This window comes from Equus asinus, chromosome 16 (assembly GCF_041296235.1).
Source record: "Equus asinus isolate D_3611 breed Donkey chromosome 16, EquAss-T2T_v2, whole genome shotgun sequence".
NCBI classification, from domain to species: domain Eukaryota; kingdom Metazoa; phylum Chordata; class Mammalia; order Perissodactyla; family Equidae; genus Equus; species Equus asinus.
The window spans coordinates 44,474,319-44,546,407 of record NC_091805.1 but is presented as its reverse complement, the minus strand read 5'-3'; the positions used below and the strand labels follow the sequence as shown (position 1 = coordinate 44,546,407).

The window sequence follows — 72,089 nt, the reverse complement described above, 5'->3', positions numbered from 1 at the left end:
AATAATTGTAATCACCAAAAAAAAAAAAAAAGGGGGTATGAGCATTTCAGGCATGGGGAATGTCACTATTGTCTTTTCACTAAGAATGTAAATTCTTTTCTTGTTTTTTTAAAGTTTGGCACCTGAGCTGACAACTGTTGTCAATATTTTTTTTATTGCTTTTTTCTCCCCAAATTCCCCCAGTATATAGTTGTATATTTTAGTTGTGGGTCCATCTAGTTGTGGTATGTGGGACGCCGTTTCAACATGGCCTGGCGAGTGGTGCCGTGTCTGCGCCCAGGGTTCGAACTAGCGAAACCCTGGGCCGCCGATGTGGAGTGTGTGAACTTCACCACTTGGCCACAGGGCCGGCCCCAAGAATATAAACTCTGTGAGAACAAAGGAACTTACCCTTCCCTTACCTCTCTCTTTAAGCTCCCTTCCTAACTCACAGTTGGCAGAACACCTTTGCTACGTATCATATTGAAAACAGAATCATTAGAAGACCTGCTCTCAATTTCTCTCTCACAACATGAGGTGATCCCAATGCTAATCTTCTCTACCTAGATCCTAGATTCCCTTCTCTCCCAACTCCCCTGGGACCTCCCTCCAACAATTACCCCCAACTCCAGAGCTTCTTACTGTCTTTTGGACTTCACGTGCAGAGAGTTGAGCTAATACTACTCCTCAGTTCTTAATACATGAACATCATCAAACTGTGTAAAGACTCTCTTTTTTGTTTCTTTATTCCCTTTATCCCATTCCCCACTCCTATTCCCTTCCCCTGTTCCACAGGCATCCCCTCTAATGTAACTGAAATATGCCCTTTGAGATATATATATATATGTACCCTTATATGTTGTTTGTGTGTTTCTGGTTTTTAATTTTAATAGATTGTATTGTGATATAGATCTTGTATTATTCAAGTTTGCAGCAGTAACAAATGATCCTAAAATCTCAGTGGCTTATGACAGCATTTATTTCTTGCTCACATTGCATGTTAGCGATTGTGGGCTGGAGGTTGAAGCTCTCCACCTCCATCTTCTCACTTTAGGATCCAGGCTGAAAGAGCAGACCCTTTTGGTGGACATGCTATTCTCTTGCAAAAGAAAACAGCAAAGAGTTGGCAGAATTTGTGATGCTTCTCAAAACTTCAGCTTGGACTTGGCACGTGTCACAACTGCTCCCACAAGTCATACCTAAGCCTAACAATGGGATAGGAAGTATACCTAGTGGGAGCACTGGCGCAACAAGTTTCATCCAACAGATGGAATACATAATCCTCTTACAAGGAAGAGTGAATTGTAATAACAATAATACAACTGACCTTAGACTTCTTTGGTTTTTATTTTTTTCACAGTACTATGTTTAAAAATTATATATTCCTGTTGCTATATAGACATGTATAGTTCATGCTTCTAGGCATTGCATTTTATTCCATAATGAATATTTATAGTATTTTTCTTTCCATTCTCCTGGTAATGAACATCTAGGTACCTTGAACCCATGCTATCACAATGAATGCCTCCCAAAATATTTTTATACATGACCTTCAAGTGTGCAAATTTATCTAGGATTGCTGGGTTTCAGGATGCAGACATGCTTAATTACACTACAGCTTACACTCTCCCAGCAGTGAATGAGTGTTCCCTTTTTCTCTCGTTCTTGACATTTGGCATTTTTCAACTTTTTGATATTGGTTATTCCATAAAGTTGTTTTAATGTGCATGCATTTGATTATCAGTGAGTTTGACTGTCTCTGCATAATTGGGGTTTCTTTTCTGTGAGTTGTCCATTTTTCTTTTTTTAAAAGATTTTATTTTTCCTTTTTCTCCCAAAGCCCCCTGGTACATAGTTGTATATTTTTAGTTGTGGGTCCCTCTAGTTGTGGCATGTGGGACGCCACCTCAGCATGGCTTGATGAACGGTGCCATGTCCTTACCTAGGATCCAAACCAGCGAAACCCTGGGCCGCCGAAGCAGAGCGCGTGGACTTAACCACTCGGCCACGGGGCCAGCCCCCCATTTTTCTATTAGACATCCAGGCTTCTTATTGATTTGCAGAAGTTCCTTGCATATTTTAATATCTCTGTGACAGTTTTAGATGTTGCATTTGTCTCCTCTGAGTGCAACTGTCCATTAATTTTATCTATTGTGTTCCTTATTGAATAAAAATCCTTAATTTCGTTGTAGTCATACCTATCAATTTTTGCCTCATAGTTTTGTATTTCTTGGGTTTTATTTGAGAAGTCTTCCCTATCCAAGGATCACAAAAGTATTCCCTTATGTTTTCTTCAACTAGCTTTATATTTTATACTTCAGTTTTTATTCCATCTAGCTTGGATTTTGCATATGGTTCAAGGTCTGACTTTACTTTTTTCCATATAATGAGCCAACTTCTCTGAATGTTCAACATGTCTCTGTCCATTAACCACGTACTCCTGATCTAAAAGTGAACTATTTTTTTCAACTTTCTTTTAAAGCTAGTTCCCCTTGTCCTTCCTTAACCTCTACACTTCTTGAAAATACAGTCTACACTCTCCATTAAAGAGAACTTTACACTTTTCCATCTTAATTTTCTTAACTTCTATTTATTTCTTAATCTGCTATAATCTGGTTTCAGTACCCAAAAGTATATTTGGAATTGTTCTCAGTGCTGTCACAAAATGCCTCCTAATTGCTGGATTTAGTGGCCTATTTTCATTCTATATTTGCCTTCATTGATCTTTCTGTAGTTTATGACACTGCCAAAGCCCTATGCTTCTTCAAAAAGTCCCCTCCTTTGGCTCTCAGCGCCCTGTTTCCACTTGCTTTCTCTCTCTTTGTTTTTTAACCTGTCTTCTTTCATTCAATATAATTATTTTGAGTTTCATTCATGTTGTTGCATTTTTGATAGTTCATTCTATTTTTGTTGCTGAGTAGTATTCCATTGTATGGATAGACCATATTTTATCTATTCACTTGTTGATATTTATTTCGGTAGTTTCTAGTTTTTGTTTATTACACATAAAAGATTATTTTACAATCTTTGTACAGACATATACTTTCATTTCTTTGAGGTGAATACCTAGGAGTGGGACGGCTGAATCATATGGTGGGTAGGTCTATGTTTAATTCTTAAAGAAATTACCAAACTATTTTCCAAAGTGGTCATACCATTTATACTCCTGTGAGCGGTTCCAGTTGGTCTACATCCTCATCAACACTTAGTATGGAAAGTCCTTTTAATTTTAGTCATTCTAATAGGTGTGTAGTGGTATCTTATTGTGTTTTTAATTTGTATTTCCCTAAAGACTAATGATGCTGAACATATTTTAATTTATTTATTTGCCTCTTATATACCTTCTTTGAAGTTTCTAGTAAAATATTTTCCCCATTTTTATTGCGTTGTTTTTTTTCTTACCATTGAGTTTTGGAGTTCTTTATACATTTTGGATATAAGTCCTTTCATAGACATGTGATTTGAAAATATATTTTCCTAGTCAATGACTTATCTTTCTATTCTCTTTATAGTGTCCTTCAAAAAGCAGAAGCTTCTAGTTTTGCTAAAATCCAACTCATCAATTTGTTCTTTATGGATAGAGCTTTTGGCATCATATTAAGAAATCTTTGCCTAACCCAAGGTTTCAAAGATGTTCTCTTATGTTTTATATCTCCTAGCTCTATAGTTTTAGGTTTGACATTTAGGTGTAAAATATACCTTGGCGTTAATTTTTGTAAATGGTGTGAGGTATGGACCAAAGTTTAGTTTTTACATATGGATATCCAATTGTTCCAGCACTGTTTGTTGAAAAAACTATTCTTTCCTCATTGAATTGCTTTTGCACCTTTGTAAAAAATAACCTGATCACATATTTGAGGGTCTATTTCTAGACTCTCTATTCTGTTCCATTGATCTGTTTTCTTTTTATTCCAGTACCACACTGTCTTGTTTACTGTAGTTTTATAAGAAGTCTTGAAATCAGGCAGTGACATTTTCCAGTTTTGTTCTTATTATTCAAAGTTGTTTTGATTATGTTAGGTTCTTTGCATGTCTGTAAAAATTTTAGAATTGTGAATTTCTAAGAAAAAAACCCTGTTGAGATTTTGATTTGGATTGCATTGAATCTATTGATTAATTCAGGGAGAGTTGACATCCAAACAATATTGTCTCCTGATCCATGAACACAGTGTCTCTCTCCATTTATTTAGGTCTTCTTCAATTTCTCTCAGCAATGTTTTGTAGTTCTCAGTATACAAGTCTTGCACATGTTTTGTCAGATTTATCCTCAAATATTTCACAATTTTGATGCTATTATAAGTGATATTGTTTGTTAGTTTCTATTTCCATAGCTAGCACAAAGAATATTGATCTTCTATTCTGCAATCTTGCTAAACTCATTAGTTCTATTAGTTCTAGTAGCTTTTTTTATAAAATAGAATCCACTAGATTTTCTACTTAGAAAATTATGTTGTCTGCAAATAAAAACAGTTTTACTTCTCTCTTTCCAATCTTGACATCTTGTATTTATTTTTCTTGCTTTACTGCACTGGTTAACTACAGTATAATGTTTGAACAGAAAGTGGGGAAAGTGGGTATTATTGCCTTATTCCTAATCTTAAGAGAAAGCATGTAAGATGTAAGCTGTACGTTTTTCCTTGATGTCCACTGAAGTTGAGGAAGTTCCTTTTTCTTCCTGGTTTGCTGAGTTTATATCTGAAGTGGATGTTGGACTTTGTCAAATGTTTTTTCTGAATCTATTTTTTTCACTGAAAAATCTGCATTTATTTTCCTCAAAACCAAGTGCTGGGACATGATTATATTTAAAGATTAAGCAATGGCATCAGACATTAGATTTAATGGATAATTACAACAGCCACATTCTGAAAATCCTTTTTTTCCCCAAAAGTAAACTTTATTTTTTTTTATTATTATTAGTATTTTTGTAAGGAAGATTGTCCCTGAGCTAACATCTGTGCCAATCTTCCTGTATTTTTGTATGTGGGATGTTGCCACAGCATGGCTTGAGTGGCGTATAGGTCCACCCCTAGGATCTGAACCCATGAACCCCAGACTGCCAAAGCAGAGCATTGGAACTTAACCACTACGCCATCGGGCTGGTGCTGAGAGTAAACTATTAAAGTTACTTTCCCAGAAACTATATTCAGTAAATATGGTGACGTAGCAACAAACTTGGGCTCATAAGCCTTTGAATTTTTTTTTCTGCTTTTATCTCCCCAACACCCCTCTCCCCCTTGCCGTACACAGTTGTATATCTTAGTTGCACGTCCTTCTAGTTGTGGGATGAAATTTTTAAGTAATCTTCAGTGATGTTGACCAGGAAATTCTTTCATTGGTGGAATTAATTCTCCAGTCTCTAGAATTGCATCACTTGGGAATAATTGACATGATTATATAGTTTTTCTTTTTTGAATTGTTAATTGATGAATTACATTGATTGGCTTTCAAATGTTAAACCAACTTTGCATTCCTGACATAAGTCCCAGTTGGTCGTTATGTATTATCTTTTTATATATTATTGGATTTGACTGGATAAAATTTTGTTACGATTTTTTGCATCTTTGTTCATGAGGGATGTTGGTTCGTAGCTTTCTTTTCTTGTCATGTTACTGCTTGGTCTTATAGAATGAGTTAGAAAGTGTTCTAACCTCTTCTGTATTCTGGAAGTGTTTGTGTAGAATTAGTATTTTATTTTCTTTAAATGTTTGTGGGATTCACCAATGAAACAATCTCGGCTTAGAGTATCCTTTGTGGGAAAGTTTTAAACTAAGAAGTCAGTTTCTTTAATAGTGCAGGGCTGTTCAGATTACCTATTTCTTTTTGAGCGAGCTTTCCTAGTTTGCGTCTTTCAAGGAATTTGTCCATTTCATATAAGTTGTTGCATTTATTGGCATAAAATTGTTCATAATATTCCCTTATTATCCTTTTAATATCTGTACAATCTGTAGTGATGGCACCTCTCCTTCCTGATATTGGCCATTTGAATGTTTTCTCTTTTATTCCTGATCATTCTGGCTAGAAGTTTGTCAATTTTATTGATCTTAAAGAACGAGCTTTTGGTTTCAATGATTTTTCTCTATTGTTTTTGTTTTCCGTTTCATTGATTTCTATTCTGATCTTTATAATTTCCTTTCTTCTACTTACTTTCTCCTATTTTCTTAATTGACTTGAATCTTTTCTTCTTTTTTAATATAGACATTTAGTGTTATAAATTTCCCTCTAAGTACTCCTTTATCTGTTGATACTTGTATTGATAAAACACAAATATCGATGTGTTGTGTTTTTATTTTCATTCATATCAAAATATTTTCTAATTTCCCCTTTGATTTCTTCACTGACTCATGGGTTATTTAGGAGTGTGTTATTTTCCAAATATTTGGGGATTCTCCAGAGACCTTTCTGTTATTGATTTCTAATTTAATTCCATTGTAGTCAGAGAACATTATTTGTATGATTTAAATCCTTTTAAATTTATTGAGACATTTTAATGGTCTATCATGGTGAATGTTATGTGTGCACTCAAACATATGCCTTCAGCTGCATTTGGTTGGAGTATTCTACAGCAATTTACTTTATTTGTGTCTTTATAATTAAAGTCATTTTTATGTAGGCAGCATATATTTGAGTCTTTCTTTTTATTACAATCTGACACTCTCTGCCTTTAATTGGGTTATTTAGACCATTTACATTTTAACTGATTATTGAGATGGTTGATCTTCAATCAACAATCTATTTTTCTATTATCTCTTCTTTGCTTTCCTTTTCCTCTTTTTCTTTGTTTTGGATTATTTTTTATGATTCCATTTTTATCTCCTTTGTTGCCTTATGAGCTTTGTTTTGTTTTGTTTTTTTTGGTGGTTGTTTTAGGGCTTACAGTATAAATCTTTAATTTATCATAGTTTAGCTTCATATAATATACTGATCCATGTATAGTATAGAATTATGTATAGATTCATATTCAATCATACAGATTCATATTCAATTACAGTATAGATTCACGTATAGAACAAGAATTTCTCCTCTCTCAGCCTTTGTGCTATTATTGTCATACACTTTACTTCTACATGTTATAAATCCCACAATACATTGTGATGAACTTTTAAAGAGATTTAAAGAATACGAAAAATAATCTTTTATGTTTACCCACATAGTTACCATTTCTAGTGCTCTTCATTCCTTTGTGTAGATACAGATTTCTGATATCATTTTCCTTTTGCCTGAAGTACTTCCTTTAATATTTCTTGTATTGCAAGACTTCTGGTGATGAGTTCTTTCAGCTTGTGTGTGTTTGAGGAAAATCTTTATTTTGCATTTGTTTTTGAAAGGTATTTTCACTAGGTATAGAATTAACTAGGTATACATTGACAGTTTTTTCCTCAGTCCTCTAAAGCTATTGCTCCACTGCCTGCAGGACTGTATTGTTACCAATGAAAAGTCTGCTGTTATTTTTATCCCTGTTCATCTGTATATAATATGGTCTTCTCCTTCTGTTTTTTTTTGTTGAAGGTTTCCTTTCTATCTCTGGTTTTAAGCAATTTAATTATGATACTCTTTGGTGTGGTTCCATTCATGTTTGTCATTCTTAGGGCTCATTGACATTTTTGAATCTGTGGGTTTTTTATTTTCATAAAATTTGGAAAGATTTGGCCATTATTTGTTCAAAATATTTTCCTTTAGAGACTCTAATTAAATATATTAGATCATTTGAATTTGTCCCAAAGCTCACTGATGTTCTGTTCATTGTTAAAAATCTTTTTTTATGTTCTATGTTTCATTATGGATAGTTTTTATTGCTATTTGTTCAAGTTTAACAATCATTTCTTCCATAGTGTATAATCTGCTGTTAATACCATCCAATGTTCTTTTTCATCTCAGATAGTGTGGTTTTCATCTCTACAAGTTTGATTTGGGTCTTTTCTGTATATTTCATGTCTCTAATTAACACACTCAATCTTTCCTCTATCTCCTTGAACATATGGAATATAGTTATAATAGCTATTTTAATATAATTGTCTATTAATTCTACCATTGTGTCATTTTTGGCTAATTTTCAATTGATTGATTTTTCTCCTAATTATGGACCATATTTTTCTGCTTCTTTGTATGCCTGGTAATTTTTGATTGGATGCTAGACATTGTGAATTTTAACTTTTTGAGTGTGGATACTTTTGTTTTCCTATGCAAATTCTTGAGCTTTGTTCTGGGATGCAATTATTTGTAAATAGTTTGACCCTTTTGAGTCTTGCTTTTAAACGTTTTTTAGGTGGGTGCAGAGCAACATTTAGCCTAAGGCTAATTTTGACCCGCTATAGAGACAAAACCCTTCTGAGTACTTCATCCCATCCAATGTCCCATGAATTATGAGATTTGTCATTCTGGCTAGTGAGAACAGAAACTATTCCCAGTGCCATGTGAACCCTGAGTATTGTCCCTTCTAAACCTTTTGGGTGGTTCTCTCATTGGCTTGGGTAGTTTCCTCACATGTGTATGTGAATTAGTACTCAGCTGAAGACCCCAGGGGAAGCCTCCGAAGATCTCTGGAGGTCTCTCTCACTGCAGCATTCATCTCCAGTACTCTTCCCTCCCAACTCCAGCTTCATCTCCTCAACTTGAGGAGATTGTCAGGCTATGCCTTGATTCACCCTTACTACTAGGGCAATCATAGGACTCATTTCATTTGTTTCCCATCTCTGTCCTTTGTTGCCAGATGACCAATGTCTTGAAAATTGTTGTTTAACATATTTTGCTCAGTGTTTAGTTGTTTTAGGTGGAAGAATAAATCCTGTCCCTGTTATTCCATTTTGAATTGCAAGAATCAGAATTCTCTAAAATTTTAAAAAACATATCTTTGACTCCATACTTTTTGATTATATCTTCATACATATAGTGCATTTATAATGGTGTACACTGCATTATTGAGTATTTTCCTGACAAGAGAAAAATTTTGTTTTGACTAGGCATTGATGACAAATTAATCACCCACTTACAATTTTACACATCCGATAACTGGAAGAATGTTCCAGAGACCAGCCTCTGGCTCCACACATTTAAAATCTTGTTTCTCCTCCACTTACCACTTTACTTTTAGTGTGCAGTGCTATAGGATATATTTATAAAAATACAACCTTTGGTGCTGCTCCTTCATGTCATTATGCAAGGTGAGACAGCATGATGACTGATAGGCACATTCCTGGAAGACATTCCTAGACTGGGATGGCTGCAAAACCTCAACTATACATGGAAGTGACTGTAAACCACACAAATATATTTCACTCAAAAATAGTCCCCTATTCCACTTACCTTTAGCTGAATTCCAAAAATGCTTGTGGCCACCACTCCTAGGCCACCAACATGGGGGAAACTGTGATACAGGAGAAGTCAGAGTAAACAGAGACGGCAGTCTTAACTGATCGCAATTAAGATACCCTACTTTTGCAAAGTTTATAAAAACATGACTATATGAACACTTTGCTTGGGCCCTTCCGGGCTTGGAAGGGGCTGTGCCAGTGAAGGCCCTTGAAGCTTAAACTTCATTGGCTCCATCGTAAATCTGCCTCTGCACATGAAACCTCCTTGATTCAGGCTCCAAGTGGCTCACCAAATAGAATCCAAACTCTTTCTCAGGGCAGACCATGCCTTTTCGTGTTCCCGTTTACTTCTCCAGATCCACTTTCCGCCCCAGACTTCTCACCATGCCTGTTGGCAACTCGGCGCATTGCATATGCTCTCGCTCCCTTGAATGCCTTTCATCCCCTTCGTCACCTGGGAGCATCTGCCCCTCCTTCAAGACCAGGTCAAGTATCATTTCCTCTGTGAGATCATTCCTGATTCCACAGGGGATTAATTGTGTTCCCACAGCTTGTTCCTACTTTTATTATACTCCATGTAATACCGTGTTTCGTGTTTGTCTCTTTCACCAGCATCTAAAGCCCCTAAGGACCTGTAACTTACTTATTTCTCTATCTCAGTGCCCAAGCCAGTAAGTGGCACCTAGTAAGAGCTGCAGGATGGATGTTTGAATGGATGAAATCTCTTTGTTTTCCTCCTACAGAGTGCTGGCTCTTACTTACTTACTTGGCTTATTAAGAGTTTATTTTTTTATATCATCAACAGTATAGTAAGAGCAAGACATTTTTGAAGCATAATTAAATGGACGAATGAATAAATAAATAAATGTTGACAGAGTCATCCTGACCCTTGTTTAACAGATAGCTATCGAGCACCTACTATGTGTTGGTCACGTTCTAGGAGCTACATAATATGAACACCTTGCCGACTGCTTACTTATGCCCTAACTAGTCTGCAGTCTTAGATTTCACCATTTAAGGCTCACAACACTCCTGTGAGGTGGTTTCTGTTATTCTCTCACCTTTTAAAACAAGTTTGAGCCTCCACCCGTGTCTTAGGCAGGGGCTGGGGTTGGTGCTCCCGACTTGGCCATCAGGGAAGCGGTTGAGCACAGGTCTGGGGTGGGGAGGACCCCTGCCCACGCCAGCGTGTCTGCAGTGGGTCCCTTCCTGACTGCGTTCCCGGTCCTTTCCCAAGGAGGTGGGTGTGCGGCCAGAACTTGGTCCAGAGACAATCACCGCGACTGAAACGCCAGGGGGCGCGAGCAATTCAGCTTTCCGGTAAAGGGCGGCGCGTCGGAACCACTGGGCTTCCCACCTGGACGCACAGCCCCGGGGCCGCCCTTTCACCCGCCAGCGCCTTTCCACAGAGGCAACAAACAATCCGCCGAGTACTCACTATGTGCCCGGCACTTGCCTGCTTTATCTCATTTGATCTTCACAAACCCCCAGGAAGGAGGTTCTCATATCTTCATTTTACTGATGCTGAAATGAGGCTAGCAGAGGTTAACTGACTTGCCGGGGGCTACACAGAGAATGATAAAGCTCTCGTTCAGAACTGCTTTTCCTGCTCGTCCTGCTTTTGCATCCCCATGTCCTACTAGGCAGAGGGTACACATACCCCTATAAACGTAAACAGGTATCCTTCTCCCTTCTGTTTATTTAAAATCCAGTGCTTCCAGACCCACAGATTTCCCTGCTCTGCTGAACTTGTTAGGCAGTTGGGGCCCTAGCACCTATATGGGGCACCAGCTGCATCCTTCCCAGCACTGCCCTGAGATGTCTGATCTACAAGACTTGTTCCCCCATTAGAATGGAAATTCCAGCCCTTAGTGTGAGGCTTGACACAGAGCCCATGCTTAATAAGCACACTGAAGAAATAACGGGCAGGCACAGCATGTGTGTGCATGTGTGTGTGTGCCTGTGTTTGTGTCCTCAACATAGCTCAGGGCCGTCACTGAGTCAGTAGCAACGAACAGCCGTTGAAAATATGTGAACGAGGATTTAATAGTTTAACATTTCTATTTTGTTCTCCCTCCTTTATGTTTGTATCCAGCTGGGACTGCAAACTCGCAGAAGGTAAGCAGGAGGAATGTGGGCGTGTTTGTGTGTGTGTGTGTGTGTGTGTGTGTGTGTGTGTGGTGGGAGGGACGTACTGGGGGAAAGTGAGGAGGTACAGGGCAGGGAGCAGAGCTTTCCCATGGTGAGAATAAGGCCCACATAGAGAATGAGAGAGAGAGAGATGCCAAGATCTGAGTTAGAGCAGAAGGAAAATGAGCCCTGAATAGGAGCCTTGTGTGTGGCCCTGTGGTGCTGACTCACCAGGACTCAGGAGAGGGAAAACAAGCTGGGGATGAAGAAGGGGCCTGTATGCTGTGGTCACCAGCCCCAAACCACCCTACCACCCTGAGGACACCCTGTCTGCTCTGATGCCCAAACAGTCCTGGAAGGCTTTGATTTGGCTTGAGCAGGCTGGGGGAGCAGGGGGAATGGGGCATGGGGGGGCAGGAGGGTGGGCACTAACCCCAGAGAAGGGAGATGGGTAAGTCTTTTGAGAATGCAAAAGGCCCTTCCTGGGAGAGCTGTGTGTTTGAGTTCAGGTGGGGAAGGAGGACCAGGACAAGGCGGGGACTCTCTCACCAAGCACTCAGCTGCCCCCTCCTCCACAGGCAGTGTGGGAGATCAGACTCACAAACAGGGAGGGGAGAGATGCTCATGGCTTCACTGGCTTTCTGTCCATACCTGAGGAGCAAGGCATGCCTTATAAGTGCTTCCCAGAGCTGATGCTAGACAGAGGGATGTACAGCCTGGCAGTAGAAGCTCCACCACCTTCCTCACTCCCAGCCTCATCTCAGCTGTCAAACCGGTTCAGAGACATGAGGACAGGATTTTTGTGGCAACAAGCGTGCCAAGCAGCCCTAGGCCAGTGGACAGAGGGCAAGTCCTGAATAAGGGGCAGCTCAGGTGAACAAGATCAAAGCCCAGGTATTGTAGAGAAGCAGGTGAGAGGAGGAAGGAGTGCCCGAGGGAGCAGCCAGGGCTGGGCAAGGAATTCCTGGTCCCAGGTCAGCTCAGGGAGGAGCAGTCGGCTGAGGCCAAATGAGGGAGCCAGACTGACTTTATACTCTGAGCTCTGCCATGAACTAGCCATGTAAGCTTGAGGAGTCACCTGGCCTTTCTGGGCCTCATTCTCCTCATCTGTAATATGAGGGAAGCTCTAAGCTTCCTTCTAGCTCCCACGTTTGATGACTGTGTAGGCAAACCTTCCCTCTCCTCTCTCTTCACCAAAATCCCCATTCATTCCTTCTGTGGCCTGTTCCTAGCTGAAATCTCAAAAGAAAGCTGCTAACTAGTGGATTCATACTTAGATATATGACTGACAATAAGCTAATATTCTAAACTCCCCAAATGTATTACTACTTTGACTGTAGTGTGGTTGGTGGAAGGAGAGTGGACTTGAAGGCCAAATGCAAGTTTGAATCCAAACTATGGCACTGAATCTCAGCCCTGCTTTGCTGTAGGACCTTGAACAATTTACTGTACCTCAGTAGGTCTTAATTACCTTATGGGTCAAGTAGGAATAACCTGCTTTTTTCTTAATAGTTGTGTTGACTAAATGAAGTAACATAAAATATGTGGGCACCAACTAAAATACTCGGAAAATGTTCTGCCCTCCTTTAGAGAACTTATTTATGACCAAAAGGAACAGAATAGAGTCCGAGATGGAGATTAGGGTGCAGGCGGCTTACCGGGGAGTGCCCTTGGGATGCACGTGAAGGAGAGAAGGGGGAGGGGAAGTTGAGCTGTAGTCTCCAGAGGACTCAGTCAGCCCTGTAGGGGGTCTGGAGCTGAGATGACCCTTCAGAGTTCTCTTGATTTCGGACAAGGGCTGGGTGTTTATACTCCACACCTACTAGTCTTTGGGTATGAACTGCTTATGATTTCTTTCAGTTACGGCAATTCCTATAGGGGGCTTATAGCCATCAGCATTCCCTAAAGCTAGGGAAATAAATCCTTCCTTCCTGAAGGGGACCTGAGCGTCTACCACGTTGAGTTAGTGAGCAGAACTCTTGTCAAATCAAGTAGGTGCCTCCCCAGGGCTAAAGGCCAGTCTTGTTGCAGAACACCCAGTAATTTCTCAGAGCTCAGTTTCACGGTGGCGTGGACAGGCCACAGGATACTGCTGTGCTCCCCCAGTCTAACAGCAGCACAAACATTCACACTGCTGGGAGAAGAGACGCTGCTTTTACATCCCTCCCAGGAAAAAGTCACTTGTAGGTGTCCCTGAAGGACCTATTGGGTTCTTTTCAAAGCTTGATCTTCATTTCTCTCTTTTGCTTATAGAGATCTAGAGGGCAGGAGGGGACATTTATGGGTGATGCAGTATTTTGGCAACAAGGTCCTTTCTCACCTTGCTTTTTCCCAGGTCTTCCCTACAAGTTACTTGAGAGTGTTTTGCAGAGTGCTGTGATCTGGGAGCTCCTTCTTCTACCAGCCCAAGCCCATGCAGAGACCACGCGACATTGGTGTCTGTCAGTCTCCCTTTAACAGGACTCAGCTCTTGGGTGCCTGTCTCTGACCTCATCCTAAGACCAAGACAAACCAACTGCAACATAAGGCAAACACGGGGAGATACTGCAGAACTCCAGGTAAACAGTGCTTTGGAGAGAGGAGAAAAGACATTTGCTTCTTTTCTAGTTAACTTTTTCCTTCCCATAGAGAGCTCTGTCACTTCTGTGCTGCCATAGTGCTTTTGCCAGGACCACATTCAATAACCCTATATGACATTTGTACCCCACTTGCTGTTCAGTTGTCTCTGGTCTTTTTTTTTGGTGAGGAAGAGTGGCCCTGAGGTAATATCTGTGGCCAATCTTCCTTTTTGCTTGTGAAGGATTGTCCCTGAGCTGATACCCGCGCCAGTCTTCCTGTTTTATATGTGGGACACTGCCAGAGCATGGCTGGATGAGCAGTGTGTGAACTTCACCGTTATGCCCCTCTGTTAACTTTTTTTTTTTTTTAAATAGAAGGCTAGTTTATGCCCCCCCCTTTTTTTTTTTAAAGATTTTATTTTTTCCTTTTGCTCCCCAAAGCCCCCCAGTACATAGTTGTATATTCTTCGTTGTGGGTCCTTCTAGTTGTGGCATGTGGGACGCTGCCCCAGCATGGCTTGATGAGCAGTGCCATGTCCGCGCCCAGGATTCGAACCAACGAAACACTGGGCCACCTGCAGCGGAGCGTGCGAACTAAACCACTCGGCCACGGGGCCAGCCCCCCCTCTGTTAACTTTTTATGTGTTCTTTTGCTTCCCCTGACTAGATTGTGAGTACCCCGAGGACAAAGAACATGTTTAAACTTGTGTTTTCTATAATAGCTACCTTGGTTTCTGGCTCATCTAAAATATTTAAGAAACATCTGTTGCTTGAGGGGAATAAGAAAGATTAGTTTTTCTTCATTTTGTCTGACTGGATAAGGGTCCCCTGGCATTGGTTACTTCGGACATCCACTTCTGGGGGTGGGGGTTTTTAGGGTGAGTGGGAACAGCACTGTGGTGTCCTGTGGGGTTTAAACCTGCTCCATCTTAAGAATCAGCCCAGGCGCTTATCTAGAGCGCACCTCGGTGTGCCTGGGAATAGGGTAACAGGTGCCTCAGGAGATTCTCACTTGGGAAACACAGGTAGCAGAAAGAGCAGAGCACGGGGAAGAGCAGAGCACGGGGGGTTAAAGCTCTGTCACATCCTAAGGGCCTGTGTGCAAATCTCTGGTCTTCATCTGCACACTGGGGACTCTAATACCTCACAGCACCTTTGTCATTAGTAAGGTGATATGCCATGTGAAATAATTAACATGGTGCGTGGAACCCACGTAGGCGCTCTGGACTCTGAATGTCACTGACACTATGGTAAACCAGATTCAGGAGCTTAAGACATCTCCTTAGGTCAGGGGCAAATAAGTGCTTGAAAAAGAACAGGTGATGGCTATGAGGAACTAGTTTTCAAATGTGATCCTCAGACACCTGCATCAGCAAACCCCTAGGCCCAACCCCTAGGAATCTTTTGAGCAGGCTTCCCAGGTTATACTTAAGCACAATAAAGTTCGAGAGCCACTATTCCGGTCTCCTTTCTCCTCCTCTGCTTCTACCACGAGCAGTGGGCAGACAGGCTCTCAAATCTTCTCAACTAGTTTTATAGCAATTAAATTAAAATTACTCCTGTGGAACACTGCTCATTGCCTATCTCTGACTCATGATTATGAAAACATATCCTATTTTGAAGCCAGCATTTCAAAAGATATTTGAAGTTCTGTTTCAAGGACTAGGCATCAGATGAGCTTTATAAATTATATATATACACTCAAATTGACAAGGCAGCATTGCTGACAGTGAGGTTGTTATGGGAAAATGGCTACATTCAGTGTTGTTGAAATGATCATTAATTGGCTTAAATGCTGGAAAATTAAGATATGTAAACATCCACACTGTTAACACTGTTTTAACACTTTTGTACAACAAAGGATTTTCAAGTGCTTTTGTCTGGCTACAGTTTGCATTTGCTAACAGTGTTGCAGCGCCCGCACTGGACTAGGAGACACGGGATGCATTAGTCATTTGTAAAATTAGAGGGCAGGACAAGATCAGGCATTCTTCAGCTAGAGTACATGAATCATGGATGGCTTCAGGGTCTTTGGATCCTGTGAAGCCATCAACCAAGTTTTGCACATAAGCATGTCCATTTTTCTGGGGATGGAGTCTAGCCTTTCTTAGATTCTGAAAAGGTCCAGAACCTCCAAATGGTTTAAAAAGTACAGACTGGATTATTGCAAAGGCTTCTTCCAGCTCTAAAGAAAACCATTGTCCCAGCTCCTTTTGGGGTCTGACCTGGATAGGTCACTGACTTCACTTGGTATTTTAAAGCCATGAACGAGTGCTTCCTCGACACCACCTGCTCCTTCCCCAGCAAAACACGCCCTGTTGTGCAACATTCTTTACTTTGTACAAACAAGACTATTTTCCCCCTAAACAGTATGACTTAACTTGTTTTAATGTCGTCTGCTATAAAAATGGATGAAGACTTCTGCATGGTACATTTGGCTTTACAAATGTTAATGACTAGTTAATGCTTGTGTTATGTGTTGCACATCATTATAATCTGTTGACCAGTAGCATAGATTTCGCAACATGGGTTAATACCAAAACTGTGAATCATGGAACTTTTACTTTGCACACACACAATCTACAGCAAACTTAAATACTAATCTATAATACCTAACTGGATTATTGGATCCATTGCAGTATTGTGCTTATTTATCTCAGAAGATAGGCAACTAGCAAAAATACACATTTCTTTTGCATTTCCCCACCCCCATATTACACTGTAAAAGAATTACATTATTCAGTGCACTTCCTAAGAAATAAACTTCCTTATAGTATCTCTCTCTCTATATATCTATGCCAAAACAAAGGAAGAGCACAATGCAACTTTTAAGATTACCATTTAAAGCAAGAGAGGTAAGAATGCTCTGGGACTATAGCCCACTCCCCTGTTTAGAAAGTTCAGCTATTTTATCATTAACACTGTTCATTTGGCTATGCATGGGAATAAAGTTTAATGATTGCTTTGGGCAGTTTATAAGACACCCCCTCCATCATTTGGTAGACAACCTGGGGCATTAGTAGTATTTTAATTTTTGATGTATTGGCCTTAGTGAAACCATAAGCTGTGGAGACACTAATATACTCCATTGTGATTTATACAGTGATTTCCATCACCTGCCTTTCTCTCATCAACTCAGATTAGATTAAGAGAAAATCGATTTAAATTATAGCAGGAGGTCAGGGGCTGCTAGGAGAGATGTTGGCTAGAAGAATGTATGTGAGGACACCAAGGCCTCTCCATCCCTGTGGACACAGTCATACAACCACCATGTCCGAGCTGGGCTGCAGTCCTTTTTGGAAGAGGGGGATAGTCATTATATTCCATGGACTTTGTCAGCTGTACTAGCCTACAAGTTGGAAAGAGTGGAGGCTTTTGTCCTCACAAACTCGATATGATGGAAATGACAGAAGTTTCTGGAAATAGAGGTTGCAACTTGGCAGCTTGTGAGCTACATCTGGCTGCAGAAATGTTTAACCAGCAGTGTTTAAAATTTTGAATCAGTTTTGATATTTAAAAATGAAAATGTTTCTCATGAAAATTTGGATTTCATAAAAATTTGAGGAGCTGGTAACCCTGGTCTGGCATTATTGCATGGCAACGAGCCCCAGGAGTTGAACAGGGGTGCCCTTTCAAACGGGGCTTGGGCACTTCAGTTTGCTACAGCTTCCACTACCTCCAGCTGTCTTACACCATTTGACCGAGTGACCTATTTCACTCATATGATCAGTTGAGTTCTGTGACACTGGGTTAGTTTGGCTCTGCCTTTTTATGATGCTGAAGACCTGACCTCATTTGGAATTTCCCCACCTCCCTGTGGACACAATTACTTCCTTGACTGATTAGATCCCAGCCACATCTAGTTGCTTTGGTAGGTAATCTTAAGGTGCATTTCTGCTCGTCTTTTATGCTATATTGCAAACTCCAAAGATACAATCACACTAATATTTATGTGTTTAAGTGTGTGTGTTAAACACGTAAAGGGGTGTGTATCTATACAGATATATGTGTACTTCCATTTAGGCAAAAGTTAATTTGGTTCCACAGATACAGACACCAAGGGCTGGCAGCTTGGAGAGTAAGTATAACAATTTAGTAAAACCTGTATAATTCTGACTTATAATATTATAAAGAAACTGAATTTTAAGTTATTGCTTTTTGATTACATAATAAAGATCTCATTCTGTTGCAAAACTTTTATACAGAATGAGTAGCCATTTCGTATTCAAGTAACAGCAATCGGAATCAGAAGTTCCTTACACAACAGTAGATGCCTGAAGACATTTTTTGAATGGAGATGTGATTTCATTCTATTCAAGAATTTATGCAGCAAACTGGGGGTGACTTAATTTTTCAAAAGTACAAGAAAATCAGCACCCCAACTGCTTAATGCTCAGCAGGGTTTCTCGAGGGCTCTATAATGCTCAGCTCTGTGCTGAGCTCACACCCACCTTCAGGATTCCCATTCTATGTATGCAGCCTTGTTTCTGAATACAAAGCCTGTATTAAAAACAGTAAAAGATGATTAAAAGCAGTGTTAGTTTTTAACATTCAGAATTCACAGAAGATCTCATTTTCTGCAATTAAATAATCCATTTTGTGTTTTCGCTGCAGAATCACATTCATATGGCAGTCTTATTTCAGGCACTTTTTAAACATGTTCATCTGGAATAAAAATCTGCATGAACCACTTCTGCATAATTCAAAATGAGTGTTGAGTGATTCTAGTCCCAAAACAGACAGCAAATCACCACCTGGTACTCAATTAGCTTTCTCCATCACAACATGACGGTGACTGCTGAGCTTGAGACATCTTTGAAGTGCCCTTCTAGCTTTAGTACAAAGATATGAGTCATAAAAATCCAAACTACTCAGTTTCTACTTAAAAAAATACAAAAAGGTGAACTACACTAAATGTATTATACAGATGGTTTCAGCTACTATCAAAATAAATAACATGATCTGACTCAACGGTTTGACTCTGAGCTCTTGGACAAAATTTGATGGAATGTCAAAAGTAGAGGGAAGCTCCCTCCTAGGGACTAGCTGCTGCTAGGCAAGAGTATCTCAACGTCCTTGCCATTGGCTATGACAGCATTAGAAGAGCAGCTGCTGGCAAGCTCTTCTGTGGTGGTCAAAGAAGATGCCTGGGAATGAGTTTTGGTCATTGGAGTGGTAGTGGATGGAGAAGGAGTGAGACCAGGTTTTTTGGGTGGGATGGGTGGAGGGTTTCCTCTCTCAGCTCTGGGGATGGTGGGGGACTTGATCCCTGGAGACAGGGGGCTCAGAGGACTGGACACTTTCCCTGGAGTAGGTGAATGGCCTGTGTCACCTCTTGGGTTGGCAGTGTTGGCCAGATTTCGATAGTCTGTGCCAAAGGGAGAGCTGTTAGGAGAGACGGGCTTGATTGGCCCTTGTTGGCTAGTGAATCTGGAGAGCACCTGAGTGACTGTATTTCGGGCCAGCTGCTTAGCGGCAGAGTTGTCCACGAGGGTAGGGGACAGATCCCTGGATGGAGGACTCTGTAGACCGCTGGCTTGTTGATCCTGATCTGCTTGTGACTGAAATTTATGCCGAGCAGCATGGAACCTCTGGTTGATCCCTACTTGGTAGGATGACTGGTAGCCGGGGCTGCTAGCTGAGGACCCCAACAAGCGCTTAGTTAGTACTGGTGAAGAGCATGGAGAGGATGTGAGAGAGGAGGAGGCAGTGCTGCTGGGAGACAGTGAGGTCCCACTGGAAGGGAGGTGACTAGGCACTGAGACTGGAGTCTCAATTCCCATAGGACACCCACCATTCTCCACTGCCTTCTCTTGGGCCAGTCCCACAGATTTCTCTCGTGGAGGCACTTGGTCTTCTGCACTGCTGCCTGTGATCAATTCCTTGGTAGTTTGTATCTCTGGGTCAAAATGGCCATTGGCTTTTGCATAAGAGTAAGTAGCAGTGGTGGGACCAGGCAGCCCAGTGGTTGTCACCTTGGCTGTGTTGCTCCCAGGGGTTCTTTCTGCCTGAAAACTCTCTGTTTGGCAAAATACAGACACGAGCATGGGGGGCTCAGTCGCTGTGGCTTTAGACATCGTCGCCAGTTTCTTCAATTGCTCATTAGGGCTACTATACTGGTGAGAAGCCTCGAGATCCTGCACTGTCTTCTTCAAACTTTCCATCTCTTCTTTCAGAGTTTTGGTCCGGTTCTCTTCTCGGTTCAGTTTTGCTCTCAGTTGCTCTCTCTCGATGTCAAACTCAGACAACTGCTTCTCCACCTGGGCCTCGGTCTGCAAGCCTCGCTTCCTCTCAGCTGCCAGCTCTTCCTCTAGTTTACTCACCCGGCTCTTCTCCTTCTCCAATTTCAGGCTCAGCTCTCCTGCCTTCTGCCCCTCCTCGGCTGCCTTGCTGGTGGCTTTCTTGCACTCGAGCACCAGCATGGATGACAGCTGCTTGTGGCGGGAGCGCTCCTCTTCCAGCTGACTCGAGAGCTTCTTCTGCTCTTTTTCAAACTTTTTCACTTGGGACTTTTCAAATTCCAACTAGAAAAAAAAGGCCACCATACATCATGATTAGAGTAAGAAAACAAAGAGATATAGTGAAAAACTAATATCAAGTAGAGTGTCCTGGCTAGCCATTCTCTGGCACACAGGATTACCACATGTCATGTGCTTAGATCAAATATTTCTGAAGTATCAGAACACCCATCACAAAAACATACATACTATGATTTCATCTTTCTTTGATGATTTAGGAGATACTTCTAGTTCTTATATTATCTCAGGGTTATTCATGAGAATATGAATCACCACTGTGTTTTAGGTCTGTGGAGAGTTCAGATGATTAGAATCAATGAAAACAGAAAACAGAAAGCCATATCAACTAGGTTTGTGATGAATGCTGCTGAAAACAAAACTAAGATTCTCGGTAATAGTTCTTTCTGGTCTTAAAAACAAACTAACAAATAGTTGCACTTGAACCATACTTTTTGTACAAATGTAGTCTATTGTAATCATCGTTCCAACCCAATTTAAGGCACAGAGACTGTGAGTGAGGGAGAGGGTTGATGAAACCCTTTTGGTCAGTGTTTTAGAAATTCTGAGACCCATTAAAGGATGGGGAAACCAATTTAGTGAGCCATGATCAGAATTTTAAAAAATGAATGTGTATTACAAGCAGTATGGGTTATCTGTGGTTTCATGAGATTTCTGTTTTAGGTCCATGTCTATTGCACATATACACTGGGCTGCGATGGAAAACGTACATCTTACTGGGAGTCCTAAATCAAAAAAAGTTTGAGAGCTTGAAGTAAGCATACCCCAAAGTGTGTCCAGTGGAACGACAGTCCCACAAGTGAGTGATCCATGTCAAAAAAAGATTTTATGAAAACATGAATTTGCTAAACACAGATACCCTATCTTGTTCTTGAGGACTTAAGAAAAAAATGTGCTTTTTGCTTGCTAAAGGATCTAACAAACTGAAGTTAGAAACCTGTTTCACTTTGTTTAATCTAGTAATTCCCAGCCTTATTTGACCACAAAGCCCTTTTTTTGAAATAACACCAATTTATACCCTGCAGAACAATCTTTGAGAAATGCTTTTCTAGGCAAATGCTGCTGCGAACCCCTCCATGTTCATTACCTGTTGAGTCAGCCGCTCTCTCTCCTTCTCCAGCATGTAGGTGACATCATCCCCTTCAGCTGTGTCCTGTGCATGCCTTTGCCTTTCTTCCTCAAGGTCTAGGATCACCTTTAAAGAATCAAAAACAATCATTTCCAAATATCAAAGAATCACACTTATAATACAATGAAATACTAAGTGCCTATCTAAGCACCTAAGATAAATAAGTAAATCCCAGTCAGGGCTATCAAGGAGCAAACTGGGTGAAAGATATGCAAGCTACGTACTAGAAAATAAGATGCATGCTTCATTTTAGGTATGCATGAAATGGCATGTAAATAGAAGAGAGCAACTAATTGGGTGTAGGGGTTGAGAAGGTTTCAGAGAATTAACAGAAGGTCCAGAAACTGCAGGCAGTTTGGTGGGACTGGAGGCAGGGGTAGGTGATGAAACAAGACAGGACCACACAAAGCTGAAAGCTCAGGTTCTCCCCTCAATGCTCAAATCACAGAAGGCGCCAAAGAGAGGGCCCGAAATCAAACATTTTAAATAGGTGACATCCTAACTGTGCCTTGCTTAATTAAGAATAGGCATTTTGTATATAGTTAGATAAGAACTGAAAAGACTCTCTTGACTTCATCCTGCAGGTAAATGGCTCAATTATTGGAATTCTAAGTGGGTTCCATGGTGTAATGGTTAGCACTCAGGACTCTGAATTATTGGGATCTTAAGCGGAGATTTTTCACAAGGCCTTTTAATTAACCTGCCTACCCCACTCCACTTATTCTAGTGCCAAACAATCAAGCCCAATTTTAAGGAGAATACAAATTTAAAGGGACATTTCCCACATAATCCTGCCTCCCATAACTGCACAGTACTCTGAATGGCAGTGGATTTCCTTCTTAGCAGCTTCTGTGCATGCTTCAGAGGTGCCTGGCCCAGATGTCCAGGGCAGAGCACTGCCATCTTAATGGCCATCTCTCATTGTTTCTTGTCACTAATAATTGTTATGAATGAAGAGAAAAATTTTCTGGGGCATGAAACTCTTCTTTAAACACAAAGTGTTTTTGTTTACAAAAATGAAAACATTTTGGTGTACATCCTTCTGGTTTAAAAAAAGCTAATTTTTCAGTTTAATCAAAAGACAAGCTTTTGGCTAAAGGTAGTAGAACATTTCCTCGTCCTTCCCAGAGCCTCTAAAATTACAGAAACGGAGTGAAAAGAATAAAAACCCGCAAAGACAAAGAGAGACTTGAGCAGACAAGAAATTTTAACAACATTTGAAGAAGGAACGGGGCTGGAGATGTGGTAAGGACTTTGGTGTGTGTAGGGGAAGCTGTTTTGCCCTGCAGAGCCCCAAAGAGATATGGAGCCTGGACGGGGCAGGTACTGCAGAGGAGAGGTGAGATGTGGGATAGAAAACAAGGGAACTGGCTCAAATTCTGTAGTTTCCAGGTTTATTTGTCCCCTCAACTTGATTCCTCGACATTGAATGTTAGCAGGTAGGCATCTACTGCCCAGGCATAAGCCAGATGAAGAAACAGAATGTGACAGGCTCAGGATTTGGAAATACCAGGTATGACAGAGAATAGGGGTGAGGAAAGGGGATTATATTTGTTTTGGCAAGATGGTAGGGGTGGAGAGGAAAGGGAGGTGGGGCATAAGACAACAAAATGTGCATCTATAAGAAAAGGAAGTAATATAAGTGTCTAAAATTGATGAAGTGAGAGGGCAGGATACCATTTAGATATATGGAAGTTAGCTACCAAAATAAATGGTTAAAAGAAGAAAGTGGTTGTCTCTGAATATTGAGGAAAGGGAATGGGAAGAAGTGGGCTAGCGAACTCTATCTTTTATAATGAGCAGAGTAACCATGTAATTTACTGTTCAAACCACAACACTTCTGAGAGTCAAAGGAGATATTGTTAATAACTATGCCAAGGCAACAGGCATAAACTGGGACTCTCTCAGGCAAACTGGGACAATAAGCACCTTAATTATATGCCTCTAGGTACTATTTGATTTCTAACAAAGTCAGTGTTCTACTTTGATAAAACACTTAAGAATAGATAGGCAGTTGATTTAAAATATTTAACACTCACTTAAAGAATCTTACATTGAAATCTAATATTAAGAAATTTTTAAATATTTTAACTTCTTCCTCTTCCCAGTCATCTAGAGCCACAAACCATCCCAATACTACACCTTCATGGGCATGACAGCCAGCCAGCCCTTCCGCACAGCACTATTGCTTCATGGATGAAGTGGAAAAGAGGCCTATCAAGCAAGGATGTTGGGAAGATTTTCTTAGAGGATTATGTAAAAGTCCCCAAAATTTAGGCAACTAACTCAAGTGTATTGACACTTTTTAAATTGGAGCATAAACGCCTTCAGATTATTTCATTCTAGACCAGAGGTTAAACTTTCCTGAGTCTTGGACAACCTTGAGAATTCAATTAAAGCTATAGGAAAAAATTCATATTCTACAAAAATGCATAAACTTTTGGCATTCTATGTATTTTCTGGGGGATCAGGGAACATCTGAGGCCCATCCATGGTTAAGAACCTCCACTCTGGCCTTTCCTTTGGACTCTGGGAAGGAAAAGAAAAGTCATGGGTGGAACTTAAGCCTGAGCAGTTTGTCAGCTGCGTTTGAAGCAGATGGCTGGCTCTCTAATGCAGGTTAAGTGTAAAAGGAAACGAAGGCCCGTCACACTGGAGCTGCTAACCCAATTTTTCAGAATAAAATGCTTCCTACTAAATGCACTGATGTTTCCCCTTGTTAGTATAAATGTAAACCAATAGTTTTAAAAAGTGCAGATTCCAGCCAACCATCTCTTACAAGGCAAATTTGAGGAGTAAATGACAAGTTGGGGAATAAAATCACAAGCACTAGAATTCCAATGAGACGAGGTGGAGGAAAGCACAGGTTTGCCTTCCTCACTAGAGGCTGGAAGACCTGAACCAAACACAGACATACACACACTTTCCTAATGGGGTAGAACAGCTTTAAGGTAAACAACCCCAGGAAGTGTTTATGGTTTCATGAGAAATAAAATGCAATGAAACTCAAAACAAGGAATAAATGAAGACAATCTATTGGCTTGTATGTTTATAGTCAGGTAAATTCTCTCTCTCTCTTTTAGACATAGCATTCCCCAAATACCTGTAAATCTTTCTATTTATCACTTAAGTAAGCAAATAAAGAACGTTCCGTTCAGCTACAAGCTTGGTCAAACCCCAGTTTGTTGCCAAAGTTTGGATGATCAAGAGCTGAAAACACATACCAAGAGTTTTGGAGTGTCGTATCAAGAAGGAATGCCATCTCAAATAATGAATCTGGCACACTCCCTAAATTTAACATCTGGAATAACCTGTGTTTTCTTTTCTATCTTCTGGCTGCCGGGTAAGCTAAGGGGCTTTTTGACACCTGTGAGACCTCCCAATTGAATTACTGTGAAAACTGGCAGCCCACAAGAAAGTATCAGGCACTATTTATAAAGTCTTCACAAGAGTTTATGGAGCACAAGGCAACCAGGCGCACCCACCTTCCGGTGCCTGCTCTCAGCAGCAGCCAGCTGGGACAGCATGCGCTCCTGCATGTTCTTGCACTGCTTCATCACCACCTTAAGAATGGAGAGTGGGTTTGTGCAGACCGGCTGTTTCTCGCCATCATTTTTCTCCTTCAGTGTTTCAAAGTCTCTCTGTAGAGCCATTAAAGGATCACTGATGTTATATTTTCCATAGCGTTCTTCAATGAAAGTATCTCTGTGTTGGGCCTGGGAAAGAAAAAAAAAATAAGCATTTTGCTTTTAAAAACTATTCAGGAGGGAGATCTGCTACATTAAAGGTGGTGGTGTTAGTTTGAATGCAATCTGCTGACTACAAATAAGACTGGGCCATCTACATATAGAAACAACATGAGAAAGAGGCCCTAGTATAGTAATAACATTAATGAGAACAAACACTGGTATAGAGCTAACTATTGTTCTAAGCATTTAGATCCAGATTAACTCATTTAAATTTTACAATCCTATAAAGTAGTGCTACAATCTCTACTTTGCAGATGAGAAAACTCTCACAGAGAGGTCAGTAACTCGTTCCAGGTTACTTATCTACAAGTGTTCAGAACTGGGGTTTGAACCCAGGCAGCCTGGCTCGGAAATCTGTGTCCTTAACCACTATGCTTACTGCCTCTGCTTACGAACGCTTATATTACCAACAGGTATATCTTCTCTGTTCTTTCTGTTACAGTATTTGCATTTCTAAAATATGGTAAGCATGATAATGTTATAAGTTTACATATTTAAAGACCCAACAAGGTGGCTGTAGATAAGTAAAGGATGCTAGAACTAGTTTCACATTCTAATCTAGGACTATTTGTGATTTGTACATACAGAACTTCCCTCAGTTGTTGGTTGGTCAAGAGGGCAGAGGCACTCACAACTAGAGGTCCAGACAAAAATCCCTTCTACTTGCTGCCAAATTCCACCCCCTCTTCTAGTCTTTGTTAGGGTGCTGTCTTCCCTCCTCCTTTCTGTCCCCTTCAGGGCATGTGAGCTGTGGGGTGAGAGAGCAGGGAGTGCAGACTGGTGCTTGGAGGGCTTTGGGCCTGGGTGCCAAGGCGGATCTAAGGGTCAGGAGGCAAGTGGAGAGATATTCTTAGGCTTCTATCTTCTAAGGACTTGAAGTATTGCTTCATATGAGCATGGTATATTTCGTGCAGATGAACAGAGTGACAGTATCAATTACTTTATCACACAGACATTAGAAAGTTTCCTGAGACGTTTTATAATAATACTTAATAAAATGAAGTGTTAATACATGGTTGAGGAGAATTTATCAAAAACCACAGCAAAGTGCTACAAAATTTAAGCTTTCAAATGAAATCTAGTTACGAAAACTACTATCATTTATCAATCTTTAAAAATTATTTCACCAGGAGCTATGTTGTCTTACCACCACCATCCACAAATGGTTATTTGACAAGAAAGGAAAATTCACAATTCAATGGCTATGCTTAAAAAAAAAAAAACCCTCAAGAAAATAAAGCAAACATGGGGTTTCTTTAACACAGAAGTATGTTTGGTGCTGACATTTGGTGCCCCATCTTCATTAGACTGTCCAAGTTGAAGACCCAGGGATCACTTAGCCTTATACTACAAAGTGGTGTTGGTATCAGTTGGCGAATGTTCAAAGCAGAGTTAGAAGCCCTGGGTTTTACTTCTGGCTTGACTATAACCATTTTAAGTGATGACATTATTGGAGTATTTGGATGATATTTGTATACTGGAAATATGAAAACCAAAATCCATTTGTTCCTTTAAGTTATTGGTAACCATCTTCCTAGCCTTATTACAAGTATGTGTATATGTGTGTACACATGTGAGCATGTGAGAATTAAAGGGAGGAAGATTTGAAAGACAGAATCCAAGACAGAATCGTATTTTTTTCAGTTCCAGATTGAAAAGGAAATTCTCAAAAAAAATTTCAAAATAATCTCTAATCCATTTCAGATGAAGAAAGAAAAGACCAATTCCAGAACTGGCTATTTGTATTATTTTTAAAATCATGGTGAGAGTAAAACAAAAAGCTAGTCTTTAATTACACTTTTAAAAGCAATAGTGTCAAACATGGGACTCATCAATATTTTCCTTTCACCAAGAACATCTATTTCTTTTAAGTTCAGGTAGAAAAACATATGATTGATAATCCAGGATTCAATGAAAGTATAGCTATTAATGTCCTAAGGCAAATCTATGTTTAGAAAAACACTTAGACAAAGCAAGCAAGCGAAAAAAAAAACTCCTTAAGAAGTTGAAATTCCACTTTTCTTTCACATTTTTTATTCAAGGTTACCATTTCTGTAGGATTAGCTGTGGTAATGGAATGATTATTAGTACCGAAACTAGTTGAGTAGGCAAAAAGGAAAAAGTAAACCTGAATTATTTTTATGACCTTTTCCTTTTCAGAACACCATGGAGAAAGCAGGACGGGAGAGCAGGAGCTGGCAGTACAATTCATGACCTTGACATTAGACCTGCTGAGAAGCTGTCTCTCAGGTTTGAGTATATAGTTAACTAATCCTTAAAAACATGACTTTTTAAAACCTACACTGTTATTATCCTATGTAATTAATAAGCATCACAGAGTTACGAGTAATAGATGAGGAGCTTCTTTGGTGAGGTCTCAGACTTCTCTGAGAACAGCTGTTAGGCTGTCTGTTTTCTCTTGAAGTACTTCATAGTAATTCCATAATCACTTGCATAGTAATTACAAGTTACACAAAACTGGTGGCTTTGCACATAAATGAAAAGAATCTGTGGAATGATCTAAAAAAGACTCCTTGTCACAAAACAATTTAAGTGCCTTCTAATATGAGACCCAAATATGGGAAAAGTGAATTTGAAGTCTTTATTTATTATACCAAATACTGGATAGGAAAATGAGAGATGGTATATGGTATTTTTCAACCAACTTAATGCCTCAGTCAGGCGCATTGTATGGATTACAGATTTAAAAGCACAAATAACAACAACAATAACCAAGAGTAGATGTTAAGATTTGAAGAATGGAAGAAGAATTTTAGTGGAGGTGAGTACTGGTTATCTATTCCTGAATAACAAATTACACTAAAATTTAGTAAACATTTTTTATTGCACATAGTTTCTGAGGGTCAGGAATCTGGGAGGGGCTGAACTAGATGGTTTTAGCTCAGTGTATCATGAGGTTGCAGTCAAGCTGTTGGCCAGGGCTGTAGTCATCTGAAGGCACGACTAGGGCTGTGGATCCATTTCCAAGCTTATTCACATGGCTTTTGGCATTAGCCTTGGTTCCTTGCATGTGCTGGCTTCCCACAGAGCAAGTAATGTGAGAGAGAGACAGAGAGAGAGAGACACACACACATAACAAGATGGAAGTCCCAGTGTCTTTTACAACCTAACCTCAGAAGTGACATGCCATCACTTCTGATGTATTCTATTGGTCATGTGTATTTTATTGACCAATGCCAGTAAATGAGGGCGGGGACTACATAAAGGTATGAGTATCAGGAGGTGGTATCATTGGGGGCCATCTTGGAGGCTGGTCACCACAAGGTGAGTGACCAGATAATGCTACCACTATCATTTACACCTCAGGCCAAAATTTAGAGACTAAGCACCCACACTAAAAACTGTCAAGGCTGAGTTTTAATAGTTTAATGATATTTCAGCTATTTATAAGAAAATTTAAATGATCTGGATTTGACTTTTTGGGGGAAGAGTTCAGTAATACAGCTAAAACTCAATGAATTTCTTGCAATTTCATTATTTTACTTCAATGACAACATATATTTTAACTGAACAGAAATTCCCACACTGTCAGAAAACATGATGGTTTTTAATTTCAGACAACAGGAAAATAATTGGCTACTTGGACGGATTCAATGATAGAGGGTATTACTACAGCAGACAAAACATACTAGTCATCTATTACTCATTTGTTTTTACTGTCACAGGATGAATGAAACATACCACTACTGAAAGCTCAAAATAAAATCACATAATGTCGTTGGAGTTTGCCATGCTTGCTCTCCAAAAATTTCAGCTTTGCTATGACAGACTTCAAAAAGAAAGAAGCAGCAGTCACCTTCTCTTCCCTCCCCAATGTTACTTACACTATTACGTGTACTATTATATATACATGTATGAAAGATATCATTATAACATTTATATATGTATGTATAAATGTATATTCCAATCTTAAAAAAGGAAATCAATCTCTTTATTCTTTGGATGATAATCACCAACATGAAAAGTGGTTCCAAATCTAAAAGTTTCTTTAAGGCCCATTTAATTGGGGGTTTATATTCAAATATAAGGTTTTATTTTGAAGACTCAGGCTGGTAACATAACTGGATTAAGATGCATCTTTGCCATTTATTGCCAATTTTGAAGTGATACTTTAAAAAGTAATCAGCAATATAAACATTGTGCCTTTAAAAATGCCTGAGTACCTCAATGCCAGGGATCAGAAAGATAAAAGAACATAATTCCAAGATGATTTTTGTCAATGTCACCAAAAGCATGTTAAAAGGAATCCTTTTCATACACAAGTTGAGTCTATTAATCTTCAAATAATTTCAACTCTGGAGTCCCTGATAAACTATAAATAGCTGCCTGAGCAACTGGAAATAAAGCAATCATTCTGGATAAAGATGATAACAGCACTACAAGTATACCCTTTGTTCTGCAAATTCCTTTTCACTTGCCGAGAGAAAACTGGATTTTAGTGTTTGACAATATTGATTAAAAAGCATTTTTACCCTCATTTGAATTAAACTTTAATTTTTGGAAAATGGTACAAAATTTAACATAGCAGTAAAGAGAGAAAATTTTCATGATTTAAAAATTATTTCTAATGTATTATTGAAAACCCAGTGCTACTTCCACTTAACCATAAATGCTGTATTCTCAAATCTAGCCTTTTCTATACATTTATTTTCTTTAATACCTTTTGTCTCTAAAGTCTAACAGAATTGTATCTTGGCTCTACTACTTTCTACCTGTAGAAATTCCCTTAACTTCTCTGTGCCTCAGATTCCTCATCTGGAAAATGCGGATAATAATCTACCCATAGGTTTTCTATAAAAATTAAATGAGTAATGTAAAATGCTTCCTACAGCACCTGACATAGTAGGTACTATAAATATGAATTAATTTTTTCAATAACCAAGTTTAGAATATAGAATATAGGTTTTCCTTCATTTTAGACCCAATGACTAAACCCACCCCTGCAGATTTAAGATCCTATAAAACTGGACTAGGTCAGGAAATCTTTAAAAGCAAAACAAAATTCACCAATTCTCAAATAACTACAAAGTAATATATCACTAAACACGTATTGGGAACCTGGATAACGAATAACAGTATCTATTCATTTAGCAATTAATCCTATGTGACATTTTATGTAATTTGGGATTTCTCTTGCATTATGATTAAACATTTCCTACTTTCATTTTTCTTCCTGCCTAGATTGTAAGTGACTTGAAGGAAGAAGCAGTTCTCCTACACTTTGCTTCTTCCTATAGCCTATATTTTGCCTTCAGCCCAAGACACTTAACAGATGTTTACTTTCCAGGCTCTTTCCTGATGTCTCAGCCTCTCCTTACTCTCATCATTCTAGTGAGGGCAATATTTTATTTTGCTATTAGTAAAATTGATGATTTACTTAGTATAATCACTTAAGGTAATATCAATTTATACAGGGCGGGGACTACATAAAGGTATGAGTATCAGGAGGTGGTATCATTGGGGGCCATCTTGGAGGCTGATTGAAGTAGAATGAACTTGAAAGATTCTCTTTGGAATGAATTTGCAGCCACGGATATTTATAAAAGCAATTATTTACATAAGGATAGATGCTAATTTATTACTATTTGACTAGTGTACTACTAAATTCTTTTTGAAGACTAAAAATGGTAAGTTTAGGACAAATAGCTACAAGTGTGGTACTTCCAGCTTATAGGCTGCTTGTTGATAGAATAAGAATATGAGTAAACAGCATAATGTAGCTACTTCAACATTCAAATTCCAAAGAGTCTTCCAAAGACTCCTAATGAAATTGAAATAAAGATGTTGAGGGTTTTTGTCTTTTTTTTTTTTCCAAATGTATATGGTTGAAACAAGTTACATATACATTCTGGACTGGTTCTACACAAATAACTTTTTCAGGCGGGGCAGAAAAATGTGTAAAGGGATTCAACAAGCACAGAACAAATTAATGGTCTGAACATCAATTAAGAGTTTTATAGTATAATTTTAATGATGCATTAGATCCTAATCTCTTTTATTCAGGAGACCATACTCCTCTTAAAATATAATGAGAGTCAACACCTACCTCATACCATGCACAAGAAACAGCGATGGATCACAGACCTAAAGATAAGATATGAATGGCCCAAAAGCACATGAAAAAGTGCTCATTAGTGATCAGGGAGATGTAAATTAAAATGATAATAAGATACCACTGTACCACCACTAGAAAGATGAAAATGAAAGACTGACAACACCAAATGTTGTCAATTAGGATATGGAGCAACTAGAACACTCACATATTGCTGGTAGGAGTATAAATGGTGTAACTACTTTGGAAATTAATCTGGAAATTTCTCATAAAGTTAGAAAAATGCCTAGCTGCTTTTCCACTTCTAAGTATTTATTCAAAAGAAATAAATAGTCACAAAAAGAATTTTACAAAATTGACCACAGCAGCTTTATTCATAATAGCCCCAAGCTGGAAACAATCAAATATCAATCAATAGAAGAACAGATAAATAAAATGTGGGGCATTCATACAGTGGAATACTCTTCAGCAATAAAAAGGAGCAAATTACTGATACATACAATGACAAAGATGAACCTGAAAATCGTTACACTGAACAATAAAAAGCCAGACATAAAAGAATACATTCTGTATGACTGTTCTAATGAGCAAAACTAATATATGGTGAAAAAAATCAGAACAGTGGTTGCCTCTGGGTATAAGGGGGACAAGTGACCAGAAAGGAGCACAAGATAACATTTTGATATGATGAGAATGTTTGCATCTTGATAGGGTGTAGGTCAAATGGATGTGTGCATTTGTCAATACTTAGTGAACTCAACACTTAAGATCTGTGCATTTCACTATATCCAAATTATATCTCTTTTAAAAATATAAAAATATATAATGAGAGTTAAAAGGAAAATCAAGTTATATGTAACACATGCTTTATATATAGTGTTGCAGAAACATGGGAAGTTCAAGGGAAAGGAATTTTAATAATAGTAACAACAGCAGAAACAATGAAGGGGGCACTAACGCTGCAGTGTTTATTCCCTGCCAAGCGGGGTGCTCAGTGTTTTACATGTCTAATCTAATCCTAACAACATTCCCCTGGAGGTAGACATCACCCTATCTCCATTTTATGGAAGCAACTGAACCCGAACATGCAACTTTCCCAGGGCCACGAAGCCAGTGAAGTAGTGGAGAAGAACAGTCCATGGTACATCCTAAGTACTGAATGCGTTAGCTGCATGAGAAACACACACACAGATGTGACCCAGGGCTGCAGGAATGAGTTCAGCTCAGTAGGTCTCGATCAGTAGCTTAAAAATGAAATAGAGCAGAATAGAAAATATCACAGAGCACTGAATGTTATAAGGTGAGAACTGTGTCAAGAAACTTTTCTTCCGGCATAAGAACACAGGGGTATGTGTGTGTTAGTTAGTGTAACCCCCAGGGTCACAATACAAAATCTATCTTTTACTATGTGCCCCTGTCAAGAACTTTGAAAAACACTAAAATAGAATGAAGAACCCAAGAAGTCTGACTCCTGAATCTATGATTTTAAATAGTCTAAGCTATAATAAATATGTAAATTCTAAAAGAAGTGATAAGGAATCAGTATTATTGTTTTATTTTAAACTAACAAATGTTATAAAAGTCTACAAACCAGGAGAAGTTTGGCCTACCATCAAATATACAAAATGTAAAAAGAAAATTAAAAAATCTGTGTTATCAGGTCTAGACAACCAAAAATAGCACTGGAGAAATCTGAGAAAATTTTCTGGACATATGGATGACTCACAGGGGCACATGCTTTGAATGCTTTTATTAGCACCATGTTTGCTGGGTACTATATATGCTAAGTGACAAGAGGCCAGGATATGGGGACATAGATTTGACTAAGTAAGATGTAGGCCACTGTTCTCAAGGAGCTTAAAATTTGCCAGACAAGTTTAAGGCCTAACAGCAGAAATAAACAAGCTACCACTGCTTGTTTAAATGTTTTCTAAACAATATCATTAATGTTTAGAGGAACACTAAGTACAATTTATTTGATCAGAACTTTCTAAGGCTCAGATCTTACTCATAAGGAATAGGAAGGAAAAGGCCAGCCCTGGAAGTGGGCGGGTTCTGACAGATAAATGAGACTATCAGCAATTTAATGAATCACAGGAAACACCACAAGGTTGAGGGGGGCACACAATCTGCAAAGTGTCTCTGAAGTATTACACAAGGAGACCCCGCCCACAGACTGTGACTGCATGTGATCCTTTAAGGAACTGTGAACTTGAAAACATCTTTGTTAGGGATGTGCTCAGGCTTTTTCACTCAGTGTATTAACAGATAGCACAGAAACTAATTCAAGGTTAAAATATTAAAAAAGAGCTCACTAAGTATGATGTGAAAGGATATCTTCTTCTTTCTCCTGTTAGGGGATTCGATAGAAGGAGGATTTGAAGCTGTACAATTGTAGGATGAGTCTTAACTCTAAAAATTTGTTTGAAGCAAGATTCTTAAATTACAAACAGACTGATACTACTAGGAAACATGGTAAGAAACAAGCTGCTCAAATGTAAGGTCCTGGGAAGAGGTCCTTAGCTTGGCTGGGACATAAAAAGTGTTCACAATTAAAAGTTTATCAGGTAAACAGGAATAAGAAGTTTGTAGGGGTAGAGGAGGGTGTGGGGGGAGTGGAGAGACAGGGTAAAATGAAAAAAGGGGACCGGTATGGTTTGAGAACCACACCACGGAGAGAGTAAGATGTCAGGGCAGGCAGACAGAAGCAAGGACAGTGCTAATTATGCATCCTAATGACAGATGGTAGAACGGAATATCTACGATGACATATTATGAGAGAACAAGCCCTGTGCCACAAGTCAGAGGAAGGAAAAGTGGCAATTTCTATTGTCACTGCAGCCTTATGGAGCAGGAGGTAGCTGGCACCTGCAGTCATACAGGGAGATTGAGACTCAAATTAGGGAAGGATCATTTTTATTTAGAGAACAGAATGGGGAGAGGGGTAAAGAGGCCAAGACTGAAAAGTAAAAGGTGGGCTATACGTGCATTATGGGTGTTTAATGATAACTTTAAGCGTGCACTGGCAGTGTTCATCACTACAGTAAGGCACTGAATACACGGTGAAATGGAGCATGCTGAAGCTGACCACTGCTACCATTAATTCCAAGTGATCCCAACCCAAGACTGTCTTTATCGTCATAACAAGTGTTCTGAAGAGGATTAGAATATGCACGGATCAGAAGAACAGGGGTTATCTTTGTCTGGAGATACATGAGCTCTTCCTTTTTATTCTAAAGGGTGGCAACACCATGAGGAAACTTTAAATGTCATGACAAAAATGGGATAACCAAGACCCCTTTCCCATTTCAATCCCACAAGGAACAGGAAACTTTAACGATTTCTAGGTCTGAGGTAGAGAAGGTGGTCGTTCTTCCCACTGATATAAGAGATTGCAGAAAAGAAATGGCAAGAGACTGAAAGGAAGATTTTAAAGGGACAAGAACTCAGAGCTATTAATTTGGAAAACGGAGAAAGGGGGGATGATGGAGATTTTGTGGAAGCCAAAAACAAAAAGACACTGGAGAAATGAGACATAAGTAAATACGTTCTGTAAGACAGAGAGAGGACGTATGAAATTCAGACAGATGCCCATAGAGGTCTGTAGCTGACAAGTCTGCGAAACAATGTTTTTTGTATATATCTAGATAGATGAAGAAAGACAAGCAAGACTGTACTATTTTCTCTGATGCTCGCAAAGCTCTGACTGGTTACTAACCAGTCTGGAAATGCAGAGGACCACATCCCAGTTTGACAGGATTGTGTCAACCGAGGTAAAATGTCAGCTGAAAACTGAATATGGTCTCTGATTTTTTTTAGATGAATGCAAATACATAGTGAACAAAGGTACATATCCCAGTTATTTGGTATCCTTTAAAAATATGGAAACAAGCACAAAGTAATGATTTCCTGTCTGAAGAACAAATTGTTCCTTCTTAGTACAGGGTGAGACGTAAATAATGTCACTGAGGGGGAATTATCAACAACAGTAAAAGTTATGAAACTTTATTATATTGCTAAGCCTCTCTTCTAAAAAAATATGAGTATTCAAGTTAGCCTTAAAGGGCCTGAACTTATTCTCTCATATGACAAATATTTCTGAAGAACTTACTAGGTTCCAGAAATTTGGGATGCAGTGCTGAACAAGATTAAGTACCTCCCCCTACATTAAGTGAAAAAAAAACAAAACAAAACAGCTAGACATAAAGAAAACAGGGATGAAAATCCTTACAGTCTGTGATGCCGATCAGCGTGAATTGTCTGATTCTGATATTATCACTAATCTAGTGCAGACAAAGAAAAAGAGAAAGCACATTAAGTGTGGTTTACTTCTACAAAAATTCACTGGGTACTTTCTGTGAGGGGTTCTATATATGGAGTTTCCAACTAACAAGATCAGAGACTTGTGAGTTTAGTAGCAACACATTCACATACTCATTTCCACCAACGGATTCAGTCTTCTGTTGAACAGTCAGCATGCTGGGCATTGAATGATATTTAAACATTTTTTGAAGTTAGGCATATCTTAGAGCCCTCTGGGTGGAGCTGGCTTTCTGAGACAGAAAATACTTTTTGTTGTTAAATGATGGGATATTTATGAATGGAATATGGAATATTATGAACTACACATATGAAACTGAAGACAGGAAAAATACTTTGAAGGGTTGTAGGTGCCCTGCTGTGATAAAATTTCTTAAAATTTTAATCATGTAGCTGCTCATACATATGTTGACAGCTTTATTTAATTTGAGTCCATGACCTATGAAAAAATCTGCTTTGAAAGAATAACATTCAGGTATCTTGTACAAAAGCAGAATTTGAAAATTAGTGAGAAATTTACTGTTTGCTCTTTTGGGAGAAAATCAGAGATATGGTGGTAACAAGCTCATGCTTTCCCTAAACATTCTATGCTTGTCTCCACTACCTTAACTATATTTTAGGATTAATATGGATTTAGATGAGATGTATAAACTACCCAGAAGTAAAGACAGTTAAAGAGTAAATGTTATTAACTCCTTGCCACCCCATTGCTCATACTATATTTCTTACAAATATAATTTTTATTTTAATTTCACCAAAATAAAAGAATATTTTCTCATAAAAAGTTTAACTGTATAGATAAAGCTGTAGTCCTTCCTGAACACAACCCAATCTCTCTCTTCTCCAAGAGTTCTTAGTATGACGGTTATCCTTCTAGACATTTTTCCAAGCAGATACATATATCAAATCACATAGATATTATTATTATTGTGTAAAACTGTTTTACAACTTGTTTTCATTTATTGTATCTTAGAGATTTCTTCTTTTTAATGGGGCCGGCCTGGTGGCACAGCGGTTAAGGTCGCATGTTCCGCTTCTTGGAAGCCCGGGATTCATCAGTTCAGATCCTGGGTGTGGACATGGCACTGCTTGGCATGCCATGCTGTGGGAGGCATCCCACATATAAAGTAGAGCAAGATGGGCACGGACGTTAGCTCAGGGCCAGTCTTCCTCAGCAAAAAGAGGAAGATTGGCAGTAGTTAGCTCAGGGCTAATCTTCCTTGGGGAAAAAAAGGGCAATTATATAGATTATATAATAGGTCATAGTAAGGATGCACCAGTTTATGTGGCTATATTTTATTGATGGACATTTAGGTTATTTAGTTTCCAATACTGTATTACATAATAGTGCAATGAGCATCCTTGTGCATATATGAGAATAGTTTGGTGGAATTGATACATTACTATGCTTTTCTAAGGAAATAATTTCCCATATAATAATATAATAACTTTCATTCTATAAATGCTCCCCTTCCATAAAGATTTTCAGGAAACATACAAGATGGTTTCCGTCCGTCTTTCAGGTTATTCCTACAACTGGCTGAAGTGAAATACTAAATGATAGACCTTGGGCTTGATTTTCTTTCTTCCTTTCTTTCTTGCTTTTTCTCCCCAAATCTCCCCAGTACATAGTTGTATATTTTAGTTGTGGGTCCTTCTAGTTGCAACATATGGGATGCCGCCTCAGCATGGCCTGATGAGCAGTGCCATGTCCGTGCCCAGGATTCAAACTGGTGAAACCCTGGGCCGCCAAAGTGGAGCGCGTGAACTTACCCACTCGGCCACGGGGCCGGGCCCTGGGTTTTATTTTAGAAGAAACCTTTTTGTTTTCCTTTCTCTTTTCTTTATGGCGACAACTAGAAATAACCTCTAATTAATCCCAAATCACAAGGCTAACACATGCAAGGAAGACACAATAAGAGGAAGTCAAAATAACAGGAATAAGCTGTTTCCCTTTTTTATTTGTTTTAGTTTCAAGCTGAATAAATGCAATGAAATTCCCCACTGCTGTAATCTTTTCTGAAGTCTCTCCCCTACTGCTAGGGAACTGTGTGTTCTCTCAAGTGGTAGCTCTTTGCAAGCTGAACTGCCCCTTTCGTTCCTCAAAGGCATAAGAAAAACAGAGCCCATAGGAAGATGGCAGTTAAACGAGAAATTTGTTTATTCTTCTGGCACCTTTATTCTGGAACTTCTAAATGCCAAACTTGTAATATGAATGATGATGTGATAAAAAGTTGTATAGCAAGTAGCTGGTATCAGACAATTATTTTTAAGAGTTAGCTATTATACATGGGATTCAATGTTTTTCTGAATGGAACAAAGATGCTTAATCACGTAGGAATGCAGTGATCTTTTTTATAAAGACCCAATTTATAAACGGCCCATATATATGACCAGCCTTCTTTGCTTCTTTTGGCTCTTTTCTGCCAGAGCACCCCACCTCTGAACCTGGGACTTCCCTTTCACTAATTTCATTCCCTTCTCAGGGCAGACCATTTTGGGAGCTCCTACCATTCTCAAGGGAACTAAGCCAAAGGGAAGGAAGGAAGAGGTTTTGGGAGATGTATTTCTGGCTTTACCAGTTGCAACTTAATACTCTTTCGTATTTGTTTTACTGTGCACACTGTTCTGTGTCTTATTTTTTCACTTCCTATATCTTGGAGAATGTTATACATAAAGAGCTCTATTCTCTCTAACAGTTGCATAGTATTCTATAGTACCATCACACCATCATTTACTTGACCAGAACCCTAACTGATATGTAAGGTGTTTCTAGCATTTTACTGCTATGAACAATGCTGCAACAAATATCGTTACACATACACTTTATTGTATAGGCTTAAGTACCTCCACAGCATAAATTTCTAGAAGTGGATCATGAAACTAGGTTAGTGGGGTCACAAGCAGCATTTCAACAAAAATAAAGTACAAAAGAAAAGAAAATAGTGTAGTATAGCATGGTATAGTGAAATATAGTTACAGTAAAACATAAAGTTAGTATACATCTTAGTGAAATTTTTGTTTTAGTTAATATATGTATGCGGGTGTGTATGTGTGTCCTGGATTGGGTCAAAATGGTGAAACGTATTTCAAAAATGTTTGAAAGACACCTCTTTAGACACTGGTGTGATAAAAGGTATCTTTATCATAGTCTTCTTTCTTCCCCTAAACTCTGTGATCTTTTCATTGGATAGTTTAGGAACTTACGTTGGTTTTTCAGGCAGAGAAATTTGAATTATTTAGAGTGTGTTGGAAAAGAATAATATTAACAATATCAGAAACAACAGAAAAGGGAAGAATTTAACTATAGTTCTAATTAGCTCTAATATCTTTTCCTACAAAGTGAATAATACATGACTAAATTATCTTCTTATGGCAAGACTATTAATAAACAGAAATTTGAGCAAGAAGTTGTTGTACAAGATTATTGCTATTTAAAAACAAGTGTGTCATGGGGGCCGGCCATGTGGCCAAGTGGTCAAGTTCATGCACTCCACTTCGGGGGCCCAGGGTTTTGCCGGTTGGGATCCTGGGCGCGGACATGGAACCGCTCATCAAGCCAGGCTGAGGCGGTGTCCCACATGCCACAACTAAAAATATACAACTATGTACCAGGGGGCTTTGGGGAGAAAAAGGAAAAATAAAATCTCTAAAAAAAAAAACACAACAAGTGTGACTGATTTAAAAGTAACTGACATAATACAGAAGTTTTGAAGAAAAAAATTAAAATGTGCATATGAGGGGCCGGCCCCGTGGCCGAGTGGTTAAGTTCCTGTGCTCTGCTTCAGTGGCCCAGGGTTTTCCCAGTTCGAATCCTGGGTGCGGACATGGCTCCGCTCATCAGGCCATGCTGAGGTGGCATCCCACATGCCACAACTAGAAGGACCCACAACTAAAAATACACAGCTATGTACTGGGGGGCTTTGGGAGAAAAAAGGAAAAATAAAATCTTAAAAAAAAAAAAAAGTTCCTATGATTCCACTACACAGGGACAACCACTATTAACACTCAAACTACAAATTTAAATCTATATGTCTGAGTCTTTTTTCTATGTACACACACATATATGTTATTCTTATAATTGAGATTAAAGGATATATCTAACGTCATGACTTGCTTTGTAAACTTAGCACTACGCTGTAGGATGTCATTGTCAATGTACCATGTCATTAAAAGTTCCTCATATGCATCATATTTTAAAATAGATAGACAATAGTCTACCACGTGGATGTACCACCCACTTCATGTAGCCATTAACCAAGGGTTTACTTTTTATAAAGAATTAATTGGAACTAGATCAACAGAACTATGTTATCATGGGATGTCTGGAGGTAACTGGAAATAATTTATAGAAAATGCTTTTTATAAATACACTTTTACATAAAACCACGTAGTCTTAGGGGCCGGCTCAGTGGCGTAGGGATTGAGTTCGCAGGTTTGCATCCCGGGTGCTGCCCTAGCACTGCTAGTCAAGCCATGCTGTGGCAGCATCCCACATAAAATAGAGGAAGACTGGCAACAAATGTTAGGTCAGGGCCAATCTTCCTCACAAAAAGACAAAACAAAAAACCATGTAGTCTACAGCAACTCTCCTCAATAAATAGGTGTCCTGAGACTAATAAATTCAATAAAAGAAACCAACATGGAATTTTTATTCAAAAGCATAACAGAGAAGTAACTCTACATCCACCTATTCTGTCTGCAATAACTGACCCTGGAGCAGCATTCAGATATACAGGTATCAGCTATAAATGCAATCCTCTTTAAAACGAATTTTCCTCTTGTGGTCCAAATTAACAATGAGAAAAATAATGCTTTCTAGGAAATAGTAAAGAAACAGTACATTTGGATGTCTATTTCCTGACTAGTGATATGATATACTAAAATATAATTTAAATAGTTTAATATGAAAACATAATCTTTGAGCTTGTTTCAAACAGGTAGATTACTTTTGTTACTCCTAGGAAAGGGGTACTAATATTCTATCAGAAGGTGAAAAAATGTACATATTGCTTGTCTTTTCTTCTTTGGAAAAACTATTTATCAGAAGAAGCTAATAAACTATTAAAACTAATAAAGATAAAGGATAAAAGCTGCTTTAAAGGAGAGCAGTTCATTAAAGCAGCAGAAGTATCCTTTGCTTCTTTTTGTTGAAATGTTTATGATTTTTAAATTACTATTAAGTTTCGCCATTGGGAAAATAATTTAATTACTGAACTCTATTCAGCAAAATTTAAAGAATTAAATGATAGAATTCTAGTTTCTAGGGACCGGCCCGGTGGTGCAGCGGTTAAGCTCGCATGTTCCGCTTCTCAGTGACCTGGGATTTCTGGGTTCGGATCCTGGGTGTGGACATGGCACCGCTTGGCAAAAAGCCATGTTGTGGTAGGCATCCCATATATAAAGTAGAGGAAGATGGGCATGGATGTTAGCTCAGGGCCAGTCTTCCTCAGCAAAAAGAGGAGGATTGGCAGCAGTTAGCTCAGGTCTAATCTTCCTTAAAAAATGAAAAAGTTCTAGTTTCTAAAAAGCAGCAGAACAAAGCTGAAGAAGCTACTCCACATCACTCTTCTTGATCTATGAGAAGGTCAATAAGAAACGGGATCAAGCTCCTTCTCAGATAATATTTCAGACACACAACAAGAACATAAAAACCAATTATGTTCTCAATAAATACAGAAAAAGCATATGATAAAATCCAATATCCATTACTGATAAACACTCTCAGCAAACTAGGAATAGAAGGAAACTTCCTCAACCTGATAAAGAAGGTCTGTGAAAAACCTACAGCCAGCATCATATTTGATGATGAAAGACTGAGTGTTTCCTCCCTAAGCTCAGGAACAAGGCAAAGATACCCTTACCACTTCTATTTGACTATGTACTGGAGGTTCTAGCCAATACAACAAGGCCAGAAAAAGAAACAGAAGGCATCCAGATTAGAAAGAAATAAGTAAAACTGTCTTTATTTGCAGACATGATTGTAGAAAATCCGATGGAATTTTTAAAAAAGCTATTAGAATAAATGAGTTTAGCAAGGTTATGGCATAAGGATCAACATACAAGATTAATTTTATTTCTGTATAACAGTAATAATCAAATTAACATTTAAAAAACAATGTTATTTATAATAATCATAAAAAATATGAAATACTTAGTGATAAATCTAACAAAAGATGTGAAAGAACTATACAATGAAAACTACAAATCACTGCTGAGAGGCCTAAATAAATGGAGAGGAATGCCATGTTCACAGATTAGAAAATACAATATTGTTAAGATATCAATTCTTCCCAAATTGATCTAATAGATTCAATGCAATCCCAATCAAAACGTCAGTAGGAGTTTTGGAGAAAATGATGAGCCGATTCTAAAATTCATATGGAAATGTCAAAGATGATGAATAACCAAAACAACTTGCAAAAACACAATTTGGAGGATTAACACTACTTGATTTTAAGACTTACTATATGGCATAGTGATCAAGACAATGTGGTATTGGCATCAAGGTAGACAAACAGATCAATGTAACAGAACAATGTCCAGAAATAAACCTATAAATATATAGAAAGTGGATTGTGACAAAGATGCCAAGGCCATTCTACAGAGGAAGGCTAGTCTTTCCAACAAATGCTGGTAGAACAATTGGTAGCCATATGCAAAAAAAAGGATTTTGATCCATTATTTTGCATCATATAACAAAATTAATTAATTGAAGTTTATCATGGACTTAAGTGTAAATAAAGCTATAAAATTATAGGAAAAAAACAGAGGAAACCTTTCTAACCTTGGTTTAGGCAAAGATTTCTTATATGTGACACTAAAAGCAAAATCCATAAAAGAAACATTGATAAATTGGGCTTAATCAAAATGAAAAACTTTTGCTCTTCAAAAGATACAGTTAAGAGAATGAAATGAGAAGCCACAGACTGGGAGAAAATATTTGGAAGGCATATATATAAGGAATGCCCAAAACTCAGTAATTCTGAGAAAACAAATAACTCAATTTAAAAAATGGGCAAAAGATTTGAACAAATACTTCACCAAAGAAAACACAGATAGCAAATAAGCACATGAAAAGATGCTCAACATCATTAGTCAATAGGGAAATACAAATTAAAACTGCAATGAGATATTACACACCTATTAGAAAGGCTAAAATTTAAAAAGACTGGCCAGATCGAGTGTTGGTGAGGATGTGGAGCAACTGGAACTCTTATACATGCTGGTAGGAAGGTAAATGGTACAACCACTTTGGAAAATAGTTTGGTAGTTCCTTAAAAAGGTAAACATACACCTACCATGTAATATAGCTATTGCATTCCTAGTTATTTATCCAAAAGGAATGAAAGCGTATGTCCATACAAAGGCTTGTGCATGAATGTTCATAGTAGCTTTATTTGTAATAGTCTAAGACTGGAAACAAGGAAAATGTTCATCAACAGATGAACAGATAAAACAAACTACGGTACATACATGCAAATGGAACACTACTTAGTAATAAAGGGAATGAACTATCAATACAACAACAATATGGATGAATCTCAAGATAATTATGCTGCGTGAAAGAATCAGGCCAAAGAAAGGTATATACTGTATGATTCCACTTAAAGAAATTCCAGAAAATATAAACCAATCTCTAGTGGATTGGTGGTTTGAGGGGAGGGGGTAGGGAGGAGTGGGGAACGTTAGGTAAAGGAGTTACAAAGGGGCATAAGGAAAATTTGGGAGGTGATGGATATTTGTTATCTTGACTGTAGTAATGGTTTCATGGGGGAATACATATATCAAAACATCAATTTGTATACATTAAATATATGCAGCTTACTGTATGTCAATTATTCCTCAATAAAGCTGTTTAAAAAAAAATATAACAATATACCAAATCAAATAATAGAGAAATAAGCAAAGAAATCAATGGAAAAAAATCAATTCTAAAAAGGCTTCCACATTGTCCCTCTTTTTCCTGTTTTCATTATAAAGAGGGAGAGAAGGAAATAAAATATAACATCTGTTCCATGCCCCAGAGGACACGCTTAACCCTTGCCAGCTGTCTCAAAATACATGCTTTTGGTCATGGGGGTGGGGATGGATCAACTCAAACCCGTCAATTCCCCTTAAGAAAAACAAGCCAAGGAGTAGGCTCTGCTGATAACAAAGATTTAATTTAAACCTTTAGCTTTCTTACAAAAGACAGCATATTATCAGTAGTTCTTGCTTTATGGACTATATCTTTGTTCCTAAGTGGATGGACTTTAAAAGCCATGTTCTGAGCCAGCCCTAACAGCCTAGTGTTTAAAGTTCTGTGCTCACCGCCTTGGCAGCCCAAGTTCGCTTCCCCGTCGCGGAACCATGCCACTTGTCTGTCAGCAGCCATGCTGTAGTGGCGGATCATGTAGAAGAACTAGAACGACCTACAACTAGGATATTCAACCATGTGCTGGGGCTTTGTGGAGAAAAAACCCAAAAAACAAAAAAATCCTTATGTTCTAATAAAAACTAATAGTAAATAGGCACCGAGGACCTTGATGAGCACTTGCTATCTGATTCAGTCTTCACAATAGCCGTCCCATTTTACAGGTAAAGCTTAGAGGGTAAATAACTGGTCTTAGATCATACAACAATGAAATGGCAGAGCTCAAACCTAGGTCTGTCTGATGCGAAAGCTCATGCTCTTAACAGCTACACTAATCCAACATTCTAGTTGATAGTTTCGTAGAGTGCCTAGTAATTATCTTTATGTCTCTTTTTGAAGAGTTGGGATTTCATGAATGCGCTTTACTCAGAAAGAGTAGAAATAAAAAATATCAGCTATTTCAACAATAAAAAACACATGAAAATATGGCCCAAAATGGCCACAGATTATTCTCTTCTAAAACATGTTTCACAGTAATAGTTATGAATGTAAATCTAAAAACCTTATAATTCAATTCCCTAAATAAAGTTGTGTTTGTTTCCTAACATTCCAGTTCTTATCCAGGCAGAAATTGGACTTCTCTCAGTTATAGCTTATAGACATACGATCTTTATCAAAGATCTAACTACCTGCTCCAATCCTAAAATCTCTTCCTAAAAATCATCTATCAAAATGGGATCCTTTTTGGCCAAAAAATTGTTAGGTCCAGGCTTATGGGTGCCAAAGAATGCTTCTGCTTTGAGTCCATTTAAGTACATTCACAGATGTGTTATTAAGCAAGCTAATACCTGATTTTTTTTTAGTGCAAACACTCTTGACAGGCTTACTAGTATAGGACTATGTATGGTGATTGCTAAATTTAATGTTACTTTCCTCATCTCAGACCAGCCTTTATAATCATCTGCTTCCATAACAGGCACAAGGCCTTGACCAAAAGCAGATGTCAGACCTGACTTATGGTGAACTTGCATTTGTGAGGTTCTTGAGCTACAGCACCTTCCATTCCACGATAGCTTTTGTTTTGTTCTATATCTTTGGCATAGTCATAAGAGCCTGATAATTATTATTATTTTAAGAATATTTTCTGCAAAAGTAAATCATTTATTGCTTCAACACAGACATATATGTAACATTTAGATTTTTTATTTCTGACCCTTGCTTGCTTAAAAAACTAACAATAGTTAAAACAATAGAGTGACATATTACAGTCTCATACTCTAAATATATTTCTGACTTTGTCCTGTCTACAACATTTTTGTCTGTAAATCTTCTCGCTTGGGGAATTCTGCAATGGCCTTTGGCCAAAAATAACAAAGTTCTATCCTAGGCTTTAAAAGAGTTATACCTGTTTTATGATTGAGGCATCAGTGGAAAGGAATTCAAGACTCCTTAAGCAATTTTACATGAAAGTTGTAATACTTCACCATTTATAATTGTAGAAGCAATTTAAAGAATTCTTCAAAATAAACTGATACTAATACAAGGTAGAGTTTACTGAGTCATAGTAAGTATGGCTTTACGTCAGATCTGAGATGTGCAGATATACCCAGTGTGGAAGACTCAAAAATAAACTATTTAATCTAACTTTTATTAGCAGTCAAATCTATTTTCCAATTTTTTTAAGGTATGCTTTTTGGTGAGGAAGATTGGCTCTGAGCTCACACCTGTTGCCAACCTTCCTTTTTTTTGTTTTCTCCCCAAAGCCCTGGTGCATAGCTGTATATCCTAGTTGTAAGTCATTCTAGTTCTTCCATGTGCGATGCCACCACAGCTTGGCTTGATGAGCAGTGTGTAGGTCTGCGCCCAGGATCAGAACTAGTGAACCCCAGACTGCCGAAGTGGAGTGTGTGAACTTAACCACTTGGCCACGGGGCTGGCCCCCCAAATTTTTAAAATTAAGGTTCCTTCATGTTCTTCTGGAGTTGTCAGACAATGCTGGGAAATAATTTCCTAGATTTGCTTAGAATTAATGAGCTCAGGATCTCTCGTTGAACAGTGTGGTCCCCCCCAACCCCCCGGTACAGTTCACGAGCAATGCAATTTGCTGTCACTGTGCAGGGGATTCCCATAGTGCTTTCATTCATGAAAATAAAGTGGTCAAAGGGAAAGACTTTCATAAAGAATGTTTTTCTGTGACATAATCCCGTCTAAAACAGAAAACACTTTATTTAATAAAGTTCATTTAGGACCAAATACAGTATAAATGCCACTGTAACAAATAGACTTCAAACATAGAAGAGGCTGAATATTACACTCTTTTCTATTGGCTTCCCTGGTTCTATGCCAAACATGTCTTGGCTGCAACAAAAGAGTGAGGAGACTTTGATATTTTGGGGAGAAAAAGAACATAACTATGGGGGCTCTAGAAGGGTGTAGCTGGAATCTGGCACTTTGTAGAAATTTTGGAAAATGAATGAAGCTCTTTTACAGTTGTAACCCTATAGGTAGGATCTATTTACAAACGATGGAAACTTTATATTATATCCCTATAAAAACCTAACCCTTGCCAATGTGTCCTACATTTATGTAGCAGCAACAGTGAAACATATGGTTTTGTTCAGAGATTCAAGGTTGAAGAACAGGTTTTATGTCCAAGAAAAAATCTATTTTGAAGGTAAGAAGAAAAAAAAAGATAAGCCTTTTTACTTTAAAAGGAAGGAAAAACCAATCATAGCTATTTGGGACAAAGACCAAAACCTTTTCAACCCACTAAGCATGAATTAAGAAAGAATACTAAAAGGAAGAAAATAAGCAGCTGCCATATTAGTCCAAGAAGTTCAACAGGTGTTTGTTGTTAAGAGCTACAGAAATAATGCAATAAAATCTTGACATATTACAGGGGCCGGCCCGGGGGTGCAGTGGTTAAGTGCGCACATTCTGCTTCGGCGGCCCGGGGTTCACCAGTTCAGATCCTGGGTGCGGACATGGCACCACTTGCAAGCCATGCTGTGGCAGGCGTCCCACATATAAAGTAGAGGAAGATGGGCACAGATGTTAGCTCAGGGCCAGTCTTCCTCAGCAAAAAGAGGAGGATTGGCAGCAGATGTTAGCTCAGGGCTAATCTTCCTCAAAAAAAAAACAGCAACAAAAAAATCTTGACACATTACAGAACCAAAACAAACAAAAATAACAAGAAAATAAAACCAAAACAAGAAATTACTCCACAAATAAAACAACATTTCATGTTAACTAAGAATCTGGTATGGCAGTTGCTTTTCTCAAAGGACTGAAACAATCTTGACCCCAGCTGCTGCTTATTTTATCTAACAATAGACTGTTTAAAGATGTATCACTTCTGGTGAAGCTATTCATTTCACCCAAACTGCATACAGCTTAGGCCTCAGAAGAGAACTTTCTCACCTACAGGCGGTATGCACAGACTACATACAACACTTGTGCCTGATTCTGAATGGTATCTTATATCAAAACGCTCCCTTAATTATAGCTCTTGCTTCTCAAGCTGCTCTTTCAACTTGTCAGAATCTGCCTAAAGACACTAAAATTGGATTCATGCAGAAAAAAATATATTTTAGGAAAACATGCACAACAAGCACCTAAGTATCTGCTAACAATAAAACCAGAAGTCAGTGTGCTGCAGCACATATAAGACAGGCTGTAAAATTTAATAATTCACAACATTCACTCTGAAATATGGCAATCAGTTAAAATGGCACAATCGTTCCATCTGTTCAATAAATATTTATTGAGCATCTATACACTAAGGACTACACTGGGTGCTGAGGATGTTATGATTAGCAAAATAAACACACAAAACTCTACAGGTTTGTATGGTTTCTAAGGCTGAAAAGCAAAGAGAAAATAAGGTCATTCTCTGATTTTTCAGTAGAGCCAGCCATCCCCTATCCCCACACCAATTATGAGGGAGTTGAGGCCCACAAGTTTTTGAATAAGTCAAGTGTGATATTCACAGGAAACTGCCTCCTGGAGTCTCAGTGCAAATAGGGCTAGATCCTTGAGTGAGTCTATTTAACACACGTTGCCCAACTATTGTAGTTTTCTAAAATCTTATTGCTATTTATAATGCTGCTCCTGGAAAATGCTTTCCAAGTTCTAAAAGGAGTCACCATGAACAAGGTTCTTCCTGGTTCAGCCTAGGCAGTGGAACTCTTCCAGTTCTAAGCTGGTAACTCCTATGGAGAGGAGAGCCAGGGGTCTCAGATGAGAACCGGGGAAAGAAGTGGGAAAAACAACACGCATTAGAAGTGAGGATTAGGAAGAAGCTCAAACTTTCCCCAATTCTTCTTTTTCTTCACTGATCAGACAAATATGGGATAAGAAATGGGACGGTGTCCTGGGTTTAAGAAGGTTAGGACTACTGGTAATAGTGGGACAGGGTTATAAAAAATAGGATAGTTTTCAGAGATGTACAGGGAAAGGAAGAGAAATCACCAACAGTGATAAAAGGGAAGGCTGTGGATGTGGCAGAAATGAGTCACCAACCAGAGTGAACATTTCTACGTAATATATATTGGCAGGGGAGTCATGAAAAAATTAGGCACCACTGAGAGCACACTAGAGACACCCATTCAAATGTTTAGCAACCACTGACTGTCCCTTGGATATGCGGTACATGATATGCACTGACAGAATATAAATAAAGGGAAAAGAAGAAATGAATCCTACACCACTGAAGTATTTGCAACGCCATGCAAATTGCAGTGTTACACACAAACACGAGTTATTAATCATTTATTATTCTTATAGACAAGGAAGCTTAGCTTCAGAGATAGATTAAACGACTTGACCAAGGTCACAAAGTTATGCTTAGTGGCATGACAGGCAATGAACTTTAACATATGTGGCTAGGCATGTGTCAAAGCTATAAACATGTGGTCCCTAGGGAAGCCATGCAAAACAAGACTGAAGCAAGCAGGGAAAGGAAGAAAACAAGACAGACTCCATCGCCCCATATCAGAAGGGAGCTGCCTCAAGCACTCTGGAAAAATGAAACCACTGGAAAAAACATCACACATTACACAGCTACAAGGGAAAACAAAAAAGCAATAGTTTTCAATGATAAATTACCCTTAGGCATATTTAATTAGATAGATGTCAGTCTTTTTCAACCAGCCTTAAAAAACATAAATTAATATGTCACTCTAAATTTAACAGCATACAGAAATAATAGGTTTAGATTTTATTTTTATCCCAATTATAATTTCAGAGTAATCCAAGAAATGACTACCCAAATATGACTAAATGAACACATTTACTCTATCTCAGCACAGGAGTGGAAACAAGACAAGCTAAAGAAGAGAAAAGATACAGCTTTTGGTATGAACTCTGTTGAGCGGGCATCCTTGGCTACTTAGGAAAATCAACGATTCTCTAAGCCTCCTAGAATGGCAATGGGAAAATTATCTTTGTTGCTATAAAAAAAAATCTTCAACAGAGGAGCTTCATATGAACACACATGAAATATTAATATAATATTTAATAAAGAGCTAGGATAATTTTCAAAAAATGTAGTAAAGCCCTTCATAAACATTTTACAAATGAACTTTAAGATATACTTAACCTCTAACTAAAGAATTAAACTATAGAAATCTTAGATGCTCAGACTCGGGTGCACTTTGCCGGGACTAGGCTTTCTTCAGCACGCTCAAGTCTCACCTTCTTTACCCATTCCTGGGGGTATCATCTTCCTGCTACTCACACAGATACCCTTAAGGTGTTTTCTTCCTCTCTCCAAATCTGACCTCCAGACAGACTGGGAAATATCCTTACCAAGGAGTAAAGGATTCACGATACTTCAAAGGAGTTATGCCCCCTTGTATTTTCTTTTTATTAGACTTTGTTTTTTAGAGCAGTTTTAGGTTCACAGCAAAACCAAGCAGAAAGTACAGAGCTTCCATATACCACACCCACCCTTCTCCCCCCTGTATTTGAATAGATATCAAACACTAAAACAAAAGTAAGAATTCTTAATCTGGGGTCTATGGAATGCATGGATGGTCTTCATAGGGTCCATGGTCTCCCAGATATTGTATACTGAATTTTGTTTACAGGTGTACATACAGTTTTTAGGAAGCAGGTCTCATCAAGTTCTCGAGGGGTTGGTATTCAAAAACAGCTAAGGCCACTAAGCTAAAGAATGAAGTTCAAGGTCCAGACAGCAGGTAGAAAAACTAAAGGAACTATTTTGGGAGCAGAGAGGCTTTACCTGTGTCCCTAAGATCACACCCCATAGGTGTCTGCCATGGCAAGTATCAACGTAACCCAGGCCTCAGCTTCAATGGGGGCCACATACATACCCTAGTTAAATAAATTACAACCAATGAAACAACTTTCAAACATCTGATGACCTCTTTCTTTCTTTTTCCATACCTTTAAAGCTTCTATAACAAGGTCCCTCGCTTCAAGTTCTCCTTCAAGAATACTGAATAGTGTCAGGAGCTCAGGCTTACTGAGTTTTTCCAGATTCATCCTGAAAGCCTAAAACAAAGACAACAGTCAATCTCCAGAAGACAGAGTTAATTTTATATTATTAAAGAAAAAATACAGTGAGACAGATAAGAAAGGAGCAACAATTACAGTGTAAAATGCTTTAAGAAAGGAAATGGTTACAATTAAATAGAAAAATAAGAGCTTTCTGACGTTAATCACAAACTGAGCAGTAAGAGAAAATAAAATTCACTTTAATTACTGATTTCATCAACACTCACAAAGATCAATTTTCATCATTTTTCCTCCAGTCATTATTTACAAATATCCTAGAAGGTCTCAGAAAGAATTAGTCACTAATTTTGTTCACTAGACGTTCAGGTAAAATTGTATTGCAATGAATACTATTCCACTGAAAAACTGTTAGACCACGAAAAGATTTCCCAGTTTTAGATAACCAAATTCCAAAACTGTATATAAAACACTCTGGCATCCCTCTGTAATTGGTCGAAATGAAATCTGAGCAAAGATAATGTTTGATGGGAGTATGAGAGAAATTTTTCTTTTAAATTGTCTACTTTCACATAGAACATCTATCACAATATTTATATTTCAAATAGCAAAATAAAACAAGTTCAATTATATACAAATAAACTTTTAAATGACCTAAAATATATTGAAGTAAAATATATTGAATCAATATCTATATTGAAAATATAGATATTGAAAATATAGATAGTGATATATATATAAACATCTTCACTGGCCAGGCTACTGCAAACTGAATTTATTTCATTTAATAAATTCACATTTCTACAAAGTCTTGCATCTTTTGAAATATGTTAAAGGGGAAATTGCATGGCACAAACTCAATCCTTTCCACAAGATTGATTTCTCACAATCTACACATAGAAGTTAGACTGCTATACAATCTTTAAGAGTCTTCTGACCACTGTGCATGGTAAGATACATTTTATAACTTCCAAAGTAGAGCAAACACTATTTTCCCTCTCCCACTTTTTACTTCCAAATTGCCACTCTCATATCTTTTCTTTAAGGTGAATCACAACATAACTCGTTCACACACCCTCCAGCAATTCCCAACTCCTAGGAGCACAGTACATTTCAGGCGGCACACAAAAGAGTCATTGATTCCTCCCAGAGCTACTGCCTTTAAATGAAGGAGAGCATGTAGAAAACGCATACCTCACTGTGTTGTCAGCTTGTGTTCCAGGACATGCTGTACAAATCTTTTGCCACATGGTAAAATATGTTCAAGGTAACTTCACCTCTAACTGCTAACTTTCTACCTAGGGAGTTTTAGCAACTAATAAGTGATTCTCACTTCAGTGTTAGAGAGACATTTCACGACAGTTATTTTAAAAATAACTAAAAAAACAACAAACCGTATCAAGCTACACTTATATATTAAGATGGCATGCTGGGAAGAGCACGTGGCTTTGTGGTCAGATAGATGCTGGGTCTGCATCTAGCATCTAGCTGTGTGACTTGGGACAAGTGTTCTCATTCTTGGTTTTCTTATCTGTGAAAGGGGGATGATGACAGCTAACTCAAAGGCTGGCTGTGAAGACTGAGTTAAGTAAATGTAAAACATCTTGCCAAGTTCTGATACAGGCCCAACAATGGTTTAATCATTAATAACTACTATCCTCTCTCATTTTTCAAAAGGATTCTGAGAAAGGCATTCCTAAACCTGGGGGCAGCCGAGGTCAGTGACCTCCGAAATACCCTCAGCTGCCCTTCTATAGTGGGGACCACAAACGCAGAGGGTGAGAGCGTCCTGGAGTGAAGAAGGGGCGGGGAGGGATTTCAACTACCGCCCAAGGGGCACTGGTTTCTCAGACAAAGCGCTTCCCCTCTTCCCGATGGTTTCATGTTTCAATGTCTCAGAGAGATTATAGGCAGAGGAAAAATCCTATCATTTTAGGCCTTTCCTTTCTCCTTCCATGATGTTAAGCAGAATAATGGGCACCTGGTAAAGGTACTCCGCAAATACTCATTGCACTGAGGAAACTGAGTGGATACGCACCAACGCAGGAAGGAAGGAATAGAGTTAAACACAACAGTGTGCACACGTATTAGTCTTTGTTCCTTCAATATCTTCACAGTCCTCAAATATTCTCATATACAGACTCTAAACTGTCACAAAGAAGCAGTGTGATATGAGTAAAACATCACAGGGGGGAGTGAGGAGTGAGAGTTTCAGTCTCAGCTCTGCCACTCAACAGCTACACGGCCTCGAGGAAACAATTACCCAGCTGCTGTGGCACTGAGTTTCCTCACCGGTAAAATAAGACAGACTGGCTAATCTCTAAGGTCCTTCTGGGTTCCATTCTAACCCTTCACAGGTAAAAATCAAGAATTATTTCTTAGAGAATCCTATTAAATATGAGTGAGAGGTAAATACACAAAGAACTAAAACAGACTGTACCTAAATCAAAGTCTTTGATCTGTTGTGATAAATATATAGCCTCATAAAAGAGTAAAATTGAAAATTGAAACAACCTGCATTGTCACTTTAATAATAAAACAGTCCAGCCTAGGTAGGAAAAATTCTTTTCTTTGTCAATGGCACGAAGAACAATATCCTTGTCATCTCTACATTTGTAAATCACTTCTATATACCAATTTTAATACCTGGAACATTCTGCTAATGTGTACCAACTCATTTAGCTTACTGTCTACATGAAGTGGATACAGTATAAATATGACACAGGAGGAAAAAAACAGCCACAGCTCTGTAATTAAAAAAACAACAGGTCTGGTTTCCCATAACCTTTCTTTCTAAATATTAAAATTTAGCAGTTCTTTACATTTTTATCTAATCTCAATACATGAAACATTGCAATAAATTTTTGTCTGAAATACAAACGAAAGATAGTAAAACTGCATTGTTTTAAGATGGCAGTGATATTCCCAGGGGTAGGGGTGATACTGACCTGATAATTGGCAGTCACACTTCAGTCCTCAAGTATAAATTCTTAAGGTTTTTCTTCAATTACAATTTGAGAAAATTGACAAATATAGTTAAAATGCCGTCAGCATGGTGGAAAAGTGTCCAATACTGCAAAATAATAAGAAATTTATTGTCTAGGTGACCATACTACAAACAATTTGGTAAAGCTCATGAATGTCAACTGTCATTATAGCTGATGTGGCCAGACAGCTGTAGGTTGATACAGACAAGAAAAAAGAAAATAGCCACTTCTTCAAATTGAAGCTGAGTGATATAGGAAAAACATCAGGAATCTGACTTCCCCTTTGCAATTATAATTAGGAAAAGTAAGGACTTTCAAAATCTTTTTTACTTTAAGATGTCCACTGCTATTTCAAGAACTTATGAATGTCACTAGATGAAACTGACTTTCTCTCCCTGAACTGACAAAAGCCTATCGGCTTGAATCACCATGACTTCTGTACAGTGCACTCGAGAGAAAATAACATGATTACAACTGAACTTTGCAAACTGCCAAATCCATGTGAGGACAATTCTCATCCCCTCACCGCCTGCCAATGAATAAACAAAAAAATCAAGCTGTCACCATCTCAGCTTTGTCTGTAAGGGTGATTACTCACCCCAGCTTCTACTTTTTCTGATTTACTTTCAAGTATTGAATGTTGAATTATATACAAATTTTTTGTTGATGTTTTCCTAAGCGTGTATTAGACTCAGCAAACTCTTTTAAAAAATTATAGGCTTTAAATTTTATTTGATAAAGCAATTTTTGTGTTGTATTTTAAAGTACCAAGTCTATTTGACTCTACTTTCTGCCCAATGTATAAATTATGTGGCCCACGATTTTCATAAAAAGCCTGTTTCTAACTCCATATTCATTATCAGAAGTATGATTGCTAGATTTTTGGCATGCCATATTGTAGTCTATAGACTCATTCTCTACTTATTTTCTAAATAAGCTGTTACTTGTCATTGTCATCATCCATTAAGTAGCTCTGAAAGACAAGATCATTTCAACCAAATGCTCATTCCTTCCATTAGAACCTTTCCAAGACCCAACTTTCCTTAGAGTTTCGAGGCAAACATTTTTGTCTAAGGAATGCTACGGTCTATAAATTTGAAATAAAAACCATTTGTGGACAAGTTGTCTGGATACATTATCGTACACTGTGGTACAGCTAGCCTTAGCTGTATTAAGCTTTACAGTTTTCTCAATTAAAAAATACATATAATAAAGGGGCTGGCCCCGTGGCCGAGTGGTTAAGTTCACACGCTCCGCTGCAGGCGGCCCAGTGTTTCGTTGGTTCGAATCCTGGGCGCGGACATGGCACTGCTCATCAAACCACGCTGAGGCAGCGTCCCACATACCACAACTAGAACAACCCACAACGAAGAATATACAACTATGTACCGGGGGCTTTGGGGAGAAAAAGGAAAAAATAAAAAAATCTTAAAAAAAAAAAATACATATAATAAAAAAGACAAAGTTATATATATTTTAATACCCTGGAAAAATAACCCTATTTATAGGCTAAGTATGAAACTTATTTTTAAGTTATCAGTAAATGATTTCAAGCATGAGTTTGCCCAGCATACCATTTGGTCTATTCACATGCTACCTCCCACCAAGTCAGGGCCAACAGCCAGGAGGGCATGAGTCTCCTCTCTATGAACTTTCACGTGCCAACAGTCACAAGAGCTATAGGTACCAGGAAGGGCACAGCCCCATCCCCCGTACCTCCTAAACGGCTGTGCTGATTTTGCCACGGAAGTATGCTGCTGTGGCTCCGGCTCTGTTCATTTTATTCTGACCTTTTCCCTTCTTCGGATAATACCTAAATTCCACTCGTTCTGGTTCTGGTTGTGCATTCTCTTTCTTGAGGAGGTCCCAGCTTTTGCTCTAGAACTCTGAATTAATTCTACAGGATAGCAGGTATTGTTGTTGTGTTTTTTTTACCACATAGAGATTGGGTGGCAGAAAAATAAACACCCCAAACAGCTTCTACAGCTATGTAAACAGTAGGGCAGGATAGGGTGGAGTACAAGTAAGATGTCTGTCTCTCTAGTATCTGGGTGTATGTATGTCTTTATGTGGAACTGAAGGCTTTATTTCTAAGTGGTAGGTGATATGGGACACGAAAGAGGAAAAACATTTTTAGATGAGTCTTAGATATGTTGGGACATAGAAAAACCTCAAAAAATCTACATAGATTTTTTTTAAATCAACTTGGCTGGTATAAAAAACAAATCAGTTGTTTTACACAGAAGATCACTCCTGTAAAACTGGACAAAAATCACTCAGATATCAAATTTAAGAAATTTTTAAAAAATCAATTTTATTTTATTATTTTATTTTTTTTGGCAAGGAAGATTGGCCCTGAGCAAACATCTGTTGCCAATCTTCCTCTTTTTGCTTGAGGAAGACTGTCGTTTAGCTGAAATCAGTGTCAGTCCTCCTCTATTTTGTATGTGGGATGCTGCCACAGCATGGCTTGATGAGCAGTATGTAGGTCTGTGCCTGGGATCTGAACCCACGAACCCCAGGCTGCCAAAGCAGAGCATGTGAACTTAACCACTATGCCACCAGGCTGGCCCCCCAAATTTAAGAAATTTACACTTGGGCTATAACCGACTTGAGATTCAGGCCATTCATTAAGCTTTTAGTATTAGTGATAAGATATGGCAAAGATATAAAGCAAATCTGCTCCAATTACGTAAAGACTGTTTCACATACATATAAGCAAACCCAAAATATGGAAGGCCAGTTAATTCTTAAAATTCAAACAGTCAACACTGACATACAAAATGGGTGTTTTTGACAGTTTTCCATTAGGTAATGTACTTCCTTAAAAAGCTAGTATATATGAAATTTAAAAAAATAAAATAAACGTGTCACATTCATAAACACTAAATCTAAATATGGACAAAAATGTACTGCTATTTTTAAAAATGTATCCAAAGCAACCTCCTAACTGGGGTGGAAGGTGTTGACACATGACCTTGACTATCTCAAAAGATGTACGTTCCCCCATCCTCTGGCACTTCTGGTTTTCAGAAGGGTTATTTACACATTTTAAGATTAGGTCAAGGAAGAAAAACATGTCAAAATACTATCAGAAAATAATTTTCTGATCAAGAAAGCACATCTTTTGTACATTTACTAGAGAGAGTTGGTTTTGCTCTCATTATTCACAAAGGCTTTAAACCAAGGTGTAAAAATGAATCTCATTTTACTGAATTCTATAATACTAAGCAATATAAGCTTTACTACAAATGTCAGATCAATCTTCTGCCAGTTGACGGTAACAGGCATTACTGGATGATTCGGATTTTTATGTGCCTATGTGTTATAACGCGTTATGGGCTGATTTGTGTCCTCTAAAATTCATATGTTGAAGTCCCAATCCCCAGTCCTTCAGAATGTGACTGCATTTGGAGACAGGGCCTTTAAAGAGGTAAGTAAGTTAAAATGAGGTCACTAGGGTGGGCCCTAATCTGACTGGTATCCTTATAAGAAGAGGAAGTTTGGACACAAACCCGGTGTAGGCAAAGCCCATGTGAAGACACAGGGATAAGAGAGCCATCTCCAAGCCATAGAGGCCTCAGAGGTAACCAATCCTGCTGACAGGTTGAGTTTGGACTTCTGGCTGCCAGGATTGCGAGAAAATAAATTTCTGTTTAAGCCACCCAGTCTGTGGTACTTTGTTATGGCAGCCCCAGCAAACTAAAAGGACATGTTAACCACTTACTACTTTAAAGACTAGAGGAGCAAGAGGATCTAAGCCTTCCCTGCACCACGAGAGTGCCAAACACATTTCTCAGAACGCCCCGCTTTGTCTTATCAGTCTGCTTTTTCCAGCCACACTATACATAGCATTACATAAAACATAAAGGTTTTGAAACGCCTGTAGAGATTGTAAATTTCAGGGTCCTGAAATATAATCTGAACAGTACACTTACAAAGAAACTACAACACTGCTACGGGATCGAGACGCTTGTTTATCTGGTACTGTCAATAGAGACTTGGAAGTAGGTCTCAAGAAACCAGTTGTGTAATAAAGCTAATTCTCTGTTAGGTCAACATTTAAAACACTTCCAGTACTCTATTCAAATACACAGTGCTCTAATTCAAAGCAGATTCTAGGATAACAGATTTTCTGGATTTATGCTCAGTACAGAAATTAATAATGATATAATTGAGCTTATTAATGTCAATTACCACTACCTCAGTGTTTTATAGCATAGTTTTCTAAGAAGAATTCAAGCAATAATAGTAATAATAAAAAAGATAAATACTTATTGAGCTAAACATTAACGTGTCCCAGCTAGTGTTCTAAGTACTTGGCATGCATTATTCCGCCCTCACAACCACCTTAGGTGAGTAATAGATGCTATAACCATCACCAACGAATTCAGCATCATCCCCATTTTATAGATGGGAAAACTAAGGCATAGAGGCTAAATAACTTGCTCAAAGCCTCACATTTAGTATATGGCAGAAATGGGATTTGAACTTCTGTAATTTGATTCCAGAGGCTTCCTTAGCAACCATTGCTACTTGGTAATCACCGTTCACATCTGATCTTTTCATTTTATCACGCTTGGGGATTGCGTAGTGGAAAAACCTCCGCTAAAATGTGATTCACAAAGCTGGAAGAGACCTCAGAAATAATCTAATTTAGCACTCTCATTTTACAGATGAAAATTGGGGCCAGAGTTGTTAAGTGAATTACTGATGATTACAGTCACATCGTAAAACTAGGCCTTGCACTCATGTCTTTTTAAGATCCAGTCTAATCCACTTTCCGGGACACCATGATGGATATCAGGTTTTTGTTTTGTTTAGCTCTGTTTTAAGATTCAGGCATCTCTGGTGTATCTCTGTGTGTGTGTGCGCGAATGTCTGTCTCTTTCTCTCTCTGTGTGTACGTCTGTTTCTCTCATTGTCTCTCCTATATGTTGGCAAGAAGATTTATATGTATATTGAAGAAAAGGAGGAAGTGGCCTCATGCCCATAAACATTCAAACATCTCTCCCCCAAAATGAGGACATTTAGCACAACATTATTAAAAACAGGTCTGTCTACCTGGATATCTGCTTACACTCTTTCAGGTATTCTCATCTGAGACAAGACCAAACCAGAAGAACTACATTAGTTAAGCTACTGGAATGTATGTTAATGAAAATGATTAACAGTTTTTACATTAATAATGTTTTCATTAAAATAAAAAAGTCTTTTTTACCTCAGAAAACTACCAGAAGTATGAACCATTTCAAGTATATTTGTCAGTTGCTTTATTTAGTTTAAATGAATTATAACACGGTTTCATTGAAATATGTATATGTCTGTATCATCTACCTGTCCATCATTCCCCTAAATTTTTGTTTTCTAAAATAATGCCACGATGACTTGTAAAATATCACTGTGAGGGAACAATAACATGTAGATTGATTTTATTTCCAGTAAAAGGATGCCTGGGCCACAATTCTAGAGGCAGCCCAGGAATACAAAAACCCTTTAAATGTTAATGTAGGATGAAGTCGTTGACTCCATCCGGATTGCAAACTGAGAAGAAACAGAGCGTATGGTATGGAGGATGAACCATAAAACAGTCAAGGCATCTGTGTTTTAGTTATGCCCATAACTTGACTCTCCCTGAACTGGAAAAATTTCACAAAAGCCTCTAACAGAAATATTGTAATTGATGATGTTGTTTTGCCTTTTAAATTTTGCCTTCTAAATCAGATCACTGATTTTAAAAAAAGTTTAACAATTTGGTTTCAGTTGAAAATTACCAACAGACCTAGCAATTGTTTTTGCTCCAAGGTTCTTCTAGGAAAATAATTCTGGGAGGCAGTGTGTTGCAGTGGAAAATGCAGGGACTTTAGAGGCCCACAGCCCTGGTTTGCATCCTGACTCTGCCACTTCATAGTTCCTTGACTCACTTAACCTTTGAGCTTTAAGTTCTTCATCTATAAAATGGGGATAAGAGCACCTACTCTAAGAGGATGCTGAATGATTTAAATGAGTTAGCGACTGCTCAGTTCTCTCATTTCTCATCCCTGGAGAGCATATATTTGGTCTCATCTGCAAGGATAATGCAGTTTTCCTTTTTCCAATGAGTTGTCATTTTCTATCATTCCTGTTTCTAATTTAGAAATCAAAACAAGTTTACTCCTTCTGACTTGACAGGTTGATCTGCTCCAAGAAGGAGATGGCCTGTCCAGTTCCTGGGAAAGTCGGCTTAGGAACATACACAACACTTGTTCAGGCCAACAGTTTCTGCACACTACTTGGCAAAAGAAAACGACAGTCTTCTGCCTAGACTAGCTTTTGTGACTTTAGGTGAAAAGCATGCTTTTGTTTCCACTGAATTTTTACAGCTTTTAAGCAAGTCACAATTTTACCCTGTAATGACTGAAAAATGGATTTTCTAAAAATATCACAGCTATTTTTTACATTATGTTAAATACATAATGGGTATGTATCTACATTCATAACCCAGGAGCAGTCATCACATGCTCTAGCATCACTTCACCTGTTTACATATCTGTCTTCTGTCTCACAAGACTCCTCTCTTCTGGACAAATACTCTGCCTTATTCAACTTGATTAAACTTAGCACCTAGCAGTCTGTGGTTCAAAAGGGTACTCAAAAACTGCTCGTTGGAAAGAAATGTTCAGTACAGTACCGTGAGTTACAGCCAACAAAACTGGACTTTACCTTTTAGGAGACGAGACGCTACTAAACATTGTTAAGCAGGTGAATATCATAAAGAAAGCATAGTTTTAGGAAGGTTAAGGCTTGAGGTCCAGAGCTGATTTGACTGAAGAGAAACTGGAAGAAGAAAGAGCAGCTGAGAGAAAACTTTAACAGTATAGGTATGAGGCAAAAATGTGTGAACTAGGATGGTGGCAGGAAGAATGGACAAGAAATGACTGATGCTAGAGGCTTCATACAGAATTTACAGTAACTTGCTATTGGTTCTCTTTAAGGAGAGAAGAGGGGAAATAATCCCAGATCAGCAGAGGTTTTAAGACTGGGTGACTAGAAAGATGATGCAATTAACAGAAACAGGGATGTTAGAAAAGGAACTGGTTTTAAGGGGAAAATGATGACTGTGATGTGAGACATGCTGAATGAGAAGTAATTAGACTGCCATGAGGAACACGTTAAGTCTGTCAGTGGGGTAAATGCTATAGGTTTAGAAGTGGGTAAGTCTCTGGGGATGGAGCCTTTTCAGAAAACTTCTGTGACTTCAATTTAAGAACAAAAGGCAATAGGAAGAAGCCGACTCATAGAACTAGACCAGATCATTTTTGTACCCTCAAATATTAAACCAGTTAAGAATCAAATTGGTTCTGTTCTCACTCCTGTACGACCTACTGCCACAGAAAGGCCCACTTAGCAGAAACCAAGAAATGGGGCACCCGCCCTGATCAGAAAACAAAGTTAGTGCTTCTCTCTTTTTCCTACAACTCACCTGTCAGTTATCCTTAATTCTTCTCTCCTTTATAACCGAGAGTTCCCATCTCTTGTTAAAACTATTCACCCCGCTCCCTTCTCCCTTCTGGACTCCTCCCGCCCCGGGTCTCATCTTTCTGGAGAGCAGACCCAGAGCACACTTCTGCCTGGCCTTCCCCAGCAGCTTTGCACAAGCAATCTATGCAGATGCTCCCAAAGATCAGGGTCAGGAGTCTTTCTTCTCTGCAAACCCCATCATCCTGTGTGCTCCTATTTTCCTAGTTTCCATTGAACTCAGTAACAATTAAGGATTATATTCTCTAAACTCAGTAACAATTAAGGATTACATTCTCTGTGGCTCCAGAAGTCAGAAAGGATTCATTTAGCAGCAAAGAACACATTTAGACTGGAAGCTTTGGCTTTGTACCTGAAATACAGTTTGGAAATACTTGGCAGAGAGGAACCACATTACTGCATTCTTTCCTGCAATGCCTGCTTGTAGCCCTGTTTTCCTCAATCCACAAACCCTTGTCCCCGACCCCCGCCCTCCACTCTTAACTCCCCTAGCCCCGGCTCCTTCTTACCCATTTTGGTTGTTCCTATGACTGCTCCTTACGTTTGGGGCAGCAGGGGAATTGTCTTCAAAAGGCAAAAATCACTTTCATCAAAATTACCATTGAAAATCCCTTAAATCTCACAGAAGGTACAACCCTGCACTGTAATGACATGTCCACAAAACCATTTATATTACGCTCAGGAGGAGGTTCTTAAGACAGGAGAGCTGGGAGTGGAACAAGGGACAATTTGGAGAGAAGATTTCAAATGGTTGAATCCCCTGCCTTTCTTTTTCCTGGGCCAAAAATTTCAAGGCAGATAATTTGAATGACAAAATTATGAAACACGCACACTATGAAGGCAGACACACTCTTCTAAAAATCGTTACACCAGATGTCTGAGATTAGCATATATAAGCTTTGTTTCCCTCCACTTAGGAATCTTAGCTATGTATTGAAAAATTTAAAACAAAACCAACCAACAACTGAAAATCAGACACTAATTCTTCACCCTTGCTAAAATGCTAAAGGAGGAAAAGAATATTTAATATTAAATTCTTTAACTCACATGCAAAGTGCTAATAATAATGACAATAATACCTACCGATTACTGAGTGCTTCCTACATGCTAGGTACCTTGCTTTGTGATTTATATACATATTAGTTCATGCAATCCTTAAAAAAACCCTCAAAGTTATTTCCATGTCACAGCTGAGGAAACTGGGAGGTGGTGAAGACAGAAAACTCTGCTCTGGCCCTGGGTCACACCGTGAAAGCTGCAGAGTTGGGATTTGAACCCAGGTTTGCCTTACAGTCTGGGCTGTAAATGACCACACTCTACAGCCTCACGCTAATAAGTCATTTTCTCACTGAAATGCTTAGAACTGAAACTGGGAAGACTTGATTTTTAGTTATTAGCAGCAAACATTCAGGAAATAAGAAAAAACAGCCGTTAGAAACAAGCTGACAAGCCATTCCTGGGATCACTCACCACAGACTGGACAAATTTCCTCTAGAAATAAATCTCTGCTTCTTGTCTCATGCCACCAGACACCATTTCAATGGTAACCCCAGAAACACCACTCTGCTCCACTCAGAAAAGCCAAGAATTCCAATCTTGTTCTGCAGATTAACCGGTGGCACTGCAAACCAGATTCTGCCAAGACATAAACCCGTTGTGGGCTGTGCACCATGCCGACCGTAATCAGCATGAGTCCGTTCAGAGACCCGATGCTGCTGATGCCCCGGTCACGTATTTAGCGCTAGTTCAGAAAGCACCAAATCAACTAAAAATCCATTAAAATAAAAAGTCCCAAAGTAGATCAGTAACTTGTCAAAACCAAACACGGAGAAAGTGTTCTTAAACAAAAATCAGCACTCAGTTCCTGGCGTGCTCCCCTAAATTCACTTCACTCGTCTCGGGTCAGAGTCTTAGAAAAGTAAAATCCTAAAATGACGAGCACTGATTACATTAATACGTCTGGTTCAGATTTCATCGTGGCAAAATTATAAACCTAACCAGCAGCTATTTTCTTATAGGAAATTCAATATTTTAGAGTCTATTAAGATAGTGGAGTTTCAGAAGATAGAAGATAGGGAAAATAAAGTTAAATTAAGACAAAAAGTGGACTGTTTATAATAACAAGATGTGCCTTATCAGTGGAGCATGTGTCCTGTCTACTCTAAGGGGACAGATTCAAACGAAGCGCAACACACACTCATTAAGTCAAACTATATACTAGGCATGTGAAAGACACAAAGATGAAAAAAACCCATACTACCTGCTCACAAAGAATTTTTAATTTAATGAAATAGAGTAAACATATACATAAAAATTCTCCGCATACAGTGCTTTTCTTTATCTAACATGACCAAACAGGTGCTGAAAAAAGCTAGAGGAAAGATTTCTAAGACCCAAATGTGTACCAACTTGCTTATTGTGCCAAACAATCACAGAGCATCATTTGCTTTTTCCTCTCTGCTCTTGAAGGCCCTGGAAATCACTCCTTTGATTTCCTCAGACTCTTACCTTAGTTTACTTTCTGTTCTCACTCAGATAATAAGATGTATCTTTTTTGGGATTTCCTGTTCTGCTTTTAGTTTTTCTCTGCTGCCATTGCTGGTGGCCCATGTCTTACCCTCCTATCGCAGGACACTTTGTGTTTGCTGAAGACCCTCCACATAGTTTCTTCTCTGTGCTTTTTCGTTGGAATCTGGAAACAATCACTAAACAGATCTGTGAGCTCTGAGAGTGGCTCTGAAAACTTCGAACCTAACTATTCAAAGGTAATTACCTTCAGTAGGCCCACCTTCAGATAGTCTCACCAGGAAGGTAAAAGACAGCCATCATAACAGACTCTGCGATTCCACCTCCCTGCATCTCATTGCTATCAACTTTGGCTACAGATAACAGTAGCACGATGGACTTCAGATTGAAAGCAAAAGAAACAATGCTAAAAAATATGGCAAATTTGAATGTATGAAAGTGCTAGGAATAGAGATTACCGAGGATTCAATGGCATTAACATTAGGCCCAAATCATCAATATTTTTGCAGCTGCTGAATTGAAGGCCAACTTGACAAAGCCTTTATGAGCACACTACAGAGACACTTTCCGGTAGTCACACGTGCGTGAATAGCTGGAGTTAACCTTACTTTTATTTATCCTTATCTCTGAGATTTAAAACTTGCTATTACTTTTCATCCCCTGAATTTTGGTCGATGATATTGGTCTTGTAAAATCAATCAACAACATCATAAATGTATCAGTTTCACCTAGAGGGAAAAACCCACCATAAAAGAGGGTCTACAGAGTAACCAAAGGCCACAGGACCAGATTAATCATAAACCTAGACGACTGAACCTGAATTGTCTTCAAACACTTCCTGCCTTTTGTTTCAACAGAACTATACCTTCAAGGTTAACTGCAGTCTCCCCGAGCAACAGCACAGCCCACCCTAGACCGGGAGATACTCACTCCTAATCTACCGCTCTTTATTTGATTATCTATACTGTTTCCTTTGAAAGCCCGCTGTTACTCACTGACAGTCAAACAATATATACTGCATTCCTACCCACACAAGGCCAACTCCACAGATACCCAACACACCCACTTCACTGTGAAATATAAAAGGATGGTTTTTCATCAAGTTCTCGGGGAAGAAATAGGATGGAAAGCAAAAATGAAATGCAACTCAAACCTAAAAAACCCTTAGAAGCTGGGTTCTCCGTCAAGGAATAGAGAGTAGAGGGAAGGTACAAGGGGCGGGGGGGGGGGGGGGGGGGCTGGGGAGTTACTATTTCTCCTTCTTCTAGTCTAAAAAAGTCCCGAAGCAGATGAGCTCTCGACTCAGTGGAGAACAGAGGATCCGAGGGGCTTCAGGAGGAAAGCTGAGGGTTAGAGAATGGGGGATGGGAAGAGCGAAGTCGGGGAAGGCCGCTTCTTCTGTGGAGCTGGCAGTCTACATCGGGTCTCCGATTTTTGCTTCGCCCCATCTCTCTTTTTTGGAAAACACTGACATCTTATGGCTGAAACCAGCTCTGGTGTCACCTTAGCGAGCGGGGACAGGTGTAGGGAGGGATGTCTGGCTTCCTGGGGGTACAAAATGGGGTTGGGAGCGGCAGCCTAGAGAATGGGAACCTGTGCGCCCTCCCCCAAGGTTGAGGCGCTGGGCGAGGGGTCCTTTAGATGAGGGGTGTCAGGAGGGAAGCCCATTCTGCGGAGCTGGGGTTACCGGGAGACAATAAGTAGCCGCGAGGACCCTCGGAGGATGAGGAGCCGCCTCCTCAGGGAATACCGGGACGTGGAGGAGACGGCCCCGCCCCCTCAGGGGTTGGGCGCGAGCGGCAGCTGGGATGGTGGTGGGAGGACACCGGTGATCCCAACTTTGTTTTTCTCTTGAGGACCCGGCCACCCAGCCACCGCCAAACCCCAGCTCCACCGGCTCCTACCTTTTCCCGGCGCTCCGGGCTCTGCTCCCCGCCGCCTCCGCCACCCGCTCCCATCCACAGCCCCCTGAGGCCCCGCCCCCCAGCCGCCAGGCGGGGGCGCTGGCGTTCACCAGGGCCAATCGCCGCCTCGCCTCTCCAGCCCCAGCACCAATCCGCGCCGGCTGGAGGAGGGGCTTCTCCAGTGTCATTTAGGCTCCTCCCGGGGCCCCAGGATCCCTTTTGTTTGGGGAGAGCCAAGCAGGGATTGAGTTCGCGTCACTTCCGGGAGGAAGCATCCTCCTCCGGCCCGGGTTTGGGGGTGGGCTCGCGCCCCTCCCGGCCCGGCTTCTGCAACTTTGCGCCTTCTCTGCAGTTTCTGGGGAGGACCATAGAGAGTGCTCGGTGCTTTACCCTCGTGGTCCGGGAAGCTTAGGACTGGCGGGCTTCGGGTTCCCTGATTGATTGGGCACAGTAACGTTTCAGTCCCTCCAAAATGTTAATAAATGAAGCGCGCATTGGTGTCTGCTGTAGAATTGATGTTGAAAACCTGGTAAAGTGGCTTCCCTGCTCTCTCTTTTTCTTGGACGAACTAGTGGGTGTGGTGCTAGAAGCAAGGGCGCAAAGATGAAAAGCCCGAAGACCCTTTTCTCTTTTCACACTACGTTTGGAAGAGAACACTACCTCTGGAGCCCCTGGGCGGGGAGACCGACCCAGCCCAACCTGCCTTCCAGGTAGAAGTCAAATGAATACTTGCAAATGTGTGTGTCAAGGTTTTCCGTGCTATGCTTGCCAGATGAGGGGTCATTTTTGTGTTCTTGTCCCCGTGGTAATGTGGACAATTGTTTGCGGTGAGGCTGAAACAAAGGAGAGTGTAGAGGATGTAAGGAGTTATCTGTCCCTTCGTGTGAAGACAGGAATGCTGGTGGCAGCAAGCCCTACCACGACCAAATATCCCGGAAGGGAGAGGGTGCATCCCTATCTGAGATCAAGGTTTCTGCATTCTTTTCCCAGTTCACAGATTGATTCAGCTGGTTGAAAGAAGAATAACCACATTATTTTAAATATAATAAATGCCTTTTAATTTTAATATCTAATACAACTAAATATAATATTTAATACAATTAAATATAATGCATAAATACTGTATTAATTTTAATACATTATTCCTAATCTTAACAATTATTACTAAGCAAGGCAGTATTAGGGTCCTAGCACCTCCGGAGACCCTGCCGGTGCAGCCCTGCCCTCATGCAGTTTACGGTCTGGTAGGGGGATGTGGTCAGTCTGTGCAATCACAGGGAAGTTTGAAGAAAGTAAACCAGTATTTATGTCATTACTGTGCCAGATACTTTCATACAATGATATCTTATTTAATCTTCACTACTATATAAAAAAAATCTTGCCTAACCTAAGATAGACATCACTATGCCCATTTTAAAGATGAGAAGATAGAGATTCAGAGAAATCAAGTAAAGTCATAGAACTAGTAAATGGTAAAAACAAGAACTTCCAACAAGGATGTGTGACTCCCAACCTGTGCCGTATTGTGCTCACCACACCCTGGTTCTCACAAGGAGCGCTGGTCTAGAGCCTGGGCTGGGATGACTATAAAACCAGCTTTAGAGCCAGAGAAATCTCTGTGTCTCCCCGTACTGATTGTGGCCCTGAAAGGGGCATCTCTGTATATGAAGGACAGCAAGGTTTACTGAGGTTCTCAACAGCAGCCCAAGTACTATGGAAGTAATGAAGTAAGAAATTCAGAATGTCAGAAAGACATCATTCCCTGGGTTCAGGAGACTGACTATCTGGAAGAGAAGGATGAAGGGCCAGGCACATAGTAGGTGGTTAATAAGTCCTGACAACTTGAAACAAAATGTCTGAAATGGTTAAAAACACAGAGTGTTGGGCGCTGGAATAGGCCCATGAATTTGAAAAATCCCATTTCCTCCTCCTCCCTTTGCCCTGCCTATGGGTGTGCAATGAGGAAGTGCCTCATTGCCTGACAATGAGACAGATGTGGGAGAACAGGCTATTTTCTGCCGGCTTCTGAGTCACTCTGAGAATTGTCCCAGTGAATCAGCTCCCCCCTTCTCCCCCTCCCTCCCTTTGTAGCTGTTAACCCGCCATCTCCCATTCTACCCCAGGCTGCCCCGCAGGCGCAGTGCTCTGTTGCTTACTTCCTCTCCAGCCCCTGGCAGCCCCCTGACTCTCTGGGCTCCCTCCTGCCCATTCCTCAGTGACTGTGGGAGGACCCGGCAAGAATGAGATCATCCCTGCCTTGCAGGAGTCAGAGTCCTGAGGGCATTCAGATGGCTTTCCTTTTAACTCAGCACCCCTGGAGGTAGCAGCCTTGAGAGAGAGTTCTGGAGTTTGTGATTCTTCAATACACAAAACTTGTAAATAGGGGCTGGCCCTTGGCCGAGTGGTTAAGAACACTCGCTCTGCTTCGGTGGCCCAGGTTTCACCGGTTCAGATCCTGGGTGCAGACATGGCGCCGCTCATTAGGCCATGTTGAGGCAGCATCCCACATGCCACAACTAGAAGGACCCACAACTAAAATATACAACTAGGTACTGGGGGGCTTTGGGGAGAAGAAGAATAAAAAAATTTAAAACATTTTTAAAGAACGTGCAAATAAATTTAGAGCCTGGTACAAAGGTATAAAAGGAGGCAGAAAGTGAGTTCATAATAATATCTTGAATTGGTATAACACACTGTACCATTTTTATATCTTTTTTTTTTTTTTGAGGAACATTAGCCCTGAGCTAACATCTGCTGCTAATCCTCCTCTTTTTGCTGAGGAAAACTGGCCCTGGCCTAACATCCGTGCCCATCTTCCTCTACTTTTTTTTTTTTTTTTTAATTTTCACTTTTTTTTTTTTAAAGATTTTATTTTTTTCCTTTTTCTCCCCAAAGCCCCCAGTACATAGTTGTATATTCTTCATTGTAGGTCCATCTAGCTGTGGCATGTGGGACGCTGCCTCAGCGTGGTTTGATGAGCAGTGCCATGTCCGCGCCCAGGATTCGAACCAAGGAAACACTGGGCCGCCTGCAGCGGAGCGTGTGAACTTAACCACTCGACCACGGGGCCAGCCCCCATCTTCCTCTACTTTATACGTGGGACGCCTACCACAGCATGGCTTGCCAGGCAGTGCCATGTCCGTATCCGGGATCCAGGCCGGCGAACCCAGGGCCTCAAAAGCAGAACGTGGCACTTAACCGCTGCGCCACCGGGCTGGCCCCTATATCTGTTATTTTATCAACTTGCTAGTAAATATTAAATGCCTTCTGTGTGTCAGGCAACAACTTAGTAAGAAGAGGTGAAGATTATAGACCATGTCAATTTTTCTCCAAGTAGGTAAACTTCCCAGGTAGGTGATCCGTAAGTGTTTTTTGCTGGCGCTGATGGAGTAAAAGAAGGCTAGGTTGGAAGGGAAAAAACCCGGGGTTCTGTCGGAGTTCTCCCTCTGTCACAAACTCAGTTTCCTAGGGCTGCTGTAACAAATTACCACCAACTGGGTGGCTTAAACAACAGAAGTGTATTCTCTCTCAGCCTGGAGGCTACACGTCTAAATCAAGGTGTTGACAAGGTTGGTTCCTTTCGGGGAGAGGGGGCAGTCTGATGGAGGATCCATTCCACGCTTCTCTCCCAGCTTCTGGGGGTTCCCGGCAATCCTTGGCAATCCTTGGCTTGTAGCGACATCACCCCAGTCTCTGCCTCTGTCTGGGTGGGTTTCCTCCCTCTGTGTCTTGATGTCTCTATATGTCCTCTCCTCTTATTGGATTTAGAGCTCACCCTAATCTAGCACAACCTCGTCTTAACTCATGACATCTGCAAAGACCCTATTTGCAAACAAGTTCACATTCTGAGGTTCCAGCTGGACATGAATTTTGGGAGGGGAAACCATTGAAACCAGTGCTCAAACCTTTGCAAAGTAACATCCCCGCTTAACGTCATCTAACTGCATTAGTAAATGGCATGAGAGTAACAAACGAATTCCTAAAGATCATTTCGGTTCTATGATTACATGAAAATTATATACGCTAGAAGCATTTCTTGAGCCTTTATGCCAGGCACTATAAAACTGCTTTACAGTACATCTCACTTAATCCTTAAAAGAATCCCAGGAGATAGATGTGAATATTTCCATTTTACAAGATGAAGAAATTGAGACATAGAGAGGCCCATGGTTGTGGAATTCCTAAGCGATGAACATAGAGTATTTACTCAGATCTGACTCCAAGGTGCACCCTCATAATTACTATGCTGCATCATCTTTTCTTTACGCTAAATGGGTTAGGAAGATGGGGAATGCAAGAAATATTTTAAAGTTTGATTTATGGAATACTCAGAGTTGAGTAGCAATCTCCCTGGGGTTATGTGTGCAGTTTGGACCGCTTTTAAAACAAAGGGACAGCAAGAAAGGAGGGAACAGTGGGTGGCAATGAAAGCTTGGTAGGGAAGAGGGTACTTACTGAACCTCAGTCTCCTCATTTGTAAAATGGAACAATAGTTCCTGCCTACAACACCAGGTGGTTGTGAACATCCAAGTGAGATGGTGGACATGAAAGTACCTGGTAAACTCTATGAGGGATTGTTGTAAACGACCTGGGAGATCTTGCTCTAGTTGTTTCTCCTCTCCCCGTCTCAGCCCTCCAGCTAAATATCCGGGGTTTGAACATCTGGGGCTAAGACTCCTTCTAGCTGTGACCCACTGGGACTTATTAAGATGCTGGATGAGCTAGATGGAGAAGTTGGAGTGACTGGGAAAAGTGACCTGGCCTGTCTTGCCTACCTCCTGTTCCTCAAGCCTCCACCCGCCTCCTCCCCCAGGGGATCTGAAAGTCGCAGTCTGGAGCCAGAGAGGGCTCTCTTGGCCGGGACCAGGCTGAAGCGCGAAGGAAGGTGTGCTCTCCACGGCTCCCTGAATTTTCTCCCATCATTTGTTCGCACAAGGGGCTTTCGGAGTTGTCCTTAAGCGTTCTCTTCCTGCTTGGATCGGCCCAATACGGGCGACACGGCACAAGGGTAGTTGAGCGATTTCTGGGCGTGGCCCTCACTGTGTTCCCGAGCGTACTGCTCCCCCTAGTGCTGAGCGGTGAGTCCTGCAGCTGTCAGCTTCCCTCTTGGACGACCCAGGGCGATCGAGGGAGGCCTCTCACCTGACAGTTTTTCCTTTAATGGGCGTGGCCTGAGATCACAGCAGGTGTGGGGTTCCAGGGACCAGTAGTTCGGAAAAACCACGTTCAGGGACAGATTCTTCTGGTTTTTAGCTAAATGTTGGGACCAGCTTGGCCATGAGGGAGCCAGAAAACTCTTATCCTGGATTGCGTAGGGGGAGGTTGGAAAGGAAAGGAAAAGAAATCTAACATCAAATGCCTACTATCTATCAGGCCAGGTGCTTTACGTAAATTACATGTATAATCCTTGTAATCTTTACGTATATAATCCTTTACATATATAATCCTTGTGACCATCCTAAGAGGTAATTGCTATTACTTCTAGTTTTTCGAATAAGAAAGCAAGTTCAGAGATGGTAAGTGTCTTGCTAAAGGTCATAGAATAACAATAACAATGACAACATCAACCAATTATTTAGTGCCTACTTCACACAGGGCACATTATTTTTTTAATCCTCACAGCAAACCTTTAACATAGTTACTATAATCTCCATCTTACTGATGAGGTCACTGAAATTTGGGTAGTTTAAGAAAGACATAACTGAGAAGCTTGACTGAGATCAAAGAGCTAGGTCCTCCTGACTCCAGCCCCACACTGTTTCCTTACCACCCTTGCTTCATGGAGCTGGTGGGTGGTGGAGGTGGAACTGAGCCCAGGCCTGTGTGACTCACTGTTCTTTCCATTACTGGGACTGCCTGGCAGCCCTTCCCGACAACCAGGAAACTAAGGCCATGTGATGTTATGGATTTCCAGACTTGAGATAGGATGGCAATGAAAGAGCCAAGGCTGAAGTCTGTGGGATCCTGGAGACAATTTGCTTGGGGTAATGCATACCTGGGGCAGCACCCTGGGACTTGCACAACAGTATTGCTGTTAGGGGCCTTGCGGAGAGCATCCAGAGGACCCTTAGTCCTGTCTCCTTCATCCTATGTGCAGCTCACATGCTTCTGTGAAGTTGGTGGGCCAAGATGGGGAATGCAAAGCTCACAGAGGGGCTAAAAGGAAAGGTAGATGGGGTGCAGTCTAGCCCAGACGGAAAATTCCTGGAAATAGAATGAGATAAACCATGGAGTTCCCAAATCACCCAGGAACTTCCTAAGGATTTGTGTGTTTTTTAACTCCTCCCCTCACCCCAAAATACAGATTAGTCATAGGTCCCTGGAAGAATGCTCTATGACCCTTTGAATGAGTCTCAAATTTTCCTTTTCATTCTAATCTTTGAAATTATTAAATTATTATTGAAAGACATATACCAGAGGATGAGTTGATAACTGGTTGACGTTATGTTTCTTATTTCCAGGTATAAATTTCATAGAGGCGACAAGTGGGAAAAAGATATCAATTGGCTACATTTTTTTTTTTTTGGTAAGTTGACTTA

The 72,089-nt window shown here is 39.6% G+C and overlaps 1 protein-coding gene across 3 annotated transcripts; it reads right to left on the bottom strand.

Annotated features, from left to right (window-relative positions):
- Positions 1-18,885: 18,885 nt before the first annotated feature.
- Positions 18,886-65,687, bottom strand: CTTNBP2NL (CTTNBP2 N-terminal like). Of its 3 annotated transcripts, none has more exons than XM_014837231.3 (6): positions 65,551-65,687; positions 53,564-53,688; positions 50,547-50,654; positions 25,126-25,356; positions 21,599-21,706; positions 18,886-20,499 (listed from the first exon to the last, which is right to left on the bottom strand). In XM_014837231.3, exons 3-6 carry the CDS (start codon positions 50,643-50,645, stop codon positions 19,018-19,020), a joined length of 1,920 nt encoding a protein of 639 aa, XP_014692717.1. In that variant the 5' UTR covers positions 50,646-50,654; positions 53,564-53,688; positions 65,551-65,687; the 3' UTR covers positions 18,886-19,017. The 3 variants fall into 3 exon arrangements, with proteins under 3 accessions (XP_014692717.1, XP_014692718.1, XP_070343147.1); XM_014837232.3 differs by lacking the exon at positions 65,551-65,687 and adding an exon at positions 62,591-62,707; XM_070487046.1 differs by lacking the exon at positions 53,564-53,688 and having other exon boundaries at positions 65,551-65,583.
- Positions 65,688-72,089: the final 6,402 nt, after the last annotated feature.

Coding starts and splice junctions, on each gene's coding strand:
- CTTNBP2NL (XM_014837231.3), bottom strand. CDS start 50,645: ATGAATCTGGAAAAACTCAGTAAGCCTGAGCTCCTGACACTATTCAGT. Junction 25,357..50,546: donor TTGTTATAGAAGCTTTAAAG/GTATGGAAAAAG, acceptor TTTCTTTCCCAG/GCCCAACACAGAGATACTTT. Junction 20,500..21,598: donor GAGAGCGGCTGACTCAACAG/GTAATGAACATG, acceptor TTTTTTTTCTAG/TTGGAATTTGAAAAGTCCCA.